General features: G+C 40.7%; 3 protein-coding genes and 1 pseudogene across 3 annotated transcripts; 3 read left to right on the forward strand and 1 right to left on the reverse strand.

Moving 5' to 3' along the window:
• The first annotated feature begins 12,040 nt into the window (after positions 1 to 12,040).
• LOC140016829 (uncharacterized) lies at positions 12,041 to 12,745 on the forward strand. The gene has a single exon (XM_072070816.1). It carries the CDS (start codon positions 12,041 to 12,043, stop codon positions 12,743 to 12,745), a length of 705 nt encoding a protein of 234 aa, XP_071926917.1.
• Positions 12,746 to 19,825: 7,080 nt separating this feature from the next.
• Positions 19,826 to 21,740, forward strand: LOC140016949 (S-norcoclaurine synthase 1-like). The gene is made up of 4 exons (XM_072071252.1): positions 19,826 to 20,211; positions 20,368 to 20,610; positions 20,889 to 21,239; positions 21,342 to 21,740. The coding sequence occupies exons 1-4, from the start codon at positions 19,951 to 19,953 to the stop codon at positions 21,585 to 21,587; spliced, it is 1,101 nt and encodes a 366-aa protein (XP_071927353.1). The 5' UTR covers positions 19,826 to 19,950; the 3' UTR covers positions 21,588 to 21,740.
• A 14,974-nt stretch (positions 21,741 to 36,714) lies between these two features.
• On the forward strand, positions 36,715 to 38,301 carry LOC140016830 (S-norcoclaurine synthase 1-like; annotated as a pseudogene).
• A 748-nt stretch (positions 38,302 to 39,049) lies between these two features.
• On the reverse strand, positions 39,050 to 39,934 carry LOC113703794 (probable serine/threonine-protein kinase At1g01540). The gene is made up of 3 exons (XM_072070818.1): positions 39,721 to 39,934; positions 39,303 to 39,367; positions 39,050 to 39,079 (listed from the first exon to the last, which is right to left on the reverse strand). The coding sequence occupies exons 1-3, from the start codon at positions 39,932 to 39,934 to the stop codon at positions 39,050 to 39,052; spliced, it is 309 nt and encodes a 102-aa protein (XP_071926919.1).
• Between the last annotated feature and the right edge of the window lie 25,925 nt (positions 39,935 to 65,859).

Consider the following 65,859-nt stretch of genomic DNA (forward strand, 5'->3'; position numbering starts at 1 on the left):
CTATGCAGGTGATTTGGATAAGCGACGTTCTACAACTGGCTACTTGTTCACATTTGCCAAAGCGCCAGTTAGTTGGAAGTCTACTTTGCAGTCAACGGTGGCTTTGTCAACAACGGAGGCAGAGTACATGGCAATTACAGAAGCTGTGAAGGAGGCAATTTGGCTTCAAGGATTGCTTGAAGACTTGGGAATTGGTCAAAAACACATTAACGTGTTTTGTGACAGTCAAAGTGCTATTCACTTAGCAAAGAACTAGGTCTTGCAAGCAAGAACGAAGCACATTGATGTTCGCTATCACTTTGTGCGGGAAATTCTCGAAGAAGAGGAGATTTTTCTTCAGAAGATTCGGACTACGGAGAATCCTGCAGATATGCTGACCAAGGTAGTTACAAGGTCCAAGTTTGAACATTGTTTAGACTTGGTCAATATCCTGCATATTTGAGTTGGCGCCTGAGGGCGCAAATTTGGAAGCACCGTAAGAACCGTTTGTTTTTGTTTGAGGGAGAAGGTTTGTATTTTTGTGGTGGGATTAGAAATTATGCCAAGGTGGAGATTTGTTGAATTTCAACAAATGTTGGCTGCCTCAATTCTTGAATTTGGAAGCCAACATTGTTGACTTCTCTTTGGCACAATTTAATCCCACATCGGTTGGGTTATTGGAAGAAGCTTAGCTTGAGAGCTATAAATAGCTCTCAAGTCCTCCCAATTGATAAGTACCAAGAACAACAAAGAATTACCCATAAGGATTTTGTAATTCTTTGTATTCTTTCTTCTCTCCTAAATTATAAAAGCAGGCTGCTTGAGTGGTACTCGGAGAGTAGGCAAAATTGGCCGAACTCCGTTATCAATTTTTCGGGTGCGTTGTTTCCATATCTCTTTTATTTGTTCCGCATTTATTTAGTAGTTTCTTTTCTGTAGTAATATAGTATTCAATATATTTGTATATATTTGTCGAGTTTATTCATAGTGTTTTATACGATTCTCTTGGGTGTATTTTCTTATTCGCGTGTACGTATTATTTATGTATACACGGGTATAGTTGTGATAATACACCGTGCACGTAAGTTCTGTCTAGGAGACTGGGTTTTAAGTGGGACCGCTTGTGACCCCTCCAGCCTTTCCTGGGAATTTACTTGGAATGGTAATTCTGTCTAAAGAGATTGTTTTGACGATCTTTCCTGGGAATTACTGAATCGGTTTAATCACTAGTTGTAATTTTGAGTGGGAAAATACCCGGTTTCCCCAACACATGCTAAATGTAAGATTAAACTTTCATTCACTTGAGTGATATTACCTGATCATTGCAATTGATCTGTAGCACAAAATAAGCCAGAATCGGGAGAATGGAGGATTGCAACATAATCTGGAATGTCGGTTGAACTCTGGTTTTGGTTTGAAATTAGACTACATAGCTAATAGTCCAGCATCCATGCCTAATGAACAAGCCTCTAATTTAGAGGTCTTAATCCTGCAGTCTTTTTTTTAATAAATAAAATTTTTATGAGAAGTTTATGTGATTGTGGGAATGTGATGTAAGCATTTGGAACTTTGATACTCTTCTCGGATAGGATGGTAAACTAACTTAACTAATATATTTACATCTCTACCAGAATTTAGAAGTGTGCATTTTTCTCAAGTTTTACAGCCGCAATGAAGAAAAAAAAACGAATCGGTTCCTTCTCCTCTCCCTTTTCCACAGCGTTTCTCTTCCCTCCTTCCTCCTTCCTTCAAAATCCTTCTCATCACAAAACTTCGGTATGTTTTAGTGCAATGGATAGAAATCGAATTTTGAAATTAGGAAAGAAATCTTGTGCTTTTGGCTTCTTTTTCTGTGTGTGCAAAGATTTGTGCCCACTTTTTTTTTTCCTTTTGTCTAAAATGAGACTCCAAATCTTATAAGAGGAAAGGAAAGGAAAAGATAAGGAAGAATTTGAGAGTCGGATCAGGCCTCACAACCATCTGGACAATTTCCTTATCAACTAAACTAGATAGAATATCTAAACCACAAAGAATATCAAATCCAAATGCCAAAATTATCCCTCCAAATCCAAATGCTATTTGGAGATTATAATTTCATCATTTTCAATGAGAATTACTGTGGAAATAAAACTTCAACTGTGGCAATATCATTTAAGAAAAAAAAAACACAAACTAATAACTTGGTACTGACCTTGAGAAAAAAGCAAGCAAAGTGTGTTGCCACAAAAGATCAAAATTGTTGATACAGGCATGTCTCATGGTTTGTTTAGATTAGATTACTCAGCAGCCACTTTTTTTTTTTAATCCTCCCCCACTCCCCTATTCCCTCCCTACCCTAAACAGGTCAGCCAAGATTTGAATCCTGGTCTATCAAGCGGGACTTTAACTCCCTGACCACTAGCCCCACCACTAGTAGTTCAGAAGCTATTATCACATAATTGATAAACTATATAATTTACCATATTTTTTGTAGTTCTGACCTTGATCAGTTTCCGATGGTAGGGGGAGGGATATGTTGGGTGGTAGGTCTCGAATTGACTTTATAAAAAAAAAAAAATCTGTTGTTATGCAAAACCAGGAGGTTAATAGTCATGTACGATCTAAAATGATTCCACATTGAAGAAAGTAACTTCATCACCCAAAATTATGTTCATCATAACTTTAAAGGCAGTGTTCATCATCTCAGTTAACAACTCAATTGGTTCATCCGGATTCTCCCATGCACTAAATGCATTCCTTGCAATTTCATCCACATAGTCGATGAACATTGGCAAGGCCTCCTGTCTGGCAAGTGAAGTTGATTTCAGCTGCCCGTGGAGTCCTTTCTTTCCTAATAAATCTGGTGCTGATTTATGCCAACCTGCTCAAATACGCTCGTCGATCGGTCAATACTTTTCTGCATGTTTCCGCTGCTGTGACAATGATGCATGGCTTTCAAAACAGGCATGCCCCGTTCAATGGAGCCTTGCCAAATCTGTTCATGCAATCCCAGAGGGGTCGCACTTCTTTATCCACAGCAAGTGTAATTTGATTTAGAACGGGAGAAAGAAAAAATTCATATATATGTGCTAACAATGATAAGTCGCAGATGTCAGTTTCAAATTACTGGTTTTTGGCTCCAAAATTTAGCAAACCCAATTCCTTAGTCATGTACCTGATCAAGATTGGCCTTAAATTGTCTACGTGACTGGTAGATGATTTATGGTGGCATTCGCATATGCCACACACACATATATATATATATATATATATATATATATATATATATGCTTGCAGGAAAGGAAAAAGCTCTAATAGATGATTTTGGTTTCGGTTTGCCTTCAAAGTACATCAAAAATAACAAATAATCATTCTACTAATCTCATCTTTTTTATGTTCATTTTTCTGTTCAATCCAAAAATTGCCGATTGTTGCCTCTTGCCTTAGAGTTGCTTAGGTTACATACAAATTCTCTTCTCCTCTGTGTTTTTGGTATGATCCTATACAAATGCTAAAAAAATCCTTTTTCCCCCCTTTCAGGCAGATTGTATTGAATCGCTTTTGTAATGAAAATTGGTTATGGTGGCATGGTAATTAGTAATTAGCAACAAAAATTCTTTACTAACGAATCTATAACAACTAAAATGATACTTATCAAGATGTGCCATTGGCCTTAAATTCTTCTACGATAGTCATTGAGCAACTTATAGAATCTCCCATAAGTTGCTAAATAATCATCTACTAAAATTTACCAACTGTATGATTATTTATGAAGTAATGACATTGAACTCCATCAGCTAATCTCGGTGGAGTAATTATTCAATAAGCAAAAAGAATGACTATGCAATGAAATTAGGACAGGTTGATACAGGATTTTATTAAGTTTATTGGATTAATCATCTCACATGTTTCTAAGGGTGATTAGATTACAAATTACTCAGAAACATGAAATCTCTTACATTTCGTGAAGCATCTGTGAAAATGTGAAAGGCACCTTATCAAATTTCAAATTCGTTGGCCAACTACTGAATTAGCAGTAAGCAATTTGGCATTCCTTCAATTTTTAATGCTACGGCTGATCTTCTCCATCGATAGCTATATATAAGAGGTCCAATTTTTTGGGAAAACGGGTAATTTTTCACTCAAATGATACAACTAGTAAATTAAACAGATTCAGTAATTCCTAGGAAAGATTGCCAAATAATCTTCTAAGACAGAATTACCATTCCAAGTAAATTTCCAGAAAAGTCTGGAGGGGTCACAAGCGGTTCCACTTAAAACCCAATCTCCTATGACAGAATTTACATGCATGGTGTATTATCACAACCAAATCCGTATATACATAAACAGGACAGACACACGAATAAAAAAAATACACCTAAATGAATCGTATAAAACATTACAAATAAACCCGACAAATAGATTGAATACTATACTACAGCTGAAAAAAACTACCAAATAAATGTGTAATAAATAAAAGAGATAAGGAAAGAACACACCTGAAATTGATAACAGAATTCGGTCAAATGTGTCTAATCTCCGAGTACCACATAAGCAACCTACTCTTATTAATTTGGCAGAAGAAAGAATACAAAATTTTGGTGTGTTTTAATTGGGAAGGGAGAGTGTTAATTTATAATTCTCAAACACTTCCCCAAACCTTAAACCCACCGATGTGGGATAAGTGATTATGCCAAAAGGTTAACAAATCTCCGCCTTGGCATAATTTCTAATCCCACCAAAAATACAAACCTTCTGACTCAAACAAAATAACAAGTCCTTGCGGTACTTCCAAATTTGCGCCCCTTGGGTGCCAATTCAAATGTGTAGGATGTTGATCAAGTCTAAACAATGTTCAAACTTGGATCTTGTAACCACTTTGGTCAGCATACCTGCAGGATTCTTCGTAGTCCGAATCTTCTGAAGAAAAATCTCCTCTTCTTCAAGAATTTTTCACATGAAATGATAGCGAACATCAATGTGCTTCATTCTTGCGTGCAAGACCTGGTTTTTTGCTAAGTGAATAGCACTCTGACTATCACAAAACACGTCAATGTGTTTTTGACCAACTCTCAAGTTTTCAAGCAATTCTTGAAGCCAAATTGCCTCCTTCATAGATTTGGTAATTGTCATATACTCTGCCTCTATTGTAGACAAAGCCACTGTTGACTGCAAAGTAGACTTTCAACTAATTGGCGCCTTGGCAAACGTGAACAAGTAGCCAGTTGTAAAACGTCGCTTATCCAAGTCACCGGCATAGTCAGAATTACAATATCCAATTACATATTGACCAATTGATTCATCCTGCTCAAATACTAATCCAATATCTACAGTATCTTAGATATACCATAGAATCCATTTCACAGCTTGTCAATGACCCTTACCCGCATCATGCATGAACCTGCTTACCACACTAACTGCTGTGAAATGTCGAGTCTCGTACACACCATTGCATACATCAAGTTACTAACTGCATTAGCATACGAAACTTTCGTCATGTATGCTCGCTCTTCATCCATCTTTGGAGATAATAAGTTGCTAAGTTTAAAATGAGGAGCAAGCGGAGTACTTACAGGTTTTGAATCTTTGACAGGTTGTTGAAACCTGTGCAATAATAAAACCTGCTCAAACTAAAAGTAATTTCTGTAGATAGTAGTAAGCAGAGTCGAATCCACAGAGACTGGGAGTAATTGTTCCTTTCCAAATTCACAGTGACAAAGGGGGTGTTTTATATCAGGAGTGACAATTTAAACAATTCAACTAAAAGTAAAAAAAATAAAATAGCCAACTAGAAATTAAATAACAAATTACTAAAATCTAATGAGTGATAATTAAGGATCTAGCCAAGGAATAACTTCAGCAATGGTTCACCTAATTGATCATCGATAAGCAAAGGCAATTCCAATTATTTACTAATAAATAGGTTATAACTGCCAAACAAGCGATGACAGTTAACCCCTCCTTACTGTGTCGATGATTAAGGTACGCCCGTTAATCACTGCTCTAATTGAGAAATAATCCTAAGTACGCCCATAGAATTTAATTTCCCGATTGCCTTACGTATTAGAAGAGCCCTATTCTAATCAAATAACGCACTACCAGGGTTATTTTAGATTAGCCCGCGTATTCCCCTGACACGAATCTAATCATGCCAGTTGTCACTATTTTGAGGTAATTAAACAATTACGGATTTAATACCTCAATTGACAATAGATTATTAAATCAATTAATTATCCGGATCCAAGACAATCAATTAATTAAACAACCATAAGCACTGCAACCAGAGAATATGCAAATACCAATAAATAAAAGAAAAAGATAAAATTAAATCGATCTCACAGTTTTAGGCGACCCAAAGCATCCGTTGTCCCTTGACTAGACAAAGGGATTTAGTTCATGTTTGCAGAACAAAGCCCACGCAAAATTTGTGAAAGAGCCGCGGGCATCAGGGGAAAGATGGACAAATCAAATTTGGTCAAAGTGATAAAGAACAGGAGATGGTTCAATGTTTTCCTAATTGTTCCTCGCATCCAAGGAATGAAAAGTAACTACTAAGTACTAAAGCAACTGAGAAAAGTCAAAGGCTAAAAAGCAACCAGCTAGCCCTACTCAACTCTATTTCCATTTCATATCTCATTAGTCTTTTTTGCTCTGCGGCGGCTCTGTGCGGCGCCTCCCCTTACGTAGAGGACTCCCTGTGCGGCGCTCCAGCTCCAGTGGGAAGAAGAAGCTCCCCTAACCCTTCGTTCCTTTCCTCCTTTTATTCTATCTTCCGCAAATTACCAAAAAGGACTTGTGTCTCCTTGCTGTTTGGTGTCTCTAATGAGGAAAGTAGGATTTGGATTTTTTATGATGTTGAATATAAGTGTGACAGGTGTCGGGCCTGTACAATAATAAAAATAAACCTAATTGCCAATTAAAATAACTAAAATCCGATTCCAAGTACTGGAGGAAGGACTCTAGGTGTGCAATGGGTTACTTGATTCACCCTGTTCCCGAAAAGTTTGCTTGATCCGATATACCTAAATGGGATGACTTTTTCACAAATAATTATAAATTTGTAAACAGGGCAAGTAGGGTCGTATCCTCAGAAATTGGAGATATTTGTCTCTTTAGAAATTCAAAATAATACAGGGGGTGTTTTTTATAAATGGTGACAATTAAAATAATTCAACTAAGAATAAAATATCCAACTAAAAATTAAATGACAATTCACTAAAATCAAGGTAATAATAATTAAAGGTCTAGTCAAGAAATAACTTCAGCAATGGTTCATCTAATTGATCATCGATGCACAAGCAATTCTAATTATTTATTGATAAATAGGTTATAACTGCCAAACAAGCGATGACAGTCAACCCCTCCTTACTGTGTCGATGATTAAGGTACGCCCGTTAATCACTACTCTAATTGAGAAATAATCTTAGGTATGCCCATAAGATTTAATTCCTCAATTGCCTTACGTATTAGAGAAACTCTATTCTAACCAAATAATGCACTACCAAGGTTATTTTAGATTAGCCCGTGTATCCCACTGACACAAATCTAATCGTGCCAGTTGTCATTATTTCAAGGCAATTAAACAATTACGGATTTAAATGCCCTAATTGACAATAGATTACCTGTGACGATCCCATTTCTCCCAAGGGCGAACCCTATGGTATCGGCGGGACGCCTGCCTAACTCGCGTCAGGATTCGAAATTTAAAAGCAATAAAATTAGATAAATCGAAAGAGCACTATATACAATATATACAATCCCAAAAGTGTTCTAATCATCCCATTACATCCTTATGAATATAACCAAAACCAAAGAGTAGACCCTAAGGAGAGTCCTTATACAAACCACCAAAATTAAAACAAACATCCTAATTGTCCAACTATTACATGCAAATCTAACTATACTAGTGTATGTGCCAAAAGTCCCCGTGTCGGCCCCTGTTAAGGAAAACAAAAGAAAAGGGGTAAACTATATGCTTAGTAAGTAAACAGAGGCAAAAGCGTAAATCTCACATATTAATCATTACACAGTAAGAGTAAAGCAAAAGCAGAAAAATAACATCACATAATAAGGATACGGGTGGCTCCAAAGCCAATTCATGTGCCATGTATGATCTCCTGCCGACACTCTGTCGACCACAAATAATGGTCCGTAGAACTCCACTTGTTCTCCCACCGTACACCTTATTACCCTCTTTGGCCAGACACATCACAAACTTGCTTGAGCGAACGAAATTGAACTTGGTTCACAAGCTCGGGTCACAAACTTGGTCCACATACTCGGTGAACCGGATTCACAAACTTGGTGACCTCAAACCAGGTTGGACTGACTTCGACCAAACCCTAACCGGCTCGAATAGTCCATCTAAGTATTGAGATCGGGTCCCAAACTCACAAACTTCACAAAATTATTCAAAAGTCACCCCGAGCCATAAGTTCAAGGGTTTTAGTTCCAAAATTGCTCATATACATAAGCCATGTACAAATATGTGCGCAAATTAGGGTTTAGGTCGAGTGCGATAAAGTACACCCTCGCCTAGGTACCCTCTTCATACATATCGAAACACATAAGCAACTAACACATAAGAGCGGCCTGATTACTTACCCAATGAACAAAAGAGCAAAAGTACGAAATTCGTGCTGCGAGGAGTAGCTAGTAGGCTCCACCGGCTCCACCTAACTCACCAACGTCTGAAATAGAAGATTGTGTCACAATATCTCACAAACGGCTACTAACATACTTAAAACAAGCAAAACGGCAAAATCGGCACATACGAGTGCGGAAACGGCATACGGAATCAGAAAAGGGTAACCTAATCGCTTTGCCGTCAAAACTTTTTTGAATACAATCGAAGCTACAAGTGTCAGTCAAGGTACATGAGGTACCGTTACGAAGCTCAGAGGAAGGGCTACAATTTTCATGAAGACACCTAAGTCCGGATTTGAACAGAAATAGGTCGAAAGTATGGAAAATCATTCCAGAAATTCGCACTTTAGAGTAACGGACAGGGTATGTTTACTGGACCATAACTCCCACCTCACAAATCCAAATCAGGAAATTCCAAAGGCATTAGAAAGCTGAGACATAAGGATAAAACTTTGATATTTTGGCTAAGACCTCAATCCATTCAGAACAGAACGAAAATTGAGTGCCAAAGTACCCGTCAGAACTGTCCAGATTCAAAGGCAGTTCTGACGATCGATCTTGTTTTGGTCATAACGGGAGCTACGGAACTCGGGTTTCGACGCACTTTATACCGTTTCGAAACTAAAACCAAGATCTATATTTGTTATAAAGAGGCCAACACCCAGTTTGTGCGTTATCAAAACGGACAAAACAGGGCAGAAGCTAAATCCAGAAATGCGACAGAATTTGTAGTTTGGAATAGATGTGACTATTTTGGCCATAACTCAGGCTACATAGATCCATTTGATAGAAACTTTTGCAAGTATATTCAGGACTTAAGAGGCTACAATGTTGAAGAAGACCACTCAGTCCAGTTTCGAGTGTAACTAGGTCAAAAATGCAATATACCACACCAGAACCGCAAAAACAGGTTCACAAACCGCATTCTGGTTCAAACTTCATAAGTCAGGCTATCTAAGTCCAAATCAAGTGATTCCAAAGCCATCCGAAAGCTAAGATACATGGTTACAATTCATCAGAAGACCTCAACAACCAATTCCGAAATATTTCCAACCAAAATAATCCAATTACAGACGCAATTATCAAATTCAGGTAGAAACAGGGCAGTAGGGGTAATTTAGTCTTTTCAGAAGTTACATTGCTCCAATTGACCTGAAATTTTGCAAGAATCTCTAAAATATCATTCCCTACAACTTTCATGTTTTAATCCAAGGCTGATTCGGCCTTTAACTATGATGAATAGTGCCGAGCAGAAGGGGGTAATTCAAACCCTTACTTCCGAAATTTCCGTTCAAATGCGGAAATTTTTCGCAAATAACTACCATTCACACACCAAGGCTTCATTCTAGATCATTTTCAATCATCATACATGACCACAACATATAACTCACATGAAATCAGGAAAATCAAGTATAAATAGAAAATGTCATCAATCTCAACCTAAATCATGAAGTAACACCTAATCTCACCACTTCAATTCACATAGGTCACTAATTAAGCATTATTGGAAAGACAAGAGTAGTCCCTTAGTCACTCACCTTATAAGACAAGGAAGGAAGCAATTCAACACCTTAGCCTTCCAAACAACTTCACCAATCACCTCCAAATCACTAAGTGAAGGGGTTTTATGGAGTAATTGCAAGATTAAACGGTTGGATTGTTGAATTTGAGCAAGATTAGAGTTAGGAATTTGGAGAGTTTTCTTTTCTTCTTGCAAGAGAGAGAGCCGGCTTCAACAGCTTGGAAATGGAGATGATTTTAATCCAATTTTGTTTTGGTTTATTTAGTCAAATGGAAAAAGGATGAATAGTGGTCAAGGATCAAGACTTAATCTCTAAGTGACACTTGTCACTATAATTAATGCATCTCTATCTCTTTGTTTCCTCTCACAACAATCCAAATAGCAACCTCTAATTATCTCATAACATCCGGTAATTTAAATCCAGTATCCAAAACTTAACCTAGTTGGTCGAATTTTTCCTAACTTTCCGCACTAGTGGGTCCCACGTCCGGTATATGTTCTTAATTTCTCAAAAACTAACCGATACTAGAAAAATCATCTAAGACCTATATTTACTCATAAAAATTATCTGGGGAATTTTCTAATAAAGAAAATGTAGAAAAGGCGGGCGATAAATAAAACCCCTACTTAAGGTTTCTAATAAATTGTAACACTAGAGGTTTGCTAATCTAGAGTTTGCTAACCATTTCAAACTTGCTAAACCTTTGTAAACTAAAACGAATCCTAAACTTACATATGCCAAAACACACACTAGAACATTGAATATAAATTATAGCTCGAACCTACGAATAATAATACATAAACTAGGGTTTTTAATCTTAACCGAGATTAGGATTTTCTCCTTAGCTCTAAAACCCTAATTTCACCACATCAATTAATGAATAACCCTAATATCAACTTACGAACTGACTGGGGCATCACATTACCAAATTGACTAACTATCCGGATTCAAGACAATCAATTAATTAAATAATCATAAGTACTGCAACCAAGAAATATGCGAATACCAATAAATAAAGGAAAAGATAAAATTAAATCGATCTCAGAATATTAGCTGAGCCAAACCTCCGTTGTTTTTTGACTAGAGTGAAGGAATTAGTTCATATTTGATGCGAAAAAACCATACAAGATTGAAGAGAGAGCCACGGCCATCAGTTGGACAATGGGCAAATTCAATTCGATAGAAGGAATAAAGAAACACAAAGTTGCAGAGGATGATTTAATGTCTTCACTTTGTCTGCTTATACGCAGGAAGAAAAAGAAACTGCTAAAAGGCTAAAAGGAAGGAAAGTCACACTTCTCCCAATTTTTCTCCTGACATCCGTAGGAGAATTCCATTACCCAAAAGCTAAGAAGGAAAAGTCAAAATAAAGCTAAGCTAAAGGTGACAAAATCCTCTGCTCCTCATTCTAATTCCTATCTAATAGTCCTATATTCATTCTACTGTGCGGCGGCCTCCATTTTGTAGAAGACTTCAGCCTTTTTGTTCCTTTTTGAAAGTTGTCTTCCGCAAATTACCAAAAAGGGCCACATTTTCTTGTTTCAAAATGCCCCTGGATGCCTGCTACTTGAGCTCTTTCCTGATGAATGCCAAATTGGCATTGGTTGTGGTATTTTCGTTCTACTCCCTGAAATAAATGCAAATTACGAAAAGTGAGTAGAATCTACTAAACAATCCACATCAGATCAGGTAATAGAGGAAATTAATAATAAAATAAATAATAAAATCGCAACCTAACAAAGTGTGACATTGTTGCGGCTTCTCATCAATTTTTGGTGTTGCAAATTGCTCATACTTATTTTCCCCGCTCTTTTATTGCAACCTTTGTTCATGCTTCGTGTGACCTAGATGAGCGTGAACTGCTCTGGCTGCAATTATCAAGAGCGCATTGGTTGGGAGAGCCGACAATCTTCATGGGTGATTTTAACGTCGTTGTTGGGTCTAAGGAGAAGAAAGGAGGTCGGCCGTTTCGTTTCTCTGAGGCAGAGTCTTTTTTAAATTTTACTGATGGTGCTGGCTTGACGGACTTGGGTTTCTTTGGGTCAAAGTTCACATGGTGCAATAATCGTCTAGGGAGGGCTCGAATCTGGAAGCGTCTAGATAGAGTTTTGGTAAACCAGTCATGGTTAGATCTAGGTGTTAATACCTCAGTGGCACATTTGAGTAGAGTTTCTTCGGATCATTCTCCGTTACTAGTAACTTGTTTCTTGGCTGTCGGCGGAGGTCCTCGGAGTTTCCGTTTCTTGGATGTTTGGAGGTCCCACGGTGACTTCCTTAAGGTGGTGCGTCAAGCTTGGGAGATGGAGTGTGAGGGGCGATCGGTTAAGGTTTTGATTTTGAAATTAAAGGCGGTGAAGCATGCGTTACGGGTATGGAACAAGGAGACATTTGGAAATGTTACTGATCGCGTCCGGGAATGGGAAGAGCAGGTCCAGTTATTGGAATGTTCATTGGAGGCAAGCCCGACGGAGGAAGGGCAACAACGGCTTCTCCAGGCGCAATGTGACCTCAAGGCAGCTCTATTGAGGGAATCTAGATATTGGCATCAAAAAACTTGTATCCGGTGGTTAAAGGAAGGTGGTGCCAATACTAGGTTCTTTCATGGCCAGTTCAAGTAAAGACGGGCGCGTTGTTATATACATTGAATGAAGGATAAGAATGGAGTCTGGGTTGACGAGCTACCTAAAATTGAAGACATGGCGGTTGAGTACTTCGCTAAAGTTCTGGCGCTATCTGATCAAGTACAGGTAGATCAGTCATGCTTAGACGCTATCCCCTCAATTGTCTCTGAGCAGGAGAATGAGGCTCTTCAACAAGTCCCTACTGAGGAAGATGTTAAAAAAATGGTTTTCCAGATGAATGGAGAGAGTTGCTCAGGGCCAGATGGGTTTACGGGCTCTTTCTTCACTTCCTGTTGGGAAATAGTAAAGGGTGATGTCTGTCGGGTGATTTGTGATTTCTTCGTTGGAACGGAGCTGCCTTGGGGATACACATCGACGCTGCTGGCTTTAATTCCGAAAATACCAGGTGCGTCCTCATTTTCGGAGTTTAGGCCAATCAACCTATGTAACTTTGTTAATAAAATCATATCGAAACTGCTGGCAATGCGCTTGGAGGTCATTCTGCCTAAGCTAATATCGTCTCAGCAGAGTGGTTTTGTGAAGGGTAGGCAGATCTTTAATAATATATTATTGGCTCTAGAAATGTGCTCGGCGTTAGGGAAGAAAGTTAGGGGATAAAATGTTGCGCTGAAGTTGGATATGGCCAAAGCATATAATCGGGTGTCTTGGTGTTTTTTTATTCAAGTTATGAGAAAGTTTGGTTTTGAGGATCGCTGGATAGATATAATTTGGTGGTTGATCTCCACATGCCATTTTCCTGTTCTGGTTAATGGGAAACCTTGTGGTTTTTTCAGATCCTCTCGGTGGTTGCGCCAAGGGGACCCACTATCCCCGACCCTATTCATCATTGCGGCTGAGGTCCTTTCCAGGGTCTTGAACACTTTGGTGGGGGACCGACAATTTTCTTCGTACTTTGTTGCCCGGGGATGTCCGCCGTTGACACACCTTGCCTATGCTGATGACATCATTATTTTTTGTAATGGTAGTAAACGTTCATTAGCATGTGTTATGGAGGTATTGGGCAAATATCAGAGGATCTCCGGGCAGTTGGTGAACGCTTCTAAGAGCTATTTTTTGGTGGACAGGAAGGTATCCCTTGTACTGCGTAGGGTGATTGCACGAGCAACGGGGTTTTCTTTTAAAGAATTGCCGGTCACTTACTTGGGTTGCCCCTTGTATGCTGGGAGAAGGGTGAGATCCTTGTTCAATGGTTTATTGGATAAAGTTTCACAGCATTTGAGTTCTTAGCGAGGCCGGTGGCTGTCAATGAGTGCTCGTGCTCTACTCATAAAACATGTGCTGTCCTCAATCCCGATTCATATTTTGGCAGTATTGGTGCCTCCAAAGGGGGTAATTGCTATGTTGGAGCGGATGTTTGTACGGTGTTTTTGGAGGGAATCAGAGTTTGGGTTTAAGCAGCATTGGTCTGCATGGAAGAAATTATGTCGTCCGTGGAGGAGGGTGGAGTAGGTTTTCGTTCGTTACAAGCCATTATTGAAGCTTTTTCCTGCAAGCTATGGTGGCTGTTTAGATGTGGGCTTTCGTTCTGGGCCAAGTTCATGAGGGCTAGGTATGTTGGTGAGTTACACCCAAATCAGGTCTCTATTTCTACTAAGTTTTCCCCTAGTGGTAAACGAATGTTTGGGGTTCGATCTTCCATGGAGATGTGGCTAAAATGGGATTTGTCTAGGGGGGATGTTGCCTTCTGGTGGGATAATTGGAGTGGGCTAGGTCCGTTGGCATAGAGGTTTCCAGATTTAGCGTCAAACGCTCGGGTTCATGACTTTTTGCGCGAGGGCCAATGGGATCATTTGGCCTTGGCTGCCTTCCCCTCAGAGGTCGCAGAGGCGGCTGCGGTTTCTTTCTTTTGTTTTGGTAAGGTTTTGGATAGCCTAGTTTGGACCTTAGAACCTTCGGGGGAGTTTTCTACAAAATCGGCATATCAGGTAGTACGATCCTCTGGGATTCGGTCATGGGCATTTACTTATATCTGGCATTCTTTATTTCCACCGAAATTTTCCTCTCTTATGTAGAGATTGTTGCATGAGCTGCTACCGGTGGATGATGTGTTAGCAAAGTTTCAAGTTCATGGCCCCTCTAGGTGTCAATGCTGTTCGCCGCCTCAGTTGGAAACACTGCAACATGTGTTTGCTACTGGGGCGCTAGCAAATGAGGTTTGGGGTTTTTTTGGGCAGTCGTTAGGTTTTGCAATTCCTTCAGTTGCTTGTGTTAGGTCACGATGCTACAAATGGTGGTTGCTCCCTGTCAAAGGGACGGCATTGAGGTGGCTATCCCGTGTGCTACCGTTGCTTATTGTCTGGTTCTTATGGCGGGCTAGAAACATGGCTAGATTTGAGGGACGGAACATATCCATTGTTAAGGTTCGGGGATGGATCATCGATGAACTGCGGTTATTGATCCAGGTTTACTTTTCGACCATGACGAGGGTACCACTTCAATGGGCGGCGATTCTAGACTCGCTATCCGAGGTTCGGAGGTCCTTAATATCCACTCTGGTGCGATGGGTGTGTCCTTCGGACAGTTTCCTTAAGTTGAATACAGATGGTTGCTCTACTTCTCGAGGTGGGGGTGGTGGTGGAGGGATTAGGGATTCCTGTGGAAGGCTCATTCTGGCTTTTGCTGATTTCTTTGGTCCGGTAAGTCCCCTCCAAGCGGAGGCGCGCGCGCTACTTTTGGGTCTTCAGTTAGGGCGACAAAGAGGGATGTTGCATTTAATTGTTGAATCTGATTGTCTCGTCTTGATCAATTGTTTATGGGGGGAGGGGGAGGTCCAGCGGTCATTTGGCCTATCGTGCGTGCGATTCGGTATGCTGATCCGGAGTATCATCAGTTCAAGCACTGCTATAGGGAGGGAAATGCTGTGGCTGACTCACTGGCTTCCTCCAGTACTACGCGTGGGTCTTTCGAGCTCTTCACTAGGGCTTCTCAATTACCGTGTCGCACTAGAGGGTTACTAGCCCTAGATATACAGAACTTTTGTAATTTTCGTTTTTCCTTTCAGAGGTAAGGGTGCGGCCTTCCTTCCTGCATTGTATTCTTGGGCAGCTTGAATAATAATGTGGGATTCGGTTAAAAATAAAAATAAAAAAAATGCCCATCCTTGCAAAAGCGAGATACAAAGCACCTTCATTGCTCATTGCTTGTTTCATCATTTATTAAATGCAGTAATTTCTTGACAAATCTTGCTTTAGCAAATTTTAATTTTGCAGTTGATCCGCAGTTTATTTTTCATACAAGAAAATTGTAGTTTTGGTTCCAAATGCTTGAGGGATGAATGCTTTTAGTCCCTAAATTTTCGAAGAAAGCAAATGTAATCCTACATGTTCCAATCTCTAAGTACATTTGCACATTTAATCCTACTAGTATGGATGTACGTGCATTGCATGTTGCAAGTATTTATTTTGGTGATACCCTTGCCAAACATATTCCTCAAGTGCGATATCTCAAAACAATCAATTAATAAAGGGAATCCATTAAGTATCACTTGAATTTCTTAGTCTCATTACTTGAGTACCAACTATTATTTGATAATCTAATATATCTTTTGATTGAGATATGAAAAATAAAATGTCTTGGGAATCTAAAAACTAACCTAATATGTCTAATAATTTTTTATAGGATCTAAAACTATATTAGTTTGAAAACTGACTTTATTTTTCAATTATTGTAAATGATTTCAAAGGACTAATTTTCGTAAACTTTAATCCTAATTACATAATGACATTTGTACCTCTATATCCACATTAAAACGTACACATAAGCTATGTAGATGCATTTTCTTATGTTCAAATATATTATCTAGACATAGACTAATTCAAATATTGGAGTAAAGGTATTTTTTTTTTGTTCCATTATTAATCAATATTTGTCCAAGCATATCCATAGAAATGAAAAACGATGCTAGACGGGTACGTAGGCCCTCTTTTTCTCTTTTACTCTAGTATGCAGCTATATTGCTTTCGTTTTCTTCTCTGTTTTTTTTTTTGAAAAGAAATATTCTCAATTAAGAAAATTAGTGTTATCCTACTCATAACTTCACAAGTCAGAAGATCATGCAAAGTAAATTAATGATCGAAAAACTACTCACAGGAATCGAGTTATAGGTCAGGAATTCAAGTCTCACAACCTATAGTTAAAAAAATCTAGAGGATGTGTCAAGGCATCAATATGGTTTAGATGATACTTCTCATGTAACTCAATTCGTTCCCTATTAGTATAGAATAGTGCAATTCTTAATGTTAAAAAAAATAATAAAAAATAAACCTTCCAACCTCCAAGATGCTTGGTGTCCTTTTGTCTACATTGTTATTGAAAAATAAAATGAGTTTCTTACATTCGTTTAATTTGAAATTTTTGTGTCATTTTTTTGATTTATTTCGATTTATTACAATTTGCACTTATTACTTTCATGTATATAGTCATGAGCCGTTTTCTTTTTCTTAAGAGTCACAATATATTTTCACATGGAAACTTATTTTTTTAACCAAATTTTGTTTCCAATTCATGTTTAGCTTCTAGGTTTATCCTGCTAAAGTATTTTTTCTGTACTTCACTACTTTTTTGAACCCGTTCCTAAAATTTTCTTAGGAATTTATTTCAATAAATAGGTCTTGCTAGAGTAAAACTTAAAAGTCAGTGTTACATGAATTGCCTAAAAAAGAATTCAAAAGGCTTCTAGATAGCCTAGAGAAATATTATACATATACTGTTCTGTTCTATTCGAATAAGATTAATTTAGAAAGGTACTTGGGAGGAAAAAGAAAACTATAGTTTTCTTTTCTTTCCTTTCATAATTAATGTTCTACATCTTTAAAATAGAAAAAACGTATGTATTTATTATTATTATTATTATTATTATTATTAGTAGAAGAGGGATGAGATTTAAGAAATATGAACGCAGAAAGAGGAATTTGAATCCAAGACCTCTACTTCAAGCAGATACGAATATATGTTGTCTTCTATTTTGAATGGGAAAAAAATAGAGAGCTTTCTTGATATTAAGGAAACCTTCTTTTCTATTCTTGTTTGATTTCAAAAGATCATCCTCCAACAGTTTCAAAATTGAGCTCCTCTCAAAAGAAAATTTATTTCGATTAAATTTTAATTCTTATGTTAACACAAATTCCAAGGTTGAGGTTCTAGAAATTAGAGATTTTGATTCAAATCCCCATGCCCTCTTCCAACTTTTTAAAATTCACTCTTCTCTTGCTATAAAAATAAAAAATAAAAAATACATATTTTGTAACATCAATGTTGGCACTTATGTCAACAATATCTCTTATTGACTTGGTGAAATCCAAAGTCAGACTTTAATGTTTATGATTACTGAGTATTTTTTGTAATCTTCAAGCCCTAGATTTAATGATAGAATTAATTAACCAGTAAATTAATGGTACTCCAAGTGGCTTCATCTCCTTTCCAGAAAATCTAAATTCTTGTCTAATGCTCAGTTAAGTACACGACGGATATAGCGCCATTTGTGCATACTGCTGAGGATAAAAGTCAGACACCTACATGACTAAAGGAGATTTATTTCAACTATACTATATTTCTGGATAAATTCTAAAACTTTTAGAAATTAATTCCTACTCCATGAAGAATTCTAGATCAAAACCAAGACCTCAAAGTCCAAATCAAGTAAAAAACCTAATTATTATTAAGAGTGCTCTCATGTTTGGAATATAATAGAGTCATTAAAATTTCCAATGACGGCATTGTTGGGAAAAAAAATTAATCACTAACACAAATGTGGCTATTTTTTTTTTAATTCTAGTTTAGATTTAACTTGTTGAGGTTCCCTTCATGGCTTCCAATTAGTCGTTGTTATAGACATTGTTAGGTTTTAGCTCATTAGAGTTACAAACTCTTTTTTTTTCCCTTTTGACGACTTAAATTTTTTACCATCTTATGTAATTCTATTATACAACTTATTTGAAATTTAAAATATGTTTCATAATTCAATTATACAAGGGTATTACTTTGGTGCTTTTAATATATATATATATATAGACTAATTTTTATCAATTCCTATCAAAATCCAATCACATTAACTGTTATGTAACGTTAATTAATTTTTTAAAAAAGAACTAAAAAACTTGAAATAAATATTATTGGCCATAATTCATTGTAAAAGATGACTGATTACCCACATACTGATCGCATGAGTAATTAGTCTTTAACCCAAGAAAACAAAGATTCGGTTGGCAAAAAGAAATTTAGGTCAAAGACTAATTACTCAAGTAACCAGCATACGAGTAATTAGTCATATTTTATTACAGAGTATGACCAACAATATTTTATTATTTTTTTCAAAAATTAGTTGCTGGCACATAACCTGATTCCAATAGTAGGTGGTAAAAATTAGTCATTAGGACTAAATGTACATAAAAACTAAAATATTTGGAACTACGTTTGGTTTGATTCAAATTTTAGAGACTAAAAGCGCTTATATCCCAAATATTTGGGACCAAAATTGCAATTCTCTCTTTTCATGGTATGGGACCAAAACTGCTGCTCTTTCATTTTATGCCCAACTTCTGAAGGATCAAGTGTATATGGTTGGCAAATGTTACTTTCACATTTTGGCTTCAATCTACTTTTCATGCCAAAATTAGAAGCTGGAGCTGGAGCTCTCAAGTGTGCCAAATGTAATGTTCTTGCACCTTGATGATGGAACATGCCAAAATTAGGAGCTGGAGCTGGAGCTCTCAAGTTTTAGGTGTGCCAGATGTAATGTTCTTAGACCTTGATGGTGGAACGGTGAACTGCCTTATCATGCAAGAGATGCAAGATCCAAAGGGGAAAAACAATCCCTTTACGACGAGAGAAACACTTATCCATATACCAAAAGCTTTACTGGGAAGTAGTTTTTTTTTTTTTTTTTTTTTTTTTGTTAATCGTTAAATCTACGAAGTTATAATTACCCCAACTAGCTTATTGTCTTTTCCATAGATGCCAACGTTGTCTCCAAGGCTGCTGCATTCTCAAACAAGAAAACGAAGTGATACCAAAATACGACATATCAATCACAAAAATGCTGGCAGGACAATCTCAATTAATCAAACAAACAATATGAGTAAAATAATTTTTCTCTGATACTGCCAAGGCAAAGTAAGAAAGTGACGAAAGGGATTGCTATATATAAGACTTATAGGGGTTGATGTCCAACATATTATCGAGCAATGGAGGCTAAGGTGGCCAACACTAGAAAAGACCTTGGTGGTTCACTCCCTGTTGAGAATGTCCAAGAACTAGCTTCTAATAACCTGAAAGAAATCCCACATCGATACATCAGACCTGAACTTAATCCTGATGAAGTTTCAGTTGATGAATCTTTACAAATTCCAGTCATTGATATGAGCAAGCTTGCAACAGACCATGTAGATTACCAAAATGAAATGGCAGAACTTCACCAGGCATGCAAAGAATGGGGTTTCTTTCAGGTAAAATCAGGAAAGCTTTTTATGCTTACCAATTAAAACCGTCATAGTCTTTTCTTGGGTAAAATGCATACTCGAGAATTTTGTTCCTGCATGCTTTCGATATATAACTACGATTTTGCTTCCTAATTATGTCTGTGCAATTCAATCTTCAAACAGTTAATCAATCATGGGGCAACAATAGCAATTGAGAAAATGAAGGTTGTCGTAGAGGACTTCTTCAAGCTGCCATTAGAGCAGAAGATGATCTATGCACAACTGCCAAATGATCTTGAAGGATATGGTCAAGCATTTGTCATATCGGAGGACCAAAAGCTCGACTGGGGTGGCCTGCTCTTCCTTTACTCCTTACCAACCTCCCAAAGAAATATGAGATTCTGGCCTAACAATCCAAAATCTCAGGTACACATAAATAGTACGTCAGATAAATCGTGATGCAAATTCTCTTAAACCCATCCTTGTTCTTCAAGTTCTTATATTGTTACCCTTTCCCTTTCCCATTAGTCAGCTTTGTCCAATGTACTGACTGCTGCAGGTCCCTAATGGACAAGAAAAGAATTTTTCCCTGAAGCAATGTTCTGATTTCATGGTAGCACAGTATTAAGACAACAAAGTAATAGCAAGCTCACAAGGAATTTTTAAACCAGAAAAAATTTGAACATATTTCTCTCCACTTTGAGCTTCTAACTTTCTCTAACCCATCCAGATCAACCTTGGATGAATACTCAACTGAATTGCACAAACTCTGCTTGAGTCTCTTTAATCTCATGGCTATGAATCTTGGATTGGATGCCAAAAAAATTAGCAGCTTGTATGAAGATTGTGTTCAAGGAATAAGAGTGAATTACTACCCACCATGCTTGCAAGCAGACAAGGTTATTGGCCTTGCTCCTCACTCTGATGCCACAGGACTGACCTTATTAGTTCAAGTGAATGAAGTTCAGGGCCTACAGATCAAGAAAAACAGTAAATGGGTGCCCATTAAACCCATTCCAGGAGCCATCATCATCAACATTGGTGATGTCATGGAGGTAACCATCGAATCTTATTTCAACTTAAAAATAAAAATGATCCTGCTTCTGAATGTTGAGGACTTGCATTTGAGTTGATTGACTCCATGAATTTGAATGCAGATATTGAGTAATGGGGAATATTGCAGCATTGAACATAGAGCTGTTGTGCTTTTCCAGAAAGAAAGACTTTCAGTTGCCGCATTTCACAGTCCTAATATCTGTGTAAAAATTGGTCCTCTACCTGATCTTGTGAAAGAAAATGGAGCAAATTACAAGACCTTACGGCACGAGGACTTCATAAGACTGGTTATTTCCAGGAAACTTGATGGAAAAAGCTTGCTGAGAACCATGAAAATCATTAAATAAGAAAATTGCAAGTATCGGGAAAGAAAATTTTCTGCCATCTTTCTTCAGAATAAAGAAGTGTATCATCACTTTCATCAGGGCCATCAGCCCATGATGAAAAGTCAGTGAAAATTCTGTTCAAGTAATAGCTAATTAAGGAGACATTTTGGTGAATCTCAATCGTACATTTATGTGCATATACATGCTGTTGAATTTCAACAAATGTTGGCTGCCTCAATTCCTGAATTTGGAAGCCAACATTGTTGACTTCTCTTTGGCACAATTTAATCCCACATCGGTTGGGTTATTGGAAGAAGCTTAGCTTGAGAGCTATAAATAGCTCTCAAGTCCTCCCAATTGATAAGTACCAAGAACAACAAAGAATTACCCATAAGGATTTTGTAATTCTTTGTATTCTTTCTTCTCTCCTAAATTATAAAAGCAGGCTGCTTGAGTGGTACTCGGAGAGTAGGCAAAATTAGCCGAACTCCGTTATCAATTTTTCGGGTGCGTTCTTTCCATATCTCTTTTATTTGTTCCGCATTTATTTAGTAGTTTCTTTTCTGTAGTAATATAGTATTCAATATATTTGTATATATTTGTCGGGTTTATTCATAGTGTTTTATACGATTCTCTTGGGTGTATTTTCTTATTCGCGTGTACGTATTATTTATGTATACACGGGTATAGTTGTGATAATACACCGTGCACGTAAGTTCTGTCTAGGAGACTGGGTTTTAAGTGGGACCGCTTGTGACCCCTCCAGCCTTTCCTGGGAATTTACTTGGAATGGTAATTCTGTCTAAGGAGATTGTTTTGACGATCTTTCCTGGGAATTACTGAATCGGTTTAATCACTAGTTGTAATTTTGAGTGGGAAAATACCCGGTTTCCCCAACAAGTGGTATCAGAGCCGAAGGTTCGTCCTTTGGCTTGTTTGTAGTTTGTTATATTGAATACTATCATTTGAGTCTGTAATGGCATCTGACAATTTCACGTCAAGAATTATATCTGGGGCATCGGCTTCCTCGTCCACATGGTCGAGGATTCCAATGTCAAGTTTGAAGGTGGCGGTGGACACATTTGACGGTACTAGCCATTTCGGCATGTGGCAAGGCGAAATCATGGACTCCCTTTTCCAACAGGGTCTTGACATTGCCATTGAAGAAAAGAAACCAGATGACATAGAAGAGAAGGAGTGGAGTACCATAAATCGGTTGGCATGCGGAACTATTCGATCATGTTTGTCCAAAGAGCAAAAATATGCTTTCAAAAATGAGACTTCTGCATGAAAATTGTGGAAGGCATTGGAGGGGAAATTTCTGAAGAAGAGTGGTCAGAATAAACTCCTAATGAAGAAAAGATTGTTCCGTTTCGATTACCAACCAGGTACTACTATGAATGAACACATCACTATGTTTAATCAATTAGTAGCAGACCTGTTTAATTTAGATGTAAATTTTGAAGATGAAGATTTGGCTTTGATGTTGTTATCATCCCTTCCTGATGAATTTGAACATTTGAAAACTATGTTACTTCATGGGAAGGAAAATGTGTCTTTAGATGCTGTATGTTCTGCTTTGTATAGTCGTGAATTGAGAAAGCAGGATAAAATGAAAAAGAAAGTAGCTGTAGCAGATGAAGCGTTAGTGGCAAGAGATCGTCAACAAAGCCAATCAAAGGGGAGAAGAGGAAGGTCCAAATCGAAAAGCAGAGTTGCCAAAGATGAGTGTGCTTTCTGTCGTGAGAAAGGGCACTGGAAGAAAGACTGTCCAAAGTTAAAGAAGAAAGGGAAAGTTCCGCAAGACGTAAATGTTGCAGAATGCAAAAGTGATGCGGAATCAGATTTCTCGTTGGCTATATCACATTTAACATCCCATCCAGATGAGTGGATTTTGGATTCAGCTTGTACCTACCATATGACTCCCATGCGGGAGTGGTTCTTTGAATTTGAAGAATTTGATGGTGGAGTTGTGTACATGGGAAATGACAATCCATGTAAAACAGTTGGGATAGGATCAATCAAACTGTGTAATCATGATGGATCCACCAGAATCCTGAAGGATGTTCGGTACGTGCCGAATTTGAAGAGGAATCTCATCTCCTTGGGACTCTTGGAGTCAAAAGGCCTGGAAGTGAGGATGCGAGATGGAATTCTTAAAGTAACTTCTGGAGCACTTGTGATGTTGAAAGGTGTGAGAAAGAATAATCTGTATTACTACCAAGGTAGTACAGTTGTTGGGACAGTAGCAGCGGCAACATCTTCCAGTAGCAAGAAGGATGCGGAGGCAACAAAGTTGTGGCACATGCGATTGGGACATGCTGGTGAAAAATCCTTGCAAAATCTTGCCAAACAAGGATTATTGAAAGGTACGAAAGTTTGCAAATTAGAATTTTGTGAGCATTGTGTTCTGGGAAAACAAAGAAAAGTGAAATTTGGCACTGGTATCCATAATACCAAAGGTATTTTGGATTATGTGCACTCAGATGTGTGGGGACCTGCCAAGACTCCATCCCTTGGTGGCAGGTATTATTTTGTCACTTTTATTGATGATTTTTCCAGAAGAATTTGGGTGTTTACTATGAAGAGCAAGGATGAGGTGCTAGAGATTTTCCTTAAATGGAAAACTCAGGTTGAAAACCAGACGGGAAGAAAGATCAAGATTCTCCGAACAGACAACGGTGGAGAATACAAGAGTGATCCCTTCCAGAAGATATGCCAAGAATGTGGCATAGTTCGGCACTTCACAGTTAGAAAAACATCACAGCAGAATGGGGTGTCAGAGCGTATGAACAAGACACTAGTGGAGAAAGTACGTTGCATGCTGTCTAATGCTGGATTAGGCAGAAAGTTTTGGGCTGAGGCTGTGACATACGCTCAACATCTCGTCAATCGCTTGCCATCATCTGCAATCGGTGGCAAGACTCCATTAGAGGTATGGTCTGGAAAACTTGCAACAGATTATGATTCTTTGCGTATTTTTGGTTCTATCGCATATTATCATGTAAATGAATCAAAATTGGATCCACGTGCAAAGAAGGCTCTCTTTATGGGCTTTAGTGCTGGAGTTAAGGGATACCGGTTGTGGTGTCTAGAAGCAAAGAAAACCATTATCAGCAGGGATGTTACCTTTGATGAATCTGCCATGTTGAATAAGGTAACACAAGATGGAACCAGTGGTACTCCGCAACAGGTGGAGTGTACGCCGAAACAGGTGGAGTTTGAGCAAATAATGGTGAGTCCAGCAAATAGCACCATCAATGACTCTCTCATGGTAGAAGAGGAGTCAGATGAGGAAGAGGTTTCAACCCAAGAACCTCAACAGCAGCAAGAGTCAATTGCCGTCAATAGGGCAAGACGAGAAATTCATAAACCTGCTCGTTTTGTTGACATGGTGGCTTATGCACTTCCAGTTATTGATGATGTTCCATCCACATTTTCTGAAGCAGTTCAAAGTACAGAAAATGATAGATGGAAAGATGCTATGGAAGAAGAGATGCAATCTCTTCAGAAGAACAAGACGTGGAAGTTGACACAACTACCGAAGGGCAAGAAGGCAATTGGATGCAAATGAATATTTGCAAAGAAAGAAGGATTTCCTGACAAGATTGATGTTCGCTACTAGGCAAGATTGGTGGCTAAAGGCTACGCTCAAAAGGAGGGAGTTGATTATAATGAGGTATTTTCTCCAGTTGTTAAACATTTCTCTATTAGAATTTTGTTGGCCTTGGTAGTGCAGTTGAATTTGGAGCTAGCTCAACTTGATGTGAAGACTGCGTTCCTTCACGGTGACTTGAAGGAGGAAATCTATATGTCTCAACCAGATGGATTTAAAGTTGCTGGTAAAGAAAATTGGGTTTGTAAACTGAGCAAATCGTTGTACGGATTGAAACAATCACCGAGACAATGGTACAAACGATTTGACCAGTTCATGATGAGTCAGAAGTACACAAGAAGCAAATACGATCACTGTGTGTATTTGCGCAAGCTACAAGATGATACCTACATCTACTTACTCTTGTACGTTGATGATATGCTGATAGCGTCAATGAGTCAAGTTGAAATTGACATATTGAAGGTTCAGTTCAGTAAAGAGTTTGAGATGAAGGATTTGGGAGAAGCCAAGAAGATTCTCGGCATGGAGATAAGCAGGGATAGAACGAGCGGCAAGCTCTGTCTGACACAGAAGCAGTATTTGAAGAAGGTGCTACAACGTTTTGGCATGAATGAAGATTCAAAACCTGTAAGTACTCCGCTTGCTCCTCATTTGAAACTTAGTAGCCTATTATCTCTAAAGACGGATGAAGAGCGAGCATACATGGCGAAAGTCCCGTATGCTAATGCAGTTGGTAGCTTGATGTATGCAATGGTGTGTACGAGACCCGACATTTCACAGGCAGTTAGTGTGGTAAGCAGGTTTATGCATGATCCAGGCAAGGGTCATTGGCAAGCTGTGAAATGGATTATACGGTATATCCAAAATACCGTAGATGTTGGATTAGTATTTGAGCAGGATAAATCACTGGGTCAATGTGTAGTTGGATATTGTGATTCTAACTATGCAGGTGATTTGGATAAGCGACGTTCTACAACTGGCTACTTGTTCACATTTGCCAAAGCGCCAGTTAGTTGGAAGTCTACTTTGCAGTCAACGGTGGCTTTGTCAACAACGGAGGCAGAGTACATGGCAATTACAGAAGCTGTGAAGGAGGCAATTTGGCTTCAAGGATTGCTTGAAGACTTGGGAATTGGTCAAAAACACATTAACGTGTTTTGTGACAGTCAAAGTGCTATTCACTTAGCAAAGAACTAGGTCTTGCAAGCAAGAACGAAGCACATTGATGTTCGCTATCACTTTGTGCGGGAAATTCTCGAAGAAGAGGAGATTTTTCTTCAGAAGATTCGGACTACGGAGAATCCTGCAGATATGCTGACCAAGGTAGTTACAAGGTCCAAGTTTGAACATTGTTTAGACTTGGTCAATATCCTGCATATTTGAGTTGGCGCCTGAGGGCGCAAATTTGGAAGCACCGTAAGAACCGTTTGTTTTTGTTTGAGGGAGAAGGTTTGTATTTTTGTGGTGGGATTAGAAATTATGCCAAGGTGGAGATTTGTTGAATTTCAACAAATGTTGGCTGCCTCAATTCTTGAATTTGGAAGCCAACATTGTTGACTTCTCTTTGGCACAATTTAATCCCACATCGGTTGGGTTATTGGAAGAAGCTTAGCTTGAGAGCTATAAATAGCTCTCAAGTCCTCCCAATTGATAAGTACCAAGAACAACAAAGAATTACCCATAAGGATTTTGTAATTCTTTGTATTCTTTCTTCTCTCCTAAATTATAAAAGCAGGCTGCTTGAGTGGTACTCGGAGAGTAGGCAAAATTGGCCGAACTCCGTTATCAATTTTTCGGGTGCGTTGTTTCCATATCTCTTTTATTTGTTCCGCATTTATTTAGTAGTTTCTTTTCTGTAGTAATATAGTATTCAATATATTTGTATATATTTGTCGAGTTTATTCATAGTGTTTTATACGATTCTCTTGGGTGTATTTTCTTATTCGCGTGTACGTATTATTTATGTATACACGGGTATAGTTGTGATAATACACCGTGCACGTAAGTTCTGTCTAGGAGACTGGGTTTTAAGTGGGACCGCTTGTGACCCCTCCAGCCTTTCCTGGGAATTTACTTGGAATGGTAATTCTGTCTAAAGAGATTGTTTTGACGATCTTTCCTGGGAATTACTGAATCGGTTTAATCACTAGTTGTAATTTTGAGTGGGAAAATACCCGGTTTCCCCAACACATGCTAAATGTAAGATTAAACTTTCATTCACTTGAGTGATATTACCTGATCATTGCAATTGATCTGTAGCACAAAATAAGCCAGAATCGGGAGAATGGAGGATTGCAACATAATCTGGAATGTCGGTTGAACTCTGGTTTTGGTTTGAAATTAGACTACATAGCTAATAGTCCAGCATCCATGCCTAATGAACAAGCCTCTAATTTAGAGGTCTTAATCCTGCAGTCTTTTTTTTAATAAATAAAATTTTTATGAGAAGTTTATGTGATTGTGGGAATGTGATGTAAGCATTTGGAACTTTGATACTCTTCTCGGATAGGATGGTAAACTAACTTAACTAATATATTTACATCTCTACCAGAATTTAGAAGTGTGCATTTTTCTCAAGTTTTACAGCCGCAATGAAGAAAAAAAAACGAATCGGTTCCTTCTCCTCTCCCTTTTCCACAGCGTTTCTCTTCCCTCCTTCCTCCTTCCTTCAAAATCCTTCTCATCACAAAACTTCGGTATGTTTTAGTGCAATGGATAGAAATCGAATTTTGAAATTAGGAAAGAAATCTTGTGCTTTTGGCTTCTTTTTCTGTGTGTGCAAAGATTTGTGCCCACTTTTTTTTTTCCTTTTGTCTAAAATGAGACTCCAAATCTTATAAGAGGAAAGGAAAGGAAAAGATAAGGAAGAATTTGAGAGTCGGATCAGGCCTCACAACCATCTGGACAATTTCCTTATCAACTAAACTAGATAGAATATCTAAACCACAAAGAATATCAAATCCAAATGCCAAAATTATCCCTCCAAATCCAAATGCTATTTGGAGATTATAATTTCATCATTTTCAATGAGAATTACTGTGGAAATAAAACTTCAACTGTGGCAATATCATTTAAGAAAAAAAAAACACAAACTAATAACTTGGTACTGACCTTGAGAAAAAAGCAAGCAAAGTGTGTTGCCACAAAAGATCAAAATTGTTGATACAGGCATGTCTCATGGTTTGTTTAGATTAGATTACTCAGCAGCCACTTTTTTTTTTTAATCCTCCCCCACTCCCCTATTCCCTCCCTACCCTAAACAGGTCAGCCAAGATTTGAATCCTGGTCTATCAAGCGGGACTTTAACTCCCTGACCACTAGCCCCACCACTAGTAGTTCAGAAGCTATTATCACATAATTGATAAACTATATAATTTACCATATTTTTTGTAGTTCTGACCTTGATCAGTTTCCGATGGTAGGGGGAGGGATATGTTGGGTGGTAGGTCTCGAATTGACTTTATAAAAAAAAAAAAATCTGTTGTTATGCAAAACCAGGAGGTTAATAGTCATGTACGATCTAAAATGATTCCACATTGAAGAAAGTAACTTCATCACCCAAAATTATGTTCATCATAACTTTAAAGGCAGTGTTCATCATCTCAGTTAACAACTCAATTGGTTCATCCGGATTCTCCCATGCACTAAATGCATTCCTTGCAATTTCATCCACATAGTCGATGAACATTGGCAAGGCCTCCTGTCTGGCAAGTGAAGTTGATTTCAGCTGCCCGTGGAGTCCTTTCTTTCCTAATAAATCTGGTGCTGATTTATGCCAACCTGCTCAAATACGCTCGTCGATCGGTCAATACTTTTCTGCATGTTTCCGCTGCTGTGACAATGATGCATGGCTTTCAAAACAGGCATGCCCCGTTCAATGGAGCCTTGCCAAATCTGTTCATGCAATCCCAGAGGGGTCGCACTTCTTTATCCACAGCAAGTGTAATTTGATTTAGAACGGGAGAAAGAAAAAATTCATATATATGTGCTAACAATGATAAGTCGCAGATGTCAGTTTCAAATTACTGGTTTTTGGCTCCAAAATTTAGCAAACCCAATTCCTTAGTCATGTACCTGATCAAGATTGGCCTTAAATTGTCTACGTGACTGGTAGATGATTTATGGTGGCATTCGCATATGCCACACACACATATATATATATATATATATATATATATATATATATATGCTTGCAGGAAAGGAAAAAGCTCTAATAGATGATTTTGGTTTCGGTTTGCCTTCAAAGTACATCAAAAATAACAAATAATCATTCTACTAATCTCATCTTTTTTATGTTCATTTTTCTGTTCAATCCAAAAATTGCCGATTGTTGCCTCTTGCCTTAGAGTTGCTTAGGTTACATACAAATTCTCTTCTCCTCTGTGTTTTTGGTATGATCCTATACAAATGCTAAAAAAATCCTTTTTCCCCCCTTTCAGGCAGATTGTATTGAATCGCTTTTGTAATGAAAATTGGTTATGGTGGCATGGTAATTAGTAATTAGCAACAAAAATTCTTTACTAACGAATCTATAACAACTAAAATGATACTTATCAAGATGTGCCATTGGCCTTAAATTCTTCTACGATAGTCATTGAGCAACTTATAGAATCTCCCATAAGTTGCTAAATAATCATCTACTAAAATTTACCAACTGTATGATTATTTATGAAGTAATGACATTGAACTCCATCAGCTAATCTCGGTGGAGTAATTATTCAATAAGCAAAAAGAATGACTATGCAATGAAATTAGGACAGGTTGATACAGGATTTTATTAAGTTTATTGGATTAATCATCTCACATGTTTCTAAGGGTGATTAGATTACAAATTACTCAGAAACATGAAATCTCTTACATTTCGTGAAGCATCTGTGAAAATGTGAAAGGCACCTTATCAAATTTCAAATTCGTTGGCCAACTACTGAATTAGCAGTAAGCAATTTGGCATTCCTTCAATTTTTAATGCTACGGCTGATCTTCTCCATCGATAGCTATATATAAGAGGTCCAATTTTTTGGGAAAACGGGTAATTTTTCACTCAAATGATACAACTAGTAAATTAAACAGATTCAGTAATTCCTAGGAAAGATTGCCAAATAATCTTCTAAGACAGAATTACCATTCCAAGTAAATTTCCAGAAAAGTCTGGAGGGGTCACAAGCGGTTCCACTTAAAACCCAATCTCCTATGACAGAATTTACATGCATGGTGTATTATCACAACCAAATCCGTATATACATAAACAGGACAGACACACGAATAAAAAAAATACACCTAAATGAATCGTATAAAACATTACAAATAAACCCGACAAATAGATTGAATACTATACTACAGCTGAAAAAAACTACCAAATAAATGTGTAATAAATAAAAGAGATAAGGAAAGAACACACCTGAAATTGATAACAGAATTCGGTCAAATGTGTCTAATCTCCGAGTACCACATAAGCAACCTACTCTTATTAATTTGGCAGAAGAAAGAATACAAAATTTTGGTGTGTTTTAATTGGGAAGGGAGAGTGTTAATTTATAATTCTCAAACACTTCCCCAAACCTTAAACCCACCGATGTGGGATAAGTGATTATGCCAAAAGGTTAACAAATCTCCGCCTTGGCATAATTTCTAATCCCACCAAAAATACAAACCTTCTGACTCAAACAAAATAACAAGTCCTTGCGGTACTTCCAAATTTGCGCCCCTTGGGTGCCAATTCAAATGTGTAGGATGTTGATCAAGTCTAAACAATGTTCAAACTTGGATCTTGTAACCACTTTGGTCAGCATACCTGCAGGATTCTTCGTAGTCCGAATCTTCTGAAGAAAAATCTCCTCTTCTTCAAGAATTTTTCACATGAAATGATAGCGAACATCAATGTGCTTCATTCTTGCGTGCAAGACCTGGTTTTTTGCTAAGTGAATAGCACTCTGACTATCACAAAACACGTCAATGTGTTTTTGACCAACTCTCAAGTTTTCAAGCAATTCTTGAAGCCAAATTGCCTCCTTCATAGATTTGGTAATTGTCATATACTCTGCCTCTATTGTAGACAAAGCCACTGTTGACTGCAAAGTAGACTTTCAACTAATTGGCGCCTTGGCAAACGTGAACAAGTAGCCAGTTGTAAAACGTCGCTTATCCAAGTCACCGGCATAGTCAGAATTACAATATCCAATTACATATTGACCAATTGATTCATCCTGCTCAAATACTAATCCAATATCTACAGTATCTTAGATATACCATAGAATCCATTTCACAGCTTGTCAATGACCCTTACCCGCATCATGCATGAACCTGCTTACCACACTAACTGCTGTGAAATGTCGAGTCTCGTACACACCATTGCATACATCAAGTTACTAACTGCATTAGCATACGAAACTTTCGTCATGTATGCTCGCTCTTCATCCATCTTTGGAGATAATAAGTTGCTAAGTTTAAAATGAGGAGCAAGCGGAGTACTTACAGGTTTTGAATCTTTGACAGGTTGTTGAAACCTGTGCAATAATAAAACCTGCTCAAACTAAAAGTAATTTCTGTAGATAGTAGTAAGCAGAGTCGAATCCACAGAGACTGGGAGTAATTGTTCCTTTCCAAATTCACAGTGACAAAGGGGGTGTTTTATATCAGGAGTGACAATTTAAACAATTCAACTAAAAGTAAAAAAAATAAAATAGCCAACTAGAAATTAAATAACAAATTACTAAAATCTAATGAGTGATAATTAAGGATCTAGCCAAGGAATAACTTCAGCAATGGTTCACCTAATTGATCATCGATAAGCAAAGGCAATTCCAATTATTTACTAATAAATAGGTTATAACTGCCAAACAAGCGATGACAGTTAACCCCTCCTTACTGTGTCGATGATTAAGGTACGCCCGTTAATCACTGCTCTAATTGAGAAATAATCCTAAGTACGCCCATAGAATTTAATTTCCCGATTGCCTTACGTATTAGAAGAGCCCTATTCTAATCAAATAACGCACTACCAGGGTTATTTTAGATTAGCCCGCGTATTCCCCTGACACGAATCTAATCATGCCAGTTGTCACTATTTTGAGGTAATTAAACAATTACGGATTTAATACCTCAATTGACAATAGATTATTAAATCAATTAATTATCCGGATCCAAGACAATCAATTAATTAAACAACCATAAGCACTGCAACCAGAGAATATGCAAATACCAATAAATAAAAGAAAAAGATAAAATTAAATCGATCTCACAGTTTTAGGCGACCCAAAGCATCCGTTGTCCCTTGACTAGACAAAGGGATTTAGTTCATGTTTGCAGAACAAAGCCCACGCAAAATTTGTGAAAGAGCCGCGGGCATCAGGGGAAAGATGGACAAATCAAATTTGGTCAAAGTGATAAAGAACAGGAGATGGTTCAATGTTTTCCTAATTGTTCCTCGCATCCAAGGAATGAAAAGTAACTACTAAGTACTAAAGCAACTGAGAAAAGTCAAAGGCTAAAAAGCAACCAGCTAGCCCTACTCAACTCTATTTCCATTTCATATCTCATTAGTCTTTTTTGCTCTGCGGCGGCTCTGTGCGGCGCCTCCCCTTACGTAGAGGACTCCCTGTGCGGCGCTCCAGCTCCAGTGGGAAGAAGAAGCTCCCCTAACCCTTCGTTCCTTTCCTCCTTTTATTCTATCTTCCGCAAATTACCAAAAAGGACTTGTGTCTCCTTGTTTCAAAAATACCCTGAATGCCTGCTACTTGAACTCTTTCCTGATAACTGTCAAATTGGCACTTATTATGGTATTTTCGTTCTACTCCCTGAAATATATGTAAATTACGAAAAATGAGTAGAATCTAATAATTAATTCACATCAGATCAGGTAATAGGAAAAATTAATAATAAAATAAATGATAAAATTGCAACCTATCAATCTTCATTCATATCAAACCGTTGCAGTACCTTCTTCAAATACTGCTTGTGTCAGACAAAACTTGCCTCTCATTTTATCCCTACTTATTTCCATGCCGAAAATCTTTCATCTCGAACTCTTTACTCAACTGAGCCTTCAATTTGTCAATTTCAACTTGACTCTTTGACGCTATCAACATATTATCAACATACAAGAGTAAGTAGATATAGGACTCATCTCATAGCTGGTGCAAATACACACATTGATCGTATTTGTTTCTTGTGTACTTCTAACCCATCATGAACTAGTCAAATCGTTTGTACTATTGCCTCGGTAATTGCTTCAATCCGTACAATGATTTGCTCAGCTTACAAATTCAATTTTCTTTACCAGCAACTTTGAATTTATTTGGCTGATACATATAGATTTCCTCCTTCAAGTCACCGTGAAGGAATGTGGTATTTACATCAAGTTAGGCCAGTTCCAAATTCAACAGTACTACCAAGGCCAATAAAATTCTAATAGAGGAATGTTTAACAACTGGAGAAAATATCTTATTATAGTCAACTCCCTTCTTTTGGGCGTAGCCTTTAGCCATCAATCTCGCCTATAGCGAACATCATTCTTGTTAGAAAATCCTTCTTTCTTTGCAAATATTCATTTGCATCCAATTGCTTTCTTACCCTTCGGTAGTTGTGTCAACTTCCACGTCTTATTCTTTTGAAAAGATTACATCTCTTCTTCCATAGCATCTTTCTATCTATTATTTTTTATACTTCGAACTGCTTCAGGAAAGGTGGATAGAACATCATCAACAACTGGAAGTACATAGACCACTATGTCAGCAAAACGAGCAGGTTTTTGAATTTCTCGTCTTAACCTATTAATGGCAATTGACTCTTGCTGCTGTTGAGATTCTTGGGTTGAAACCTCTTTCTCATCTAGCTCCTTTTCTGTCATAGGAGAGTCATTGATGGTGCTGTTTGCTGGGCTCACTATTATCTGCTCAAACTCTACCTACTTCGATGTACCCTCCACCTGTTGCGGAGTACCACTGGTCCCATCTTGTACTACTTATTCAATATGGCAGATTCATCAAAGGTAGCATCCCTGCTAATAATGGTCTCCTTTGCTTCTAAACATCACAAACGGTATCCCTTAACTCCAGTGTTGAAACCCATAAAGAGAGACTTCTTTGCACGTGGATCCAATTTTGATTCATTTACATGATAATATGTAGTATAACAAAAAATATGTAAAGAATCATAGTCTGTTGCAGGTTTTTCAAATCATACCTCTAATGAAATCTTGCCACCTATTGCAAATGATGGGAAGCGATTGACGAGATGTTGAGTGTATGTCACAGCATCAGTCCAAAACTTTCTGTCTAACCTAACATTAAACAACATGCAACAAACTTTCTCCACTAGTATCTTGTTTATATCTTCTGACAGCCCATTATACTACAGTGTTCTTCTGACTGTGAAGTGCCGAATTATACCACATTCTTGGCATATCTCTTGGAAGGGATCACTCTTGTATTCTCCACCGTTGTTTGTTCGAAAAATCTTGATATTTCTTTCCGTCTGGTTTTCAATCTGAGCTTTTCATTTAAGAAAAATCACTAGCACATCATCCTTATTTTTCATAGTAAACATCCAAACTCTTCTGAAAAAATCATCAACAAAAGTGACAAAATAGTACTTGCCTCCAAGGGATGGAGTCTTGGCAGGTCCTCACACATCTGAGTGTGCATAATCCAAAATACCCTTAGTATTACGGATGACAGTGCCAAATTTCACTCTTCTCTGTTTTCTCAGAATACAATGCTCACAAAATTCTAATTTGCAAGGTTTTACACCTTTCAACAATCCTTGCTTGGCTAGATTTTGCAAGAATTTTTTACTAGCATGTCCCAACAGTATGTGCCACAACTTTGTTGCCTCCGTATCCTTCTTGCTACTGAAAGATGTTGTTGCTACTGCTGTCCCAACAACTGTACTACATTGGTAGTAATATATATTATTTTTTCTTTCGCCTTTCAACATCACAAGTGCTTCTAAAGTTGCTTTAAGAATTCAATCTCGCATTATGACAACCAGACCTTTTGATTCCAAGCCTCCAAAAGAGATGAGATTCTTCTTCAAATTTGGTACGCACCGAACATCCTTTAAGATTCTGGTGAATCCATTATGATTATGCAATTTGATTGAACCTATCACAACTGTTTTATATGGATTGTCATTTCTCATGTAAACAACTCCACTATCAAGTTCTTCAAATTCAAAGAACCACTCTCGCATGGGAGACATATGGTAGGTGCAACGTGAATCCAAAATTCACTCATCTGGATGGGATGTTAAAGGTGATACAATCAAAGAGAAATCTAATTTCATATCACTTTTGCACTCTGCAACACTGGCGTCTTGCAGAGCTTTCCCTGTCTTTTTCAACTTTGGACAGTCTTTCTTCCAATTCTCATGACAAAAACCACACTCATCTTTGACAACTTTGTTTTTCGATTTGGATCTTCGTCTTCTCCCTTTTGATTGGCTTTGCTGATGACTTCTTGCCACTAACGCTTCATCTACTGTAGCTATTTTTTTTTTCATTTTATCTTACTTTCTTAATTCATGATTATACAAAGTAGAATATACAGCATCTAAAGACACATTCTCTTTTTCATGAAATAACGTAGTCTCCTAACGTTCAAATTCATTAGGAAGGGATGACAACAACATCAAAGTCAAATCTTCATCTTCAAATTTCACGTCTATATTTACTAACTGATTAAACATAGTGATGTGTTCATTCATAGTAGTACCTGATCGGTAATTGAATGGGAACAACCTTTTCTTTATAAGGAGTTTATTTTGATCACTCTTCTTAAAAAATTTCTCCTCCAACGTCTTCCATAATTTTCGTGCAGAAGTCTCGTTCTTGAAAGTATACTTTTGCTCTCTGAACAAACACGATTGATTAGTTTCGCATGTCAACCGATTTATGGTACTCTACTCCTGCTCTTTTATGTCATTTGGTAATGTTGGGAAAAAAAGGGTAATTTTTCACTCAAATGATACAACTAGTAAATTAAATCGATTTAGTAATTCCCAAGAAAGATTGCCAAACGATCTCCTAAGATAGAATTACCACTCCAAATAAATTTTCACGAAAGGCTAGAGGAGCCACATGCGATTCCACTTAAAATCTAGTCTCCTATGACAGAATTTACATGCATGGTGTATTATCAGAATCAGACCAGTATATACATAAACAGTAAATATACACGAATAAGAAAATACACCCAAATGAACCACATAAAAATACTGTAAATAAACCCTTCTATACTACAATCGAAAAAAAACTATCAAATAAATGCGTAATAAATAAAAAAGATAAGAAAAGAACACACCCGAAATTTATAACGAAATTTGACCAAATGTGTCTAATCTCTGAGCACCACCTAAGCAACCTACTCTTATTAATTTGGGAGAAGAAAGAATATAAAATTTTGATGTGTTTTAATTGGGAAGGGAGAGTGTTAATTTATAACTCTCAAACACTCCCCCAAACTTTAAACCCACCGATGTGGGATAAATGATTATGCCAAAAAGTCAACACAATTTGATATTGAGACATTGATATCAATGGAAACTGAGATGGCCAAAACAAGAAGGGACCTTAGTGGTTCTCTCCCTGTGGAGAATGTCTAAGAACTAGCTTTTAATTGCCCTAAAGAAATCCCCTAATTGATACATCAGGCCTGAAATAATGCTTAATGAAGTTTCTACGAATGAGGCATCACAGATTCATCAACATGGGAAAGCTTGCAGCTGATCATTCAGGAAGCCAGAATGAAATGGCAAAACTTCATCGGGCTTGTAAAGACTGGGGCTTCTTCAGGTAACAAATCAAGAGAATCCATCACATATAGAATCCTAATTATACAACTCGTAATGATCTGATACGCAAATCATTTTTCCTAGTAAAGTAGCGACTAACAGTACGTGACTCAATCTTGCACAGCTAATTAATCATGGGACTACCACAGTAATTGAGAAAATGAAGTTGGTGATGGAGGACTTCTTTAAGCTGCTATTACAGCAGAAGACAGCCTATGCACAACTACCAAATGATGTTGAATGATATGGTCAAATATTTGTGGTATCAGAGGATCAAAAGATTGACTGGGGGGACATGCTTTTCCTCCGTGCATTGCCAGTTTCTCAGAGAAATATGAGATTTTGGCCTATGACTCCAACATCTTTCAGGTAGACAATGAATAATATAGAGTATCACAATCTTTTCCTACTTCTGCAGTAATATTATGCTGCTCTTATATTTTCTCAAAAGGCTAGCCTTTTTTGTCAAGCTTCTCTGCTTACAGAATTTCCCATTTCTCATGGGAATTTATCCTCTATTTTTCACGCAATTGTAAAACAAAGATTCTTTAAAAGGAAACATCTTTTGCTTCCATTGGAAAGCTACATGGATTACTTTACTTAGGTGGCAAAAACTTGAAAATTGTGTAAGAAAAATTCATCTCAACGCTAATTTACAAATTTCTGATGATGTCAGAGCAACCATGGATGAATACTAACTTCAAATGCACAAGGTTTGCATGACCCTGTTTAAACTTATTGGGGCGAATCTTGGTGTAGACCCAGACAAATTATGTAGCATCTATCAAGATTGCATACAAGGAATAAGAATGTGAATTACTATCCACCTTGCCAGCAAGCAGACAAAGTTATTGGCCTGACTCCTCAGTCTGATGCAACAGGACTGACCTTATTAATTCAAGTCAATGATGTTCAAAGCCTGCAAATCAAGAAAAGCAACACATGGTTGCATATTAAACCCATTCCCGGAGCAATCATCATCAATATCGGTGATATTATGGTGATAAATGATCACCAAAACCAAACTCCTACTTACTGAGCATCTATAGATATCATTGAGTTGCTGTGCTTCAATAATTTGTGCAGATAATGAGCAACGGGGAATATAGCAGCATTGAGCATAGAGCTATTGTGGATTTCTGCAAAGAAAGACTTTCAATTGCTGCATTTCACAGAACAAATTTCATAGCAAAAGTTGGTCCTCTAGTAGATCTTGTCAAAGAAATTGGAGCACAATACAATACAATAGAAACTGAGGGCCTTCTCAGACTGTATCTAAGTAGCAAACTTGATGGCAAAAGCTTACTAGATTACATGAGGATAAACAAGTGAAAGAATCAGCATATTTTCACTTGTGGTATTACTATTTTCACTTGAGGGGAATATAGCATCATTGAGCATAGAGCTATTGTGGATTTCTGCAAAGAAAGACTTTCAATTGCTGCATTTCACAGAACAAATTTCATAGCAAAAGTTGGTCCTCTAGTAGATCTTGTCAAAGAAATTGGAGCACAATACAATACAATAGAAATTGAGGGCCTTCTCAGACCGCATCTAAGTAGCAAACTTGATGGCAAAAGCTTACTGGATCACCTGAGGATAAACAAGTGAAAGAATTAGCATATTTTCACTTGCGGTATTACTATTTTTTTTTAAATCTTCATCATAAACCAAGCTTAATGAATCACCTATATGCCTTTATGGAAGTTTCTAGTTGCATGTTATTGATCCAGATTCCTAAGATTATATCGGCGGTGGTGTTTAGTTGTCCAAATTCAAGTGTGTTTCCTGGATGAAGTATCAATATTAGGAAGTTTGTAACTCTATATATCCCTACAGTGGTGTGCTAGATTTGCATTTGTCCAGACCAACCTTGGATGAATATTCACTTGAATTGCATGAAGTCTGCATAACCCTTGTTAAATTGATGGTCACGAATCTTGAGGTGGACGGACCAGAGATACTAAACAACATGTATCAGGATATCATGGAAGGGATGATAATGAATCAATGTCCACCATGCTCGCAAGGAGACAAGGTAATGTGTCTCATCGTTCCACACTCTGATGCAGGACTTACACTATTGGTTCAAGTCAACAAAGTTGAAGACCTGCAGATCAAGAAAAATAATAGATGCATGCTTACATAACTTCCTAGTTCTAGTTTTTTGGTCATGTACTTGAGGAGGAGAATGATGACGTAGGAAGTCAGGGAAAACAAGAAAAATTGTCAGAGAGGAAGAAGTCAATTTCTAAGAATGGACATAAAGTCGGTTTCTAAGACATGAATTTCCTTATTTTGGGTAAACAATTTTCTAAGTTGCCTCGCAGTACGTGAGAAGCAAGAACATCCATAGCATTCATCCTGTCCCTGGAAGAATCTTCTGTGCAGGCTATAGCTATTCACACAATAGACGTTATGCTCTCCAACTTTTCAGTAAAGTGTTGATAACCTGGCTTGAGCAAGTTTGCATCTACTACCTGAGATAGTGCATTTGGCACACGACTTTTTACCCAGTTCCTTAGACATGTATCTGAAAACATTTCATCAATGTGCTTCAATCTAGCGAAAACTTCTATCAGCATGCTTCCGTAGCTAAATTTCAGATCCTGTTGACACTAGTCCTTCCAATCCATACTCTAAAGTGGAAATTGTTCAATGGATCACATTTTCACACAATTATAATAGAAATTTTGAGTTTAAATCTCTAAGAAACAAAATGGAAGTATTTGGAAGTAATTGGAGCTTTACCTGGTGCAATGTAGCCAAATGTAGCTAGAGACTTGGTGTAGGCAGTGTTCTTCTCACCGGCCAATATTTTTGCAACACCAAAATTAGTCACACAGGCAACCATATCTTCATTTAGAAGGACATTATTTGGCTTCAAATCATAGTGAACAACGGGAATTGAGTAACTATGATGGAGGTACTCCAACGCTGATGCCACATCTATCATCATATTCATTCTTTGGATGATACTTAAACAATTGTTGTAAGAATACAACCACTTCTCAAGTCAAGGCTCCCATTGGGCAAGTAATCAAGTATTAATACCTTGAAGCCATCATTAGAGCATACACCGATGACTTTGGTCAGATTTCTGTGCCTAAGACTGCGTAAGACTTCAGATTCTCTGGTGAAACTCTTGAATGAATATTCCAACGGTAAATTGAACACCTTTATGGCCACACACATTCCATTAGCTAGAATCCCTTTGTAACCAGATCCAAAACTTCCCGTGCCTAGTAAGTTGCTTTCATCATAACCATTGGTTGCTTGTAGGAGTTCATAATACGAATCCTTCCTTTTGCTGTCAAGGAGAACAAATTAGTTCCATTAGGAAGCTTTTCCTTTGTTACATATCAAAAGAACAAAAATGCCAAGGCTACACCAGCAATTATTGCTTAAGCTCCAAATGCTATCAATTTAGTTTGAAGCACTTTCTTTGTCCTTGATCTGTGAATTGAAGGAGTTTGGCTTGCTGGAACGTGAAACCTAGATGATCCACATAATGCATCATTGGAGATAAAAGATTCACTAGGAAAGTTCTTGAAAGGGCCGTTAGATGGAATTTGCCCCAGTAAATAATTGAAAGAGACATTGAAGTAGCTGAGAGATTGAAGTGTTTGTGATAGGTCCAAATATTCCAAACTTAGCATGTTAAGTTGTTATATGCCAAAGAAAGATGATTCAAGTTTTCTAAATCTCCAATTCTGCTAGGAATGTTATTTGAGAACTGATTCATCAACAAATTTATCCATGTTGCAACCTTCAACAGTCCAATCTCTGAAGGTAGAGAGCCAGTCAAGAAATTTGATGACAGAATAAATCCCAAGAGATCTTTGAGGCTCCACAAACTGTCACATTGCGTGGGCCCTGATCCACACACACGTCACTGATACGGTCCTCGATCAACTCGTTTCGAGACACGTAGCACGTTTGCCCAAGGATCTAGCGAGGTGGTCCAAAGCTTGGATTGCGGAACCTGAAATCAAGCGGGACGATTAGATTTAATTATAGGCGTTAGAACGATGACTCCATTGAGGTGATTACTCGAATGGATAGGTCGATACAAAAATATAGGACGAAACGCAATATTGCTTACAACCCTTGCCAAAGCAAGTGAAAAAGCTCGAATATCTCTTAACAAGAAGAATCAACATTAATCAAATTGTATTGATCCAACTTGTGTCCAAAATCCTTGCAAAGCAAGCCCTTTTATAGGCTAGAGGTTTCTAAAACCCTAATGGAACAGTCGGCCATCTTGGTGTCTAGATTGGCCGACCCATGCTTCTATTACGCAGTTAATCTAACCCTAAGGAACATTAAGGCCTAAAGACCCAACCCGGCCCAATCACTTGGAGGCCCGATTGACTCTCCATAGGCTTGGATCATGGTGTAGATGTTTTGCTTGTCTCCTTCTAGGCCTTCAATATCCCTATGGACTCCATGTTGGTTTTGGACCATTTGAACAAGGACTTGGAGGGATTTCTTTAAGAGCTTGGCTAGTGCATGTGTGACTAGGCCCAACGGATCTCGGACCGGATCATTTTGTGGGCCATTGCACACATCACTGATACGGTCCTTGATCAACTCGTTACGAGACACATAGCACGTTTGCTCAAGTATCTAGCGAGGTGGGCCAACGCTTGGATTACGGAACCTAGAATCAAACAGACGACACGATTTGATTATAGGAGGTAGAACGACGACTCCACAGTGTTGATTACTCTAATAGATACGTCGGTACAACAATCTAGGACAACACGCAAGATTGCTCACAACCCTTGCAAAGGCAAGTAAAAAGGCTCGACTCTCTATTAACAAGAAGAATCGAAATTAACCAAACTTTATTGATCCAACTTGTGTCCAAAACCCTTATAATGCAAGCCCTTTTATAGGCTAGAGGTTACTAAAACCCTACAAAAACCCTAAATGAACAGTCGGCCATCTTGGTATCAAGACGGGCCGGCCCATGCTTCTATTACGCAGTTAATCTTACACTAAGCAACATTAAGGCCTAAAGACCCAACTCGGCCCAATCACTTGGAGGCCCGCTTGACTCTCCATGGGCTTGGATCATGGTGTAGAAGATTTGCTTGTCTCCTTCTTGGCCTTCAATATCCCTATGGACTCCTTGTTGGTCTTGGTACATTCGAACAAGGCCTTGGAGGGATTCCTTGAAGAACTTGGTTCGTACACGTGTGACTGGACCCAATGGAAATCGGACCAGCTCATTGCGTGGGCCCTGATCCATACACACGTCACTGAAACGGTTCTCGATCAACTCGTTTCGAGACACGTAGCACGTTTGCCCAAGGATCTAGCGAGGTGGTCCAACGCTTGGATTGCGGAACCTGGAATCAAGCGGGACGATTAGATTTAATTATAGGCGTTAGAACGATGACTCCATAGAGGTGATTACTCGAATGGATAGGTCGATAGAACAATCTAGGACGAGACGCAATATTGCTTACAACCCTGGCCAAAGCAAGTGAAAAAGCTCGAATATCTCTTAACAAGAAGAATCGACATTAATCAAATTGTATTGATCCAACTTGTGTCCAAAACCCTTGCAAAGTAAGCCCTTTTATAGGCTAGAGGTTTCTAAAACCCTAAAGGAGCAGTCGGCCATCTTGGAGTCGAGATTGGCCGACCCATGCTTCTATTACGCAGTTAATCGAACCCTAAGCAACATTAAGGCCTAAAGACCCAACGCGGCCCAATCACTTGGAGGCCCGCTTGATGGGCTTGGATCATGGTGTAGATGTTTTGCTTGTCTCCTTCTAGGCCTTCAATATCCCTATGGACTCCATTTTGGTTTTGGACCATTTGAACAAGGCCTTGGAGGGATTTCTTTAAGAGCTTGGCTCGTGCATGTGTGACTAGGCCCAATAGAACTCGGACCGGATCATTTCGTGGGCCATGATCCATGCACACATCAGTGATACGGTCCTTGATCAACTCGTTACGAGACACATAGCACGTTTGCTCAAGTATCTAGCGAGGTGGTCCAACGCTTGGATTACGGAACCTAGAATCAAACAGACGACACGATTTGATTATATGGGGTAAAACGACGAATCCACAGTGGTGATTACTCTAATAGATACGTCGGTAGAACAATCTAGGACGAGACGCAAGATTACTCACAACCCTTGCAAAGGCAAGTAAAAAGGCTCGACTCTCTATTAACAAGAAGAATCGAAATTAACCAAACTTTATTGCTCCAACTTGTGTCCAAAACCCTTATAATGCAAGCCCTTTTATAGGCTAGAGATTACTAAAACCCTAAAAGAACAGTCGGCCATCTTGGTATCAAGACGGGCCGGCCCACGCTTCTATTACGCAGTTAAACTTACACTAAGCAACATTAAGGCCTAAAGCCCCAACTCGACCCAATCACTTGGAGGCCCGCTTGACTCTCCATGGGCTTGGATCATGGTATAGATGTTTTGCTTGTCTCCTTCTAGGCCTTCAATATCCCTATGGACTCCATGTTGGTTTTGGACCATTCGAACAAGGCCTGGGAGGGATTCCTTGAAGAACTTGGCTCGTACACGTGTGACTGGGCCCAATGGAACTCGGACCAGCTCATTGCGTGGGCCCTGATCCACACACACGTCACTGATACGGTCCTCGATCAACTCATTTCGAGACATGTAGCACGTTTGCCCAAGGATCTAGCGAGGTGGTCCAACGCTTGGATTGCGGAACCTGGAATCAAGCGGGACGATTACATTTAATTATAGGCGTTAGAACGATGACTCCATAGAGGTGATTACTCGAATGGATAGGTCGATAGAACAATCTAGGACGAGACGTAATATTGCTTACAACCCTTGCCAAAACAAGTGAAAAAGCTCGAATATCTCTTAACAAGAAGAATCGACATTAATCAAATTGTATTGATCCAACTTGTGTCCAAAACCCTTCCAAAGCAAGCCCTTTTATAGGCTAGAGGTTTCTAAAACCCTAAAGGAGCAGTCGGCGATCTTGGTGTCTAGATTGGCCGACCCATGCTTCTATTACGCAGTTAATCTAACCCTAAGCAACATTAAGGCCTAAAGACCCAACTCGGCCCAATCACTTGGAGGCCCGCTTGACTCTCCATGGGCTTGGATCATGGTGTAGATGTTTTGCTTGTCTCTTTCTAGGCCTTCAATATCCCTATGGACTCCATGTTGGTTTTGGACCATTTGAACAAGGCCTTGGAGGGATTTCTTTAAGAGCTTGGCTCGTGTATGTGTGACTAGGCCCAATGGAACTTGGACCGGATCATTTCGTGGGCCATGATCCATGCACACATCACTGATACGGTCCTTGATCAACTCGTTACGACACACATAGCACGTTTGCTCAAGTATCTAGCGAGGTGGTCCAACGCTTGGATTACGGAACCTAGAATCAACAGACGACACGATTCGATTATACGAGGTAGAACGACGAATCCACAGTGGTGATTACTCTAATAGATACGTCGGTAGAACAATCTAGGACGGGACGCAAGATTGCTCACAACCCTTGCAAAGGCAAGTAAAAAGGCTCGACTCTCTCTTAACAAGAAGAACCGAAATTAACCAAACTTTATTGATCAAACTTGTGTCCAAAACCCTTATAATGCAAGCCTTTTTATAGGTTAGAGGTTACTAAAACCCTACGAAAACCCTAAATGAACAGTCGGCCATCTTGGTATCAAGACGGGCCGGCCCATGCTTCTATTACGCAGTTAATCTTACACTAAGCAACCTTAAGGCCTAAAGACCCTACTCGGCCCAATCACTTAGAGGCCCACTTGACTCTCCATGGGCTTGGATCATGGTGTAGATGATTTGCTTGTATCCTTCTTGGCCTTCAATATCCCTAGGGACTACTTGTTGGTCTTGGACCATTCGAACAAGGCCTTGGAGGGATTCCTTGAAGAACTTGGCTCGTACACGTGTGACTAGGCCCAATGGAACTCGGACCAGCTCATTGCGTGGGCCCTGATCCACACACACGTCACTGATACGGTCCTCGATCAACTCGTTTCGAGACACGTAGCACGTTTGCCCAAGGATCTAGCGAGGTGGTCCAACGCTTGGATTGCGGAACCTGGAATCAAGCGGGACGATTAGATTTAATTATAGGCGTTAGAACGATGACTCCATAGAGGTGATTACTCGAATGGATAGGTCGATACAACAATATAGGACGAGACGCAATATTGCTTACAACCCTTGCCAAAACAAGTGAAAAAGCTCGAATATCTCTTAACAAGAAGAATCGACATTAATCAAATTGTATTGATCCAACTTGTGTCCAAAACCCTTCCAAAGCAAGCCCTTTTATAGGCTAGAGGTTTCTAAAACCCTAAAGGAGCAGTCGGCGATCTTGGTGTCTAGATTGGCCGACCCATGCTTCTATTACGCAGTTAATCTAACCCTAAGCAACATTAAGGCCTAAAGACCCAACTCGGCCCAATCACTTGGAGGCCCGCTTGACTCTCCATGGGCTTGGATCATGGTGTAGATGTTTTGCTTGTCTCCTTCTAGGCCTTCAATATCCCTATGGACTCCATGTTGGTTTTGGACCATTTGAACAAGGACTTGGAGGGATTTCTTTAAGAGCTTGGCTCGTGCCTGTGTGACTAGGCCCAATGGAACTCGGACCGGATCATTTCGTGGGCCATTGCACACATCACTGATACGGTCCTTGATCAACTCGTTACGAGACACATAGCACGTTTGCTCAAGAATCTAGCGAGGTGGGCCAACGCTTGGATTACGGAACCTAGAATCAAATAGACGACACGATTTGATTATAGGAGGTAGAACGACGACTCCACAGTGGTGATTACTCTAATAGATACGTCGGTACAACAATCTAGGACGGGACGCAAGATTGCTCACAACCCTTGCAAAGGCAAGTAAAAAGGCTCGACTCTCTCTTAACAAGAAGAACCGAAATTAACCAAACTTTATTGATCAAACTTGTGTCCAAAACCCTTATAATGCAAGCCTTTTTATAGGTTAGAGGTTACTAAAACCCTACGAAAACCCTAAATGAATAGTCGGCCATCTTGGTATCAAGACGGGCCGGCCCATGCTTCTATTACGCAGTTAATCTTACACTAAGCAACCTTAAGGCCTAAAGACCCTACTCAGCCCAATCACTTAGAGGCCCGCTTGACTCTCCATGGGCTTGGATCATGGTGTAGATGATTTGCTTGTATCCTTACTCCTTGTTGGTCTTGGACCATTCGAACAAGACCTGGGAGGGATTCCTTGAAGAACTTGGCTCGTACACGTGTGACTGGGCCCAATGGAACTCGGACCAGCTGATTGCGTGGGCCCTGATCCACACACACGTCACTGATACGGTCCTCGATCAACTCGTTTCGAGACACGTAGCACGTTTGCCCAAGGATCTAGCGAGGTGGTCCAAAGCTTGGATTGCGGAACCTGGAATCAAGCGGGACGATTAGATTTAATTATAGGCGTTAGAACGATGACTCCATAGAGGTGATTACTCGAATGGATAGGTCGATACAAAAATATAGGACGAAACACAATATTGCTTACAACCCTTGCCAAAGCAAGTGAAAAAGCTCGAATATCTCTTAACAAGAAGAATCAACATTAATCAAATTGTATTGATCCAACTTGTGTCCAAAATCCTTGCAAAGCAAGCCCTTTTATAGGCTAGAGGTTTCTAAAACCCTAATGGAACAGTCGGCCATCTTGGTGTCTAGATTGGCCGACCCATGCTTCTATTACGCAGTTAATCTAACCCTAAGGAACATTAAGGCCTAAAGACCCAACCCGGCCCAATCACTTGGAGGCCCGATTGACTCTCCATGGGCTTGGATCATGGTGTAGATGTTTTGCTTGTCTCCTTCTAGGCCTTCAATATCCCTATGGACTCCATGTTGGTTTTGGACCATTTGAACAAGGACTTGGAGGGATTTCTTTAAGAGCTTGGCTCGTGCATGTGTGACTAGGCCCAACGGAACTCGGACCGGATCATTTCGTGGGCCATTGCACACATCACTGATACGGTCCTTGATCAACTCGTTACGAGACACATAGCACGTTTGCTCAAGTATCTAGCGAGGTGGGCCAACGCTTGGATTACGGAACCTAGAATCAAACAGACGACACGATTTGATTATATGAGGTAGAACGACGACTCCACAGTGTTGATTACTCTAATAGATACGTCGGTACAACAATCTAGGACAACACGCAAGATTGCTCACAACCCTTGCAAAGGCAAGTAAAAAGGCTCGACTCTCTATTAACAAGAAGAATCGAAATTAACCAAACTTTATTGATCCAACTTGTGTCCAAAACCCTTATAATGCAAGCCCTTTTATAGGCTAGAGGTTACTAAAACCCTACAAAAACCCTAAATGAACAGTCGGCCATCTTGGTATCAAGACGGGCCGGCCCATGCTTCTATTACGCAGTTAATCTTACACTAAGCAACATTAAGGCCTAAAGACCCAACTCGGCCCAATCACTTGGAGGCCCGCTTGACTCTCCATGGGCTTGGATCATAGTGTTGATGATTTACTTGTATCCTTCTTGGCCTTCAATATCCCTATGGACTCCTTGTTGGTCTTGGTACATTCGAACAAGGCCTTGGAGGGATTCCTTGAAGAACTTGGTTCGTACACGTGTGACTGGACCCAATGGAAAACGGACCAGCTCATTGCGTGGGCCCTGATCCATACACACGTCACTGATACGGTCCTCAATCAACTCGTTTCGAGACACATAGCATGTTTGCCCAAGGATCTAGCGAGGTGGTCCAACGCTTGGATTGCGGAACCGGGAATCAAGCGGGACGATAAGATTTAATTATAGGCGTTAGAACGATGACTCCACAGAGGTGGTTACTCAAATGGATAGGTCGGTAGAACAATCTAAGACGGGACGCAATATTTCTTACAACCCTTGCCAAAGCTAGTGAAAAGGCTCGAATATCTCTTAACAAGAAGAATCGACATTAATCAAATTGTATTGATCCAACTTGTGTCCAAAACCCTTGCAAAGCTGGCCCTTTTATAGGCTAGAGGTTTCTAAAACCCTAATGGAGCAGTCGGCCATCTTGGTGTCTAGATTGGCCGACCCATGCTTCTATTACGCAGTTAATCTAACCCTAAGCAACATTAAGGCCTAAAGACCCAACGCGGCCCAATCACTTGGAGGCCCGCTTGACTCTCCATGGGCTTGGATCATGTTGTAGATGTTTTGCTTGTCTCCTTCTAGGCCTTCAATATCCCTTTGGACTCCATGTTGGTTTTGGACCATTTGAACAAGGCCTTGGAGGGATTTCTTTAAGAGTTTGGCTCGTGCATGTGTGACTAGGCCCAATGGAACTCGGACCGGATCATTTCGTGGGCCATGATCCATGCACACATCACTGATACGGTCCTTGATCAACTCGTTACGAGACACATAGCACGTTTGCTCAAGTATCTAGCGAGGTGGTCCAACGCTTGGATTACGGAACCTAGAATCAAACAGACGACACGATTTGATTATACGGGGTAAAACGACGAATCCACAGTGGTGATTACTCTAATAGATACGTCGGTAGAACAATCTAGGACGAGACGCAAGATTGCTCACAACCCTTGCAAAGGCAAGTAAAAAGGCTCGACTCTCTATTAACAAGAAGAATCGAAATTAACCAAACTTTATTGCTCCAACTTGTGTCCAAAACCCTTATAATGCAAGCCTTTTTATATGCTAGAGGTTACTAAAACCCTACGAAAACCCTAAATGAACAGTCGGCCATCTTGGTATCAAGACGGGCCGGCCCATGCTTCTGTTACGCAGTTAATCTTACACTAAGCAACCTTAAGGCCTAAAGACCCTACTCGGCCCAATCACTTAGAGACCCGCTTGACTCTCCATGGGCGTGGATCATGGTGTAGATGATTTGCTTGTATCCTTACTCCTTGTTGGTCTTGGACCATTCGAACAAGGCCTGGGAGGGATTCCTTGAAGAACTTGGCTCGTACACGTGTGACTGGGCCCAATGGAACTCGGACCAGCTCATTGCGTGGGCCCTGATCCACACACACGTCACTGATACGGTCCTCGATCAACTCGTTTCGAGACATGTAGCACGTTTGCCCAAGGATCTAGCGAGGTGGTCCAACGCTTGGATTGCGGAACCTGGAATCAAGCGGGACGATTACATTTAATTATAGGCGTTAGAACGATGACTCCTTAGTGGTGATTACTCGAATGGATAGGTCGATAGAACAATCTAGGACGAGACGTAATATTGCTTACAACCCTTGCCAAAACAAGTGAAAAAGCTCGAATATCTCTTAACAAGAAGAATCGACATTAATCAAATTGTATTGATCCAACTTGTGTCCAAAACCCTTCCAAAGCAAGCCCTTTTATAGGCTAGAGGTTTCTAAAACCCTAAAGGAGCAGTCGGCGATCTTGGTGTCTAGATTGGCCGACCCATGCTTCTATTACGCAGTTAATCTAACCCTAAGCAACATTAAGGCCTAAAGACCCAACTCGGCCCAATCACTTGGAGGCCCGCTTGACTCTCCATGGGCTTGGATCATGGTGTAGATGTTTTGCTTGTCTCTTTCTAGGCCTTCAATATCCCTATGGACTCCATGTTGGTTTTGGACCATTTGAACAAGGCCTTGGAGGGATTTCTTTAAGAGCTTGGCTCGTGTATGTGTGACTAGGCCCAATGGAACTTGGACCGGATCATTTCGTGGGCCATGATCCATGCACACATCACTGATACGGTCCTTGATCAACTCGTTACGACACACATAGCACGTTTGCTCAAGTATCTAGCGAGGTGGTCCAACGCTTGGATTACGGAACCTAGAATCAAACAGACGACACGATTCGATTATACGAGGTAGAACGACGAATCCACAGTGGTGATTACTCTAATAGATACGTCGGTAGAACAATCTAGGACGGGACGCAAGATTGCTCACAACCCTTGCAAAGGCAAGTAAAAAGGCTCGACTCTCTCTTAACAAGAAGAACCGAAATTAACCAAACTTTATTGATCAAACTTGTGTCCAAAACCCTTATAATGCAAGCCTTTTTATAGGTTAGAGGTTACTAAAACCCTTCGAAAACCCTAAATGAATAGTCGGCCATCTTGGTATCAAGACGGGCCGGCCCATGCTTCTATTACGCAGTTAATCTTACACTAAGCAACCTTAAGGTCTAAAGACCCTACTCGGCCCAATCACTTAGAGGCCCACTTGACTCTCCATGGGCTTGGATCATGGTGTAGATGATTTGCTTGTATCCTTCTTGGCCTTCAATATCCCTATGGACTACTTGTTGGTCTTGGACCATTCGAACAAGGCCTTGGAGGGATTCCTTGAAGAACTTGGCTCGTACACGTGTGACTGGGCCCAATGGAACTCGGACAAGCTCATTGCGTGGGCCCTGATCCACACACACGTCACTGATACGGTCCTCGATCAACTCGTTTCGAGACACGTAGCACGTTTGCCCAAGGATCTAGCGAGGTGGTCCAACGCTTGGATTGCGGATCCTGGAATCAAGCGGGACGAATAGATTTAATTATAGGCGTTAGAACGATGACTCCATAGAGGTGATTACTCGAATGGATAGGTCGATACAACAATATAGGACGAGACGCAATATTGCTTACAACCCTTGCCAAAGCAAGTGAAAAAGCTCGAATATCTCTTAACAAGAAGAATCGACATTAATCAAATTGTATTGATCCAACTTGTGTCCAAAACCCTTCCAAAGCAAGCCCTTTTATAGGCTAGAGGTTTCTAAAACCCTAATGGAGCAGTCGGCCATCTTGGTGTCTAGATTGGCCGACCCATGCTTCTATTACGCAGTTAATCTAACCCTAAGCAACATTAAGGCCTAAAGACCCAACGCGGCCCAATCACTTGGAGGCCCGCTTGACTCTCCATGGGCTTGGATCATGTTGTAGATGTTTTGCTTGTCTCCTTCTAGGCCTTCAATATCCCTTTGGACTCCATGTTGGTTTTGGACCATTTGAACAAGGCCTTGGAGGGATTTCTTTAAGAGCTTGGCTCGTGCATGTGTGACTAGGCCCAATGGAACTCGTACCGGATCATTTCGTGGGCCATGATCCATGCACACATCACTGATACGGTCCTTGATCAACTCGTTACGAGACACATAGCACGTTTGCTCAAGTATCTAGCGAGGTGGTCCAACGCTTGGATTACGGAACCTAGAATCAAACAGACGACACGATTTGATTATACGGGGTAAAACGACGAATCCACAGTGGTGATTACTCTAATAGATACGTCGGTAGAACAATCTAGGACGAGACGCAAGATTGCTCACAACCCTTGCAAAGGCAAGTAAAAAGGCTCGACTCTCTATTAACAAGAAGAATCGAAATTAACCAAACTTTATTGCTCCAACTTGTGTCCAAAACCCTTATAATGCAAGCCTTTTTATATGCTAGAGGTTACTAAAACCCTACGAAAACCCTAAATGAACAGTCGGCCATCTTGGTATCAAGACGGGCCGGCCCATGCTTCTATTACGCAGTTAATCTTACACTAAGCAACCTTAAGGCCTAAAGACCCTACTCGGCCCAATCACTTAGAGACCCGCTTGACTCTCCATGGGCGTGGATCATGGTGTAGATGATTTGCTTGTATCCTTACTCCTTGTTGGTCTTGGACCATTCGAACAAGGCCTGGGAGGGATTCCTTGAAGAACTTGGCTCGTACACGTGTGACTGGGCCCAATGGAACTCGGACCAGCTCATTGCGTGGGCCCTGATCCACACACACGTCACTGATACGGTCCTCGATCAACTCATTTCGAGACATGTAGCACGTTTGCCCAAGGATCTAGCGAGGTGGTCCAACGCTTGGATTGCGGAACCTGGAATCAAGCGGGACGATTACATTTAATTATAGGCGTTAGAACGATGACTCCATAGAGATGATTACTCGAATGGATAGGTCGATAGAACAATCTAGGACGAGACGTAATATTGCTTACAACCCTTGCCAAAACAAGTGAAAAAGCTCGAATATCTCTTAACAAGAAGAATCGACATTAATCAAATTGTATTGATCCAACTTGTGTCCAAAACCCTTCCAAAGCAAGCCCTTTTATAGGCTAAAGGTTTCTAAAACCCTAAAGGAGCAGTCGGCGATCTTGGTGTCTAGATTGGCCGACCCATGCTTCTATTACGCAGTTAATCTAACCCTAAGCAACATTAAGGCCTAAAGACCCAACTCGGCCCAATCACTTGGAGGCCCGCTTGACTCTCCATGGGCTTGGATCATGGTGTAGATGTTTTGCTTGTCTCTTTCTAGGCCTTCAATATCCCTATGGACTCCATGTTGGTTTTGGACCATTTGAACAAGGCCTTGGAGGGATTTCTTTAAGAGCTTGGCTCGTGTATGTGTGACTAGGCCCAATGGAACTTGGACCGGATCATTTCGTGGGCCATGATCCATGCACACATCACTGATACGGTCCTTGATCAACTCGTTACGACACACATAGCACGTTTGCTCAAGTATCTAGCGAGGTGGTCCAACGCTTGGATTACGGAACCTAGAATCAAACAGACGACACGATTCGATTATACGAGGTAGAACGACGAATCCACAGTGGTGATTACTCTAATAGATACGTCGGTAGAACAATCTAGGACGGGACGCAAGATTGCTCACAACCCTTGCAAAGGCAAGTAAAAAGGCTCGACTCTCTCTTAACAAGAAGAACCGAAATTAACCAAACTTTATTGATCAAACTTGTGTCCAAAACCCTTATAATGCAAGCCTTTTTATAGGTTAGAGGTTACTAAAACCCTACGAAAACCCTAAATGAATAGTCGGCCATCTTGGTATCAAGACGGGCCGGCCCATGCTTCTATTACGCAGTTAATCTTACACTAAGCAACCTTAAGGTCTAAAGACCCTACTCGGCCCAATCACTTAGAGGCCCACTTGACTCTCCATGGGCTTGGATCATGGTGTAGATGATTTGCTTGTATCCTTCTTGGCCTTCAATATCCCTGTGGACTACTTGTTGGTCTTGGACCATTCGAACAAGGCCTTGGAGGGATTCCTTGAAGAACTTGGCTCGTACACGTGTGACTGGGCCCAATGGAACTCGGACAAGCTCATTGCGTGGGCCCTGATCCACACACACGTCACTGATACGGTCCTCGATCAACTCGTTTCGAGACACGTAGCACGTTTGCCCAAGGATCTAGCGAGGTGGTCCAACGCTTGGATTGCGGATCTTGGAATCAAGCGGGACGAATAGATTTAATTATAGGCGTTAGAACGATGACTCCATAGAGGTGATTACTCGAATGGATAGGTCGATACAACAATATAGGACGAGACGCAATATTGCTTACAACCCTTGCCAAAGCAAGTGAAAAAGCTCGAATATCTCTTAACAAGAAGAATCGACATTAATCAAATTGTATTGATCCAACTTGTGTCCAAAACCCTTCCAAAGCAAGCCCTTTTATAGGCTAGAGGTTTCTAAAACCCTAATGGAGCAGTCGGCCATCTTGGTGTCTAGATTGGCCGACCCATGCTTCTATTACGCAGTTAATCTAACCCTAAGCAACATTAAGGCCTAAAGACCCAACGCGGCCCAATCACTTGGAGGCCCGCTTGACTCTCCATGGGCTTGGATCATGTTGTAGATGTTTTGCTTGTCTCCTTCTAGGCCTTCAATATCCCTTTGGACTCCATGTTGGTTTTGGACCATTTGAACAAGGCCTTGGAGGGATTTCTTTAAGAGCTTGGCTCGTGCATGTGTGACTAGGCCCAATGGAACTCGGACCGGATCATTTCGTGGGCCATGATCCATGCACACATCACTGATACGGTCCTTGATCAACTCGTTACGAGACACATAGCACGTTTGCTCAAGTATCTAGCGAGGTGGTCCAACGCTTGGATTACGGAACCTAGAATCAAACAGACGACACGATTTGATTATACGGGGTAAAACGACGAATCCACAGTGGTGATTACTCTAATAGATACGTCGGTAGAACAATCTAGGACGAGACGCAAGATTGCTCACAACCCTTGCAAAGGCAAGTAAAAAGGCTCGACTCTCTATTAACAAGAAGAATCGAAATTAACCAAACTTTATTGCTCCAACTTGTGTCCAAAACCCTTATAATGCAAGCCTTTTTATATGCTAGAGGTTACTAAAACCCTACGAAAACCCTAAATGAACAGTCGGCCATCTTGGTATCAAGACGGGCCGGCCCATGCTTCTATTACGCAGTTAATCTTACACTAAGCAACCTTAAGGCCTAAAGACCCTACTCGGCCCAATCACTTAGAGACCCGCTTGACTCTCCATGGGCGTGGATCATGGTGTAGATGATTTGCTTGTATCCTTACTCCTTGTTGGTCTTGGACCATTCGAACAAGGCCTGGGAGGGATTCCTTGAAGAACTTGGCTCGTACACGTGTGACTGGGCCCAATGGAACTCGGACCAGCTCATTGCGTGGGCCCTGATCCACACACACGTCACTGATACGGTCCTCGATCAACTCATTTCGAGACATGTAGCACGTTTGCCCAAGGATCTAGCGAGGTGGTCCAACGCTTGGATTGCGGAACCTGGAATCAAGCGGGACGATTACATTTAATTACAGGCGTTAGAACGATGACTCCATAGAGGTGATTACTCGAATGGATAGGTCGATAGAACAATCTAGGACGAGACGCAATATTGCTTACAACCCTTGCCAAAACAAGTGAAAAAGCTCGAATATCTCTTAACAAGAAGAATCGACATTAATCAAATTGTATTGATCCAACTTGTGTCCAAAACCCTTCCAAAGCAAGCCCTTTTATAGGCTAGAGGTTTCTAAAACCCTAAAGGAGCAGTCGGCGATCTTGGTGTCTAGATTGGCCGACCCATGCTTCTATTACGCAGTTAATCTAACCCTAAGCAACATTAAGGCCTAAAGACCCAACTCGGCCCAATCACTTGGAGGCCCGCTTGACTCTCCATGGGCTTGGATCATGGTGTAGATGTTTTGCTTGTCTCTTTCTAGGCCTTCAATATCCCTATGGACTCCATGTTGGTTTTGGACCATTTGAACAAGGCCTTGGAGGGATTTCTTTAAGAGCTTGGCTCGTGTATGTGTGACTAGGCCCAATGGAACTTGGACCGGATCATTTCGTGGGCCATGATCCATGCACACATCACTGATACGGTCCTTGATCAACTCGTTACGACACGCATAGCACGTTTGCTCAAGTATCTAGCGAGGTGGTCCAACGCTTGGATTACGGAACCTAGAATCAAACAGACGACACGATTCGATTATACGAGGTAGAACGACGAATCCACAGTGGTGATTACTCTAATAGATACGTCGGTAGAACAATCTAGGACGGGACGCAAGATTGCTCACAACCCTTGCAAAGGCAAGTAAAAAGGCTCGACTCTCTCTTAACAAGAAGAACCGAAATTAACCAAACTTTATTGATCAAACTTGTGTCCAAAACCCTTATAATGCAAGCCTTTTTATAGGTTAGAGGTTACTAAAACCCTACGAAAACCCTAAATGAATAGTCGGCCATCTTGGTATCAAGACGGGCCGGCCCATGCTTCTATTACGCAGTTAATCTTACACTAAGCAACCTTAAGGCCTAAAGACCCTACTCGGCCCAATCACTTAGAGGCCCGCTTGACTCTCCATGGGCTTGGATCATGGTGTAGATGATTTGCTTGTATCCTTCTTGGCCTTCAATATCCCTTTGGACTACTTGTTGGTCTTGGACCATTCGAACAAGGCCTTGGATGGATTCCTTGAAGAACTTGGCTCGTACACGTGTGACTGGGCCCAATGGAACTCGGACCAGCTCATTGCGTGGGCCCTGATCCACACACACGTCACTGATACGGTCCTCGATCAACTCGTTTCGAGACACGTAGCACGTTTGCCCAAGTATCTAGCGAGGTGGTCCAACGCTTGGATTGCGGAACCTGGAATCAAGCGGGACGATTAGATTTAATTATAGGCGTTAGAACGATGACTCCATAGAGGTGATTACTCGAATGGATAGGTCGATACAACAATATAGGACGAGACGCAATATTGCTTACAACCCTTGCCAAAGCAAGTGAAAAAGCTCGAATATCTCTTAACAAGAAGAATCGACATTAATTAAATTGTATTGATCCAACTTGTGTCCAAAATCCTTGCAAAGCAAGCCCTTTTATAGGCTAGAGGTTTCTAAAACCCTAATGGAACAGTCGGCCATCTTGGTGTCTAGATTGGCCGACCCATGCTTCTATTACGCAGTTAATCTAACCCTAAGCAACATTAAGGCCTAAAGACCCAACCCGGCCCAATCACTTGGAGGCCCGATTGACTCTCCATGGGCTTGGATCATGGTGTAGATGTTTTGCTTGTCTCCTTCTAGGCCTTCAATATCCCTATGGACTCCATGTTGGTTTTGGACCATTTGAACAAGTACTTGGAGGGATTTCTTTAAGAGCTTTGCTCGTGCCTGTGTGACTAGGCCCAATGGAACTCGGACCGGATCATTTCGTGGGCCATTGCACATATCACTGATACGGTCCTTGATCAACTCGTTACGAGACACATAGCACGTTTGCTCAAGTATCTAGCAAGGTGGGCCAACGCTTGGATTACGGAACCTAGAATCAAACAGACGACACGATTTGATTATAGGAGGTAGAACGACGACTCCACAGTGGTGATTACTCTAATAGATACGTCGGTGCAACAATCTAGGACGGGACGTAAGATTGCTCACAACCCTTGCAAAGGCAAGTAAAAAGGCTCGACTCTCTCTTAACAAGAAGAACCGAAATTAACCAAACTTTATTGATCAAACTTGTGTCCAAAACCCTTATAATGCAAGCCTTTTTATAGGTTAGAGGTTACTAAAACCATACGAAAACCCTAAATGAATAGTCGGCCATCTTGGTATCAAGACGGGCCGGCCCATGCTTCTATTACGGAGTTAATCTTACACTAAGCAACCTTAAGGCCTAAAGACCCTACTCAGCCCAATCACTTAGAGGCCCGCTTGACTCTCCATGGGCTTGGATCATGGTGTAGATGATTTGCTTGTATCCTTAGTCCTTGTTGGTCTTGGACCATTCGAACAAGGCCTGGGAGGGATTCCTTGAAGAACTTGGCTCGTACACGTGTGACTGGGCCCAATGGAACTCGGACCAGCTCATTGCGTGGGCCCTGATCCACACACACTTCACTGATACGGTCCTCGATCAACTCGTTTCGAGACATGTAGCACGTTTGCACAAGGATCTAGCGAGGTGGTCCAACGCTTGGATTGCGGAACCAGGAATCAAGCGGGACGATTACATTTAATTACAGGCGTTAGAACGATGACTCCATAGAGGTGATTACTCGAATGGATAGGTCGATAGAACAATCTAGGACGAGACGCAATATTGCTTACAACCCTTGCCAAAACAAGTGAAAAAGCTCGAATATCTCTTAACAAGAAGAATCGACATTAATCAAATTGTATTGATCCAACTTGTGTCCAAAACCCTTCCAAAGCAAGCCCTTTTATAGGCTAGAGGTTTCTAAAACCCTAAAGGAGCAGTCGGCGATCTTGGTGTCTAGATTGGCCGACCCATGCTTCTATTACGCAGTTAATCTAACCCTAAGCAACATTAAGGCCTAAAGACCCAACTCGGCCCAATCACTTGGAGGCCCGCTTGACTCTCCATGGGCTTGGATCATGGTGTAGATGTTTTGCTTGTCTCCTTCTAGGCCTTCAATATCCCTATGGACTCCATGTTGGTTTTGGACCATTTGAACAAGGCCTTGGAGGGATTTCTTTAAGAGCTTGGCTCGTGCATGTGTGACTAGGCCCAATGGAACTCGGACCAGATCATTTCGTGGGGCATGATCCATGCACACATCACTGATACGGTCCTTGATCAACTCGTTACGACACACATAGCACGTTTGCTCAAGTATGTAGCGAGGTGGTCCAACGCTTGGATTACGGAACCTAGAATCAAACAGACGACACGATTTGATTATACGAGGTAGAACGATGAATCCACAGTGGTGATTACTCAAATAGATACGTCGGTAGAACAATCTAGGACGGGACGCAAGATTGCTCACAACCCTTGCAAAGGCAAGTAAAAAGGCTCGACTCTCTCTTAACAAGAAGAACCGAAATTAACCAAACTTTATTGATCAAACTTGTGTCCAAAACCCTTATAATGCAAGCCTTTTTATAGGTTAGAGGTTACTAAAACCCTACGAAAACCCTAAATGAATAGTCGGCCATCTTGGTATCAAGACGGGCCGGCCCATGCTTCTATTACACAGTTAATCTTACACTAAGCAACCTTAAGGCCTAAAGACCCTGCTCGGCCCAATCACTTAGAGGCCCGCTTGACTCTCCATGGGCTTGGATCATGGTGTAGATGATTTGCTTGTATCCTTCTTGGCCTTCAATATCCCTTTGGACTACTTGTTGGTCTTGGACCATTCGAACAAGGCCTTGGAGGGATTCCTTGAAGAACTTGGCTCGTACACGTGTGACTGGGCCCAATGGAACTCGGACCAGCTCATTGCGTGGGCCCTGATCCACACACACGTCACTGATACGGTCCTCGATCAACTCGTTTCGAGACACGTAGCACGTTTGCCCAAGTATCTAGCGAGGTTGTCCAACGCTTGGATTGCGGAACCTGGAATCAAGCGGGACGATTATATTTAATTATAGGCGTTAGAACGATGACTCCATAGAGGTGATTACTCGAATGGATAGGTCGATACAACAATATAGGACGAGACGCAATATTGCTTACAACCCTTGCCAAAGCAAGTGAAAAAGCTCGAATATCTCTTAACAAGAAGAATCGACATTAATCAAATTGTATTGATCCAACTTGTGTCCAAAATCCTTGCAAAGCAAGCCCTTTTATAGGCTAGAGGTTTCTAAAACCCTAATGGAACAGTCGGCCATCTTGGTGTCTAGATTGGCCGACCCATGCTTCTATTACGCAGTTAATCTAACCCTAAGCAACATTAAGGCCTAAAGACCCAACCCGGCCCAATCACTTGGAGGCCCGAATGACTCTCCATGGGCTTGGATCATGGTGTAGATGTTTTGCTTGTCTCCTTCTAGGCCTTCAATATCCCTATGGACTCCATGTTGGTTTTGGACCATTTGAACAAGGCCTTGGAGGGATTTCTTTAAGAGCTTGGCTCGTGCATGTGTGACTAGGCCCAATGGAACTCGGACCGGATCATTTCGTGGGGCATGATCCATGCACACATCACTGATACGGTCCTTGATCAACTCGTTACGACACACATAGCACGTTTGCTCAAGTATGTAGCGAGGTGGTCCAACGCTTGGATTACGGAACCTAGAATCAAACAGACGACACGATTTGATTATACGAGGTAGAACGATGAATCCACGGTGGTGATTACTCAAATAGATACGTCGGTAGAACAATCTAGGACGGGACGCAAGATTGCTCACAACCCTTGCAAAGGCAAGTAAAAAGGCTCGACTCTCTCTTAACAAGAAGAACCGAAATTAACCAAACTTTATTGATCAAACTTGTGTCCAAAACCCTTATAATGCAAGCCTTTTTATAGGTTAGAGGTTACTAAAACCCTACGAAAACCCTAAATGAATAGTCGGCCATCTTGGTATCAAGACGGGCCGGCCCATGCTTCTATTACGCAGTTAATCTTACACTAAGCAACCTTAAGGCCTAAAGACCCTACTCAGCCCAATCACTTAGAGGCCCGCTTGACTCTCCACGGGCTTGGATCATGGTGTAGATGATTTGCTTGTATCCTTACTCCTTGTTGGTCTTGGACCATTCGAACAAGACCTGGGAGGGATTCCTTGAAGAACTTGGCTCGTACACGTGTGACTGGGCCCAATGGAACTCGGACCAGCTGATTGCGTGGCTCACTAATACGGTCCTCGATCAACTCGTTTCGAGACACGTAGCACGTTTGCCCAAGGATCTAGCGAGGTGGTCCAAAGCTTGGATTGCGGAACCTGGAATCAAGCGGGACGATTAGATTTAATTATAGGCGTTACAACGATGACTCCATAGAGGTGATTACTCGAATGGATAGGTCGATACAAAAATATAGGACGAAACGCAATATTGCTTACAACCCTTGCCAAAGCAAGTGAAAAAGCTCGAATATCTCTTAACAAGAAGAATCAACATTAATCAAATTGTATTGATCCAACTTGTGTCCAAAATCCTTGCAAAGCAAGCCCTTTTATAGGCTAGAGGTTTCTAAAACCCTAATGGAACAGTCGGCCATCTTGGTGTCTAGATTGGCCGACCCATGCTTCTATTACGCAGTTAATCTAACCCTAAGGAACATTAAGGCCTAAAGACCCAACCCGGCCCAATCACTTGGAGGCCCGATTGACTCTCCATGGGCTTGGATCATGGTGTAGATGTTTTGCTTGTCTCCTTCTAGGCCTTCAATATCCCTATGGACTCCATGTTGGTTTTGGACCATTTGAACAAGGACTTGGAGGGATTTCTTTAAGAGCTTGGCTCGTGCATGTGTGACTAGGCCCAACGGAACTCGGACCGGATCATTTCGTGGGCCATTGCACACATCACTGATACGGTCCTTGATCAACTCGTTACGAGACACATAGCACGTTTGCTCAAGTATCTAGCGAGGTGGGCCAACGCTTGGATTACGGAACCTAGAATCAAACAGACGACACGATTTGAATATAGGAGGTAGAACGACGACTCCACAGTGTTGATTACTCTAATAGATACGTCGGTACAACAATCTAGGACAACACGCAAGATTGCTCACAACCCTTGCAAAGGCAAGTAAAAAGGCTCGACTCTCTATTAACAAGAAGAATCGAAATTAACCAAACTTTATTGATCCAACTTGTGTCCAAAACCCTTATAATGCAAGCCCTTTTATAGGCTAGAGGTTACTAAAACCCTACAAAAACCCTAAATGAACAGTCGGCCATCTTGGTATCAAGACGGGCCGGCCCATGCTTCTATTACGCAGTTAATCTTACACTAAGCAACATTAAGGCCTAAAGACCCAACTCGGCCCAATCACTTGGAGGCCCGCTTGACTCTCCATGGGCTTGGATCATAGTGTTGATGATTTACTTGTATCCTTGTTGGCCTTCAATATCCCTATGGACTCCTTGTTGGTCTTGGTACATTCGAACAAGGCCTTGGAGGGATTCCTTGAAGAACTTGGTTCGTACACGTGTGACTGGACCCAATGGAAAACGGACCAGCTCATTGCGTGGGCCCTGATCCATACACACGTCACTGATACGGTCCTCAATCAACTCGTTTCGAGACACATAGCACGTTTGCCCAAGGATCTAGCGAGGTGGTCCAACGCTTGGATTGCGGAACCGGGAATCAAGCGGGACGATAAGATTTAATTATAGGCGTTAGAACGATGACTCCACAGAGGTGGTTACTCGAATGGATAGGTCGGTAGAACAATCTAAGACGGGACGCAATATTTCTTACAACCCTTGCCAAAGCTAGTGAAAAGGCTCGAATATCTCTTAACAAGAAGAATCGACATTAATCAAATTGTATTGATCCAACTTGTGTCCAAAACCCTTGCAAAGCTGGCCCTTTTATAGGCTAGAGGTTTCTAAAACCCTAATGGAGCAGTCGGCCATCTTGGTGTCTAGATTGGCCGACCCATGCTTCTATTACGCAGTTAATCTAACCCTAAGCAACATTAAGGCCTAAAGACCCAACGCGGCCCAATCACTTGGAGGCCCGCTTGACTCTCCATGGGCTTGGATCATGTTGTAGATGTTTTGCTTGTCTCCTTCTAGGCCTTCAATATCCCTTTGGACTCCATGTTGGTTTTGGACCATTTGAACAAGGCCTTGGAGGGATTTCTTTAAGAGCTTGGCTCGTGCATGTGTGACTAGGCCCAATGGAACTCGGACCGGATCATTTCGTGGGCCATGATCCATGCACACATCACTGATACGGTCCTTGATCAACTCGTTACGAGACACATAGCACGTTTGCTCAAGTATCTAGCGAGGTGGTCCAACGCTTGGATTACGGAACCTAGAATCAAACAGACGACACGATTTGATTATACGGGGTAAAACGACGAATCCACAGTGGTGATTACTCTAATAGATACGTCGGTAGAACAATCTAGGACGAGACGCAAGATTGCTCACAACCCTTGCAAAGGCAAGTAAAAAGGCTCGACTCTCTATTAACAAGAAGAATCGAATTTAACCAAACTTTATTGCTCCAACTTGTGTCCAAAACCCTTATAATGCAAGCCTTTTTATATGCTAGAGGTTACTAAAACCCTACGAAAACCCTAAATGAACAGTCGGCCATCTTGGTATCAAGACGGGCCGGCCCATGCTTCTATTACGCAGTTAATCTTACACTAAGCAACCTTAAGGCCTAAAGACCCTACTCGGCCCAATCACTTAGAGACCCGCTTGACTCTCCATGGGCGTGGATCATGGTGTAGATGATTTGCTTGTATCCTTACTCCTTGTTGGTCTTGGACCATTCGAACAAGGCCTGGGAGGGATTCCTTGAAGAACTTGGCTCGTACACGTGTGACTGGGCCCAATGGAACTCGGACCAGCTCATTGCGTGGGCCCTGATCCACACACACGTCACTGATACGGTCCTCGATCAACTCATTTCGAGACATGTAGCACGTTTGCCCAAGGATCTAGCGAGGTGGTCCAACGCTTGGATTGCGGAACCTGGAATCAAGCGGGACGATTACATTTAATTACAGGCGTTAGAACGATGACTCCATAGAGGTGATTACTCGAATGGATAGGTCGATAGAACAATCTAGGACGAGACGCAATATTGCTTACAACCCTTGCCAAAACAAGTGAAAAAGCTCGAATATCTCTTAACAAGAAGAATCGACATTAATCAAATTGTATTGATCCAACTTGTGTCCAAAACCCTTCCAAAGCAAGCCCTTTTATAGGCTAGAGGTTTCTAAAACCCTAAAGGAGCAGTCGGCGATCTTGGTGTCTAGATTGGCCGACCCATGCTTCTATTACGCAGTTAATCTAACCCTAAGCAACATTAAGGCCTAAAGACCCAACTCGGCCCAATCACTTGGAGGCCCGCTTGACTCTCCATGGGCTTGGATCATGGTGTAGATGTTTTGCTTGTCTCTTTCTAGGCCTTCAATATCCCTATGGACTCCATGTTGGTTTTGGACCATTTGAACAAGGCCTTGGAGGGATTTCTTTAAGAGCTTGGCTCGTGTATGTGTGACTAGGCCCAATGGAACTTGGACCGGATCATTTCGTGGGCCATGATCCATGCACACATCACTGATACGGTCCTTGATCAACTCGTTACGACACGCATAGCACGTTTGCTCAAGTATCTAGCGAGGTGGTCCAACGCTTGGATTACGGAACCTAGAATCAAACAGACGACACGATTCGATTATACGAGGTAGAACGACGAATCCACAGTGGTGATTACTCTAATAGATACGTCGGTAGAACAATCTAGGACGGGACGCAAGATTGCTCACAACCCTTGCAAAGGCAAGTAAAAAGGCTCGACTCTCTCTTAACAAGAAGAACCGAAATTAACCAAACTTTATTGATCAAACTTGTGTCCAAAACCCTTATAATGCAAGCCTTTTTATAGGTTAGAGGTTACTAAAACCCTACGAAAACCCTAAATGAATAGTCGGCCATCTTGGTATCAAGACGGGCCGGCCCATGCTTCTATTACGCAGTTAATCTTACACTAAGCAACCTTAAGGCCTAAAGACCCTACTCGGCCCAATCACTTAGAGGCCCGCTTGACTCTCCATGGGCTTGGATCATGGTGTAGATGATTTGCTTGTATCCTTCTTGGCCTTCAATATCCCTTTGGACTACTTGTTGGTCTTGGACCATTCGAACAAGGCCTTGGATGGATTCCTTGAAGAACTTGGCTCGTACACGTGTGACTGGGCCCAATGGAACTCGGACAAGCTCATTGCGTGGGCCCTGATCCACACACACGTCACTGATACGGTCCTCGATCAACTCGTTTCGAGACACGTAGCACGTTTGCCCAAGGATCTAGCGAGGTGGTCCAACGCTTGGATTGCGGAACCTGGAATCAAGCGGGACGATTAGATTTAATTATAGGCGTTAGAACGATGACTCCATAGAGGTGATTACTCGAATGGATAGGTCGATACAACAATATAGGACGAGACGCAATATTGCTTACAACCCTTGCCAAAGCAAGTGAAAAAGCTCGAATATCTCTTAACAAGAAGAATCGACATTAATCAAATTGTATTGATCCAACTTGTGTCCAAAACCCTTCCAAAGCAAGCCCTTTTATAGGCTAGAGGTTTCTAAAACCCTAAAGGAGCAGTCGGCGATCTTGGTGTCTAGATTGGCCGACCCATGCTTCTATTACGCAGTTAATCTAACCCTAAGCAACATTAAGGCCTAAAGACCCAACTCGGCCCAATCACTTGGAGGCCCGCTTGACTCTCCATGGGCTTGGATCATGGTGTAGATGTTTTGCTTGTCTCCTTCTAGGCCTTCAATATCCCTATGGACTCCATGTTGGTTTTGGACCATTTGAACAAGTACTTGGAGGGATTTCTTTAAGAGCTTGGCTCGTGCCTGTGTGACTAGGCCCAATGGAACTCGGACCGGATCATTTCGTGGGCCATTGTACACATCACTGATACGGTCCTTGATCAACTCGTTACGAGACACATAGCACGTTTGCTCAAGTATCTAGCGAGGTGGGCCAACGCTTGGATTACGGAACCTAGAATCAATCAGACGACACGATTTGATTATAGGAGGTAGAACGACGACTCCACAGTGGTGATTACTCTAATAGATACGTCGGTGCAACAATCTAGGACGGGACGCAAGATTGCTCACAACCCTTGCAAAGGCAAGTAAAAAGGCTCGACTCTCTCTTAACAAGAAGAACCGAAATTAACCAAACTTTATTGATCAAACTTGTGTCCAAAACCCTTATAATGCAAGCTTTTTTATAGGTTAGAGGTTACTAAAACCCTACGAAAACCCTAAATGAACAGTCGGCCATCTTGGTATCAAGACGGGCCGGCCCATGCTTCTATTACGCAGTTAATCTTACACTAAGCAACCTTAAGGCCTAAAGACCCTACTCAGCCCAATCACTTAGAGGCCCGCTTGACTCTCCAATGGCTTGGATCACGGTGTAGATGATTTGCTTGTATCCTTACTCCTTGTTGGTCTTGGACAATTCGAACAAGGCCTGGGAGGGATTCCTTGAAGAACTTGGCTCGTACACGTGTGACTGGGCCCAATGGAACTCGGACCATCTCATTGCGTGGGCCCTGATCCACACACACTTCACTGATACGGTCCTCGATCAACTCGTTTCGAGACATGTAGCACGTTTGCACAAGGATCTAGCGAGGTGGTCCAACGCTTGGATTGCGGAACCTGGAATCAAGCGGGACGATTACATTTAATTACAGGCGTTAGAACGATGACTCCATAGAGGTGATTACTTGAATGGATAGGTCGATAGAACAATCTAGGACGAGACGCAATATTGCTTACAACCCTTGCCAAAACAAGTGAAAAAGCTCGAATATCTCTTAACAAGAAGAATCGACATTAATCAAATTGTATTGATCCAACTTGTGTCCAAAACCCTTCCAAAGCAAGCCCTTTTATAGGCTAGAGGTTTCTAAAACCCTAAAGGAGCAGTCGGCGATCTTGGTGTCTAGATTGGCCGACCCATGCTTCTATTACGCAGTTAATCTAACCCTAAGCAACATTAAGGCCTAAAGACCCA

Source organism: Coffea arabica, chromosome 11c, assembly GCF_036785885.1.
Source record: "Coffea arabica cultivar ET-39 chromosome 11c, Coffea Arabica ET-39 HiFi, whole genome shotgun sequence".
NCBI lineage: Eukaryota > Viridiplantae > Streptophyta > Magnoliopsida > Gentianales > Rubiaceae > Coffea > Coffea arabica.

Excerpts from the sequence above, each read along its gene's own strand:
- LOC140016949 (XM_072071252.1), top strand. The coding sequence starts at position 19,951 with ATGGAGGCTAAGGTGGCCAACACTAGAAAAGACCTTGGTGGTTCACTC. Across the intron at positions 20,611-20,888 it reads CTAACAATCCAAAATCTCAG|CTTCTAACTTTCTCTAACCC; the intron begins GTACACATAAAT and ends CTCCACTTTGAG. Across the intron at positions 21,240-21,341 it reads ACATTGGTGATGTCATGGAG|ATATTGAGTAATGGGGAATA; the intron begins GTAACCATCGAA and ends ATTTGAATGCAG.
- LOC113703794 (XM_072070818.1), bottom strand. The coding sequence starts at position 39,934 with ATGAATATGATGATAGATGTGGCATCAGCGTTGGAGTACCTCCATCAT. Across the intron at positions 39,368-39,720 it reads ATTTGGCTACATTGCACCAG|CTATAGCCTGCACAGAAGAT; the intron begins GTAAAGCTCCAA and ends TTGTGTGAATAG. Across the intron at positions 39,080-39,302 it reads TGGATGTTCTTGCTTCTCAC|GTCTTCAACTTTGTTGACTT; the intron begins GTACTGCGAGGC and ends CTTGATCTGCAG.
- LOC140016829 (XM_072070816.1), top strand. The coding sequence starts at position 12,041 with ATGGGTGATTTTAACGTCGTTGTTGGGTCTAAGGAGAAGAAAGGAGGT.